Here is a 72089-nt window from a genome sequence, read left to right as displayed (position 1 = left end):
CTTACGTGAGCATGTTTGCTCTGGTTGAGGAAGACGGAGAGTTTGCACACAGCTTTTGTCTTTTTATTATGTTCATGAGTGCATGTCTGTCTGCACGTATGTCCATGTGTTTGTTCATCTGTGTCTGGGTGACGATAATAATAATCACATGACTCAAGGTAATGTTCCATGAAAATAGCTGAGAGCAGTTTAATTATAGACTACAGCAGGAACGCTGCTAGTAAACTTGATTTTTTTTTTTTTCATAAAAAAACCCAACATAATAAGCAATGTTTATTTTCATTTCAGAAATCAGATGGACTTTTTTTTTTTTTTTTTTTTACCTCAGACAAAGAAAATCCAATTTGGGCAGGGATGCTGAGTAGGAACAGGTACACCAGATTTCATGCTTCGTATCCAAATCCAACCAAGAAATATCCATGAACTTAAACACACAATTTCCTCTCCTAATTATGAGTATTTCCTCCATTCTGTTTTTTTGCTCCTTTTTTTTCTTCGATTGATATCTTTTGTTATTGGTGCTTTGGCAGGTACTATTTGTTAAAAAGTACAATAGCCTGCATGGTCAGAGCAGAAGTATATATTTTTTCTCTTTCTTTATTTTACAGGAGCACACATGGCTATAAGTCATTCCACAAAAAAAAGTGGCTTTATTTTTACGGTATTTTGAAGCTTCGTTTTTTTGCCCTCCTGTCCTGTTTAGTCATGGTGCTAGCCACTGACCCCTGCATGTCCTTCACACCAAAGTGAGGACCACCTTATAATTGCGGCGGGCGGCAGCTTAAAACCGCCAAATCATAAAAGCCGAGAGAGATCCAGTGAATTACGAGGAAATATGGCCTTCCTTTACAGCGAGGGCTGTGAATGAAGCCATAAAATTATGAGCAGTTTTTATGATGGCCCATTGAAAGGGGATGCTTGTATATTGATGGTTCACAGGCTGTATCCCTCTTCCCCTCGTGCTGGGGAAGAGCTGACGAGAGACCCCTGTGTAACTATTTTTCATGCATTTAATATATTAATTATCCGGTAAATGTTCCCCAGGCAGTGCTTGGGATGTTGGAGAGTGACAGCTTTTCGATGAAGCTCCCCCACCACCCCATCATGCTGCAGTGTATTACGTGGGAAAGGTCGGCCTGGGGTTAATGTAACTTTTTATTTGCTGATTTTTCATAGGCGGATGGAAGCAAGGAGCAAGGCTAGTTTGGACGAAAGAGCGAGTAAGAGGGAGAGAATGAGGAAGGTGGTGTACAGAGGCCGAGGCAGATAACAGCCAGGCTGGCTTTTTTTTTTTTTTTGTATGTGTGTACGTGTGTGTATTGTGTTTGGACTTTTCTGTGCCTTCGAGTCACTAAATGTCTTAGCCAGGCTCTATCTACCTCTATAGAACAGGTATTGTGAAAACTAAGTAAAGAACGAAAGCCTGGAGAAATAATTGCATGCACAAAGAGAGCACAAATCATACAAATAAAATGAATAATACTAAAAAACAATATATATTGCTTATTACAACAACATTTTTTAAGATTGATTATAATTGTGGAAAAACTGTCTTATATCACTGTTTTTTTTTTACATTGTGAAAATGGGCTAAAATGGTGCAGTGATGCAGCATGCAATGTAACCATTAGTGTAGACCTCTTCCATTTGCCCACAATTAGGTAGCTGCTCTTTTTGATGGGAGAAATGGCTTTTTAATCACCATATGTAGCTGTGCTAATTCACAGGCTCTGAAGTGCTGTCAAGAAACAATTGAGTGAAGAGGGTCTGAAGTGATCAATTGTCTGTGGTCTCCAGGTGAACTTCTAATTTTCTGCACATTCCAGCATCTGATTGACTTAATTAGACCGGCCCGCATTCTGCTGATTGGATGTAAACATTAATATGCCAGAAAATGACTTTCTCGACGTTTTCAACAATGTCCAGAGGCATGCTAAATTGATCAGCGATTGAGAATCAGACATTTTTGATTAGATTTGATTCAAGCTGGAGATAGCAGGCCTTTGCTTAAAAAAAAAGTCTCAGTTGTTCACACACCCTCACAGTAGGGTTTACTGATTTGATTTGCCATGGTGCTTAATTCAATTCTACAATTTAAACTCAAAGTTTGGCTGAAACTTTGAGAAATGTTTGGATGAATTTTTCCTCCGCTGTCCCTTGGTGAAATAGGAGCCCACCGCTCCAGTGCTTATAGAGTAGATCACCTATAAATCATAGTGTGATGGACTGCACAGGGTGGTTCGATATCTCATCACGGTGCTCTGAACTCTTGAGTGTTCGGTGCATTCAGACTACTCTGGACCTTCTGAAGACGACGTATGCAGCTGCATGTCTTTTGCAGTAGCACTTCAAATATGAGTGTCGTCTGCTTGCCGGTGTACAAATTATACGCTTATACGCTATTGCAACATTAAAAACCCTCAACAAAGAGGTGCTAAAATTGATAAGGGGATCTTAGCTGCATACTGGATGTCATCCTGCCGGAAGACCCCTAGCTCTTCTCTGGCACCCGTGCAAGCCCCATTACCCCTCGAATGCACCGGCGCTAGTGTAAACGACATCTCTGTGGCTGGAATGAGCTTTGCACAGTTTAATAGAGGTCCACAAGTTGACATTAATACAGCGGGGCTGGGCGAAACGGAGAGCCACTCCTTCTCAAAGATGGATGAACGCTCTAGCAAACAGCACTGACATGGAGACAGCACTGCTGCTCTCAGACATGCAAAAATTGCAGAAATGCAAAAAAACTATTATTTGCTTATTATAATGAGAGAGGGGGTTTGGGGGAAAATGTGTCACAGGTTTGAATTTTTCCCATACAACAAATTGTGGATGGAACATCAATGTAAGATATAAACACTTCAAACATATTTAAAAACATTGTGAAAAATGGTCAAATCAGATTTTAATAGATCTAGTTTATATATATATATATATATATATATATATATATATATATATATATATATATATATATATATATATATATATATATCATCACACCTGTTTATTTACTGTATGCAGCTACCCAATCAGCCAATTGTGTTGCATCAGGGAAATGCATACAATCCTGCGAGTGCAGGTCAAGAGCCACACGTAACATTCACATCAAACATCAGATGAAATGTGATCTGGTGCCACTCACTCAGGATTTCCACTGGTTTGAGTTGACAGGGAGGCTATAGAGGCTTAGAGGTCAAAACTACTCTTTACACTCATGGTGAACAGAAAGGCATGTCAGGATACATACGACGCTGGACCTTGAGGTGAGGTTGATGTGCTTCAACAGCTTTTAGCTTCTGCTCATGTCGACCAGAAACAGGCATTCTGAGGCTGTATTGAGTAGTGATATATTATTATAGTATTATTATACTATATCAAGTAGTGATTTGGGAATATAAAACATCAACAGGTTGTTTTCCAAATTTAGAAGTTGCAGATGGTTTTAGTTATTTTAAACTTTATTTGCAGAAAGAAGCCAACACAGCTGCCTATAGAATAAGACAATTTCTAAATGAATACATACAAGAAGGCCAAGAAATATGTTTAATACACTTACATGTTTTCCAAAATGATTTCCTAATTAAATGTGTTAGATTTAATATTTAAGATATTTTACAATTATTATTTATTTTGTTATTATTATTTTTAAATATAATCATTATTGTATTTTGCAGTGTTTGACTCCTTGACTTTAGAATTTAATTAGCCGCTTTTTAATGTTTTTTTGCAGTTTTGCAGAACAGTATAGTCACCATTGTGCCGTTCTTCAGTACAGTTTATTTTCTGCTTTCCTGTGTTTTTGTTTACTTTCCCCTTACATTACTTACTTATTCCTTATCATTGTCATGTGTCCTACCAGCTGTACATTATAGACCATGTCCACACTGTACCTCCCCTTCTGCTGAGCTTATCTTCTCCACAAACCAACCTTCCCCTCCTCTGCTCCCATACCTCCATCTCTCTCTCTCTCTCTCTCTCTTTCTCTCTCTCTCTTTCTGCACAGCCGTCACTCTGAATTATTTTCAATGAGCTCTTTTATAGCGTGCGCCAGATCTGAGCTCCAGCCCATCACTGAACGCCAGGCTCCAGACGCGCTCTGCATTTCTATCAGCCCTGAGCCCTCTGCCTGCTATTAACCTCTCTCTCTCTCTCTCTCTCTCTCTCTTTCTCTCTCTCTCTCCTTACTCTATCACTACTCTCTTTCTCTCACTCTCACATACTCTTCACCTCCACCTTTCTTCTCTCTACCTCTATTTCTGTTTCTTCATCTGACCCTCTTCCCTCTTCTCATCTCTCTCCATACTAGCATGGCATCCTTCTTGCTTTTTAAAAATCTTTTTCTGACCCTTCCTTCCCTCTTGTTCTTCTCCTAGCTCACTTGTTCTATTGCACCTGCTCACTCTGTCACAGTGGCCGACTCTTTCCATTCCTTGTCTTTTACAAAGCACAGAGTAATTGCAAATTATTTTTCCTTATTCCACCTTCCAATTGCAGACTGAATATTGTAACTGGCTCAAATGTCTACTATAATAAAAATATACCATACATTTCAGTGAATAAAAAAAATAAAATGAAACTGTAAAACATCACGCTCTTTCTTACATATGAAGAGCCGGCTACATTATGCTGCGATCCATGACTTTCAACTGTATAACCACCTATGGTAAGGTCATAACATACAGCCATAAGTACACAACATCAGATAAAATAATGCCATAATAAAACTGTTGTAATGTCGTGGTTTAACAACCATTGTTACCATTCCATAGTAAAACCATGGCAGAATAAATGCAAATATGTAATAAACAAGTTATCATAAAGCACAGTGGTAAAATCACAGTCACACTATGCTTTATCGCATAAGACTTTTGAATTTTTAATTCCAGTTGGTTAGAATATGTTGATTACATTCAATAAAAGCAGCTTTGACAAAAGTGCTTGCTGTAATTCAAATAACTGCTTTGTGTTAATATGTGAATTTATAAGCACATTATCATTATTACATTATTGTTTCTATCGAAAAGATAATCAAAGCCAAAAATGTGTATAATAAAGAGTTTTAAAACATTTTTTATTATAGAAAAATATATAATCATTAATAGAATTCAATGAGTTATAAAAACATCAAAATGTAATAATGTTGACTCAGTTATTTGTACTTTTGGAGTAACATTTCCAAGGATACAGGGTTAGTAGATTCTCTGTAAACTGCAGTTTTGAATTGGTAAGTGTTAATACTATATTTGCTATAGCATAAATGATATCAGGACCAAAAAATGTCTCCACAACAAAATGAAACTAGAAATAGATATATAGTAAATAAACAGTATGATCTAACATTCATTATATAACAGTTAGTTCCAACCGAGTAACATGATTGGACGAGAGGCATTACATAAGAAGTGATAATAGACCATAACAGAACTGGGATTTTTATTAACTACTGTATATGCATCACTCTGCATCCCTGGTGTTTTAACAATCAGTAATTATAGCCGCAGCATGGGTGAATGTAGGTCCGTACAGTCCGTAGTACTGAGGGGAGAGCAGCTGCTTGTCATAACCCACATTGAGAAGCAAACGACTGATAATGCTGTCATCTTAAACAACACTTTGTTTACTTGGTAATTGCGTCTAAGTCATTCTGAATTGCTCTGTGTTGTTTTATTTATACCAAAGGTGTGCTACAAAACTACAAATTCTAAATTCTTCCCTAACCCCTAATCAAGTGCACTACTTGGTGTGTTGGACAAGTCATTCCACACCCTACATTGTGGACTAGCTTTCAGTTTAATGCTATTTGGGATTTAACCCCAGAATCGAAAACCTGAAACAAGGAACTTACGAGACTAACAGGGCAGGACACCCATATGTTTTAATATCTTCACTGTTTGGCAACATAGTACTGAATTAGTAAGTAATTAATAGTAATAGTAAGTAAGTAATAGAAAATAGAAAGAATTTAAAACTTTCTGTAACTGTTAATTACACCAAATGTTAGTTGCTGGGCAGTGGTGGTTCAGTGTGTTAATGCTCGAGTTACTAATCGGAAGGTCAGCAGTTTAAGCCCCAGCTCCACTAGGTTGCCGCTGTTAGGCAAGGCTGCTCCAGGGGTGCTGTAAAAATGGCTGACCCTGCACTCCGACCCCTGCCTACTAACAAAGCTGGGATATGCAAAGAATAAAGAATTTCACTGTGTGAAACTGTCTGAACTGTTACCTGCTGGTCTTCTACTCTGGCAGTTGCTGTTAGGTTGTTCCGCTAAGTTGCAGACTTAAATAAAGAAAAGAAAATCACAATATGCTGTTTGTAAAACTGTAGTATAAAAGCATTATCAATCTTAAGGTCATGCTGTCGTGCTAAATATCAGCACAGATGTGATATCTTGGATATCTACACACTCTTGCCTATGGCTCTCTTTAGTCATTACAGAACATATGCTAACTTTAACTAGCAGACTATAAACATTGTAGTAATATTGTCAATATACTCCTTAGTCTGGGTCATAGTTTGTTGAAACTTTTGTTTGCTGCGCTGACTTAAACAGAATGATGTGATTGCCTAGACCGAAAAGAATAAAACCAAAGATACATTTAACTTTGACCAAACCAAAGGTACTGCATTTGGGTCATTTCTTATCTTACTGCGTATTCAATCTGCTAATTATCAAACATGCTAATTAAGTATGTTTGACTGCTTAAAAGATTACTGATGAAGTTATGCTAACTGCCTTATGATCACTGTACTCCTGGGCAGAATAACTGTAGGCGTCATGGGGTGAAGACTGATAACAAAGTAAATGTTCTTACTTTGTTGAATATCTTTAAAAAAAAGCCTGATGGGCTTCTTACCATACAGTATCAAAGCGTTTCTAAATGTACAGTGACAGAGTTGCACAACGCAATTAGTTACAATTACAGAAGGGTGTCATTCTTCTCTAGTTAAAGATTCTTAAGCCATGCTACAATATCTTATCAACTTAAACCTAATGTATGAAGAATAATCTGGGCTCAGACATGTTTTATTCTTTTCTAAATTAAAAAGGCACTTTTCAGGAACAAAATAACAAAACAATTGAAATCTAACTTGAATTAAAAGTTCTACGGCTGCATATTTTTGGAAGTAATAATATGATGTGATGTATTGTTTGAAAAAAAAATGCTACTGCTCTTGTACTCATCATTGAAAAATCTTCAGAAGACCTCTGACATGAATTCTGATTAATATAATCTAATACTCATGTTGAGCACACTCAAACCTGTTCATTCACACTCACATGGTGTCTGGTGTGTGAAGTGGGATTAAAAAAAATAGGAATCTGACCAGTGATTTACAACTCTGAACACTGGACTGGATTTGTGTAATTGTTGTATTTGTCATAACTTCACACCTCTTGTAAATGACCCCAAGTCAATGAGATGCTCCACTGAAGAGTTTTATGTATTAGCTAATCGCTTTGCACAGGTTTTTTTTTTTTTTTTTTGCTTTTGCTTGATAATGTAAATACAGAAGCCAATATTATACAGCTTATACTGGAGTGAATGTAGAAAACATGCTATTTAAAACTAAAACAGTTTTTTGGTTTAAGGCAACTACAGCACTTTAAAGCCCCGATCAGCAAACTGGTGACAGGATCATGTACTGTATACCCAAAAATCGCCCATGCTCACAGGGACTAAAGGTTAGCCCGCCTGGTCTGATCACACAGAAATTGGCCCACGGTGGCCCTACCCTACAACCCAAAGCACCCAAAGGATCCTCTTCCAATGTCCTGGTGCCAGATACTACAGTACACCACCAGAGGCTCTGTAAAGCCACTCCACAAGGGGACACAGTCAATCTGGTGGCACAAGGGAAACCTGAAACCTATGATGATTTTAACATTATTAGTTTTAATGGTATGGCTGATTGGCATATGCCTGAAAAAATGTCACAGATTCGGTAGATTTGGTCATGTGCGTGACTAATGCTACATAATTTAATAAAGTACTAATACTTATGTTGTAATATGTAAATTACTACATAATTTAATGAAGTTTTTAAGGTTAAGGGTTTTAATCTTACCTCTGATCTTGTGTTTGTTGCATGTTTTCCCCTGGTTTGGTGGGTTTCCTCCAGGTATTCTGGTTTCCTCCCACAGTCAAATGACATGTTGTCTAGGTTGATTGACATTTCCGAATTGCTCATAGTGTTTCATTAGGTGTGTGCTTGTGCTCTTCAGTGGTGTAGCACTCCATCCTTGTGTCCTCTGTTCCCTAGTTACCTAGGACTCACTTATTTGGAATGGCTTTTGATGTTTTATAATTTCATTTGTTTTTTGTTTTTGTTTAAAATTGTATGTGTCTTGTTTTGTTTGTATTTTTATTGCTATCTTCTTGTCATTTTATTGTAATTTTTTAATTCTGTGAAGCACTTTGGTTCAACTTAGGTTGTTTTAAGGTGCTATATAAATAAATCCTGATTGATTGATTTTGAGGCCTTCCAAGACCCTGCAGAATAATGGTAGTTAATGCCAGACTTGCTTTGATCGTAGTAGCTAACATATATTTAATAGGCATCAATTTAAATACTAATTAATTGAAGGTATTTTATTCATTCATTTATTCATTCATTCATCGCTTAACAAAGAATAAATAGTTGAATGTAGCTAGTTTATATTAGCATTAGCATTAGCAACCTCATCTCAACAAAGAACAGTAGATGGAGTTCATGCTTTCTAGAGAGGCAAAGGAGAAACCTCATTTCATAGGAGTCTTTGCTTACTTCAGCATATTGAAACATTTGACTGAGATAGGGCCTAAGGAAGGGTGATCATCCTGAAGATCAGCGCTGCATCTCCAAGGTCAAAGCTAATGATGAACTTACACGATTCTTGGTAGTTAATAAAGTAAATTGATGAACTTGATTCGATGTAAACAATTAAATGAATATCCACAGTAGCATACTGTCATGGGCCGGATAACCTAAAAAAAAAAACTTGTATTAGTACAAGTATGCAATATAAATGAATTAATTGCGTTCAATTAATGTGTAAGTACAGTTATGCAAACATTTTCCATCCAAACTACATGTGGCCTGATGGTATATCCTCTATTTAAAATGATAGAAGTAGCTTTTGAGTTTAAACACACATGTACAGTACACTGCACACAGAAAAATGAATAGATACATAAATTCTTGACCATTATGCCCCCTTGCCCTCCTTATTTTCTCTCAGTAGCCTGTGCTCAGCAGCATATATCAAAATCCATTTTGGAGATTGTCACATGGTCTGTTGTTTATGAGAAACCACGTGGGTATCAGTACAGCCCTCTAACTTCACTTGTCACCATCAAAGTCAGCAGCATGCATTTATCTATTTAAGCGTGCTACACTGCTGTACATTAGGCCAGTTTGGTGCACCGCACCTGTATTTATTTATTTATTTTTGTCATGTAAGGTGTAATTCAGCTACGGAAGCATGAGATCTTTTAAGAGCGCTTTCTTATGTCCAGAATTCACTCAGGTTTATACAGCATGTCAATCAATAACCTGTACGATAAAGTTGAGTGAAACTGAGGCGGGGGAAAAAAAAAAGTTAGGTTAACAAGTACACCTCCTCACTTCATATCTGTAAACAATCATAGAAAGAGAAATGCACAATCTATGCTTAAAAATGGGTCTGTGCAGTGCAGGAAATTGCAGAGTACACAAAAGCGAGAGAGACGAGAGTGAGGTCCCTGTCAATAAAGGGAGGGATGATTACAGCAGATAGTGGCAACTATTGCATATAACCCCCATTCAGAAGCACTCCCCCTACTGCCTCCCTACGCAAAGAGCTTCTTCCCCTGTAATAACAGTTTACAGAACAACATTGTACTGCCACATAATAGCCGTGTTATAATATGCTCTAACAACTCCAATTATCCCTCTTATTGATTCAGCCACACATTTAATAGGAACAGCCACACCTCTTGCATTATGAGTCATTAAAGGTGTTGAACAGTGAAAATTTTAAATTGTCTGCTTCTAGTCCAGGCTGGATGTGTCCCTGACAGCATAATTTGTTCCCTATTTGGTCACTGTAAACATCACACAACAATCATTCCTCCCTAATGTTTTCTGTCTCTCTTAACAAAAGTGAGACACGGTTTCGGGGGAAAGCGAAACAAGACAAAGGCAACAAAACTAGTTTTTGTTGACAGTATTTAAGTGGGTCAATTTTTTTCCCATCCTTTTCATGCCTTGTTTTCGCCTTTAAAAGGTCGGTTTGGTTATAATTGCATAGAGTGCAGTAGTTTTAGCCGCTCCAAATCTCCAAATTGTCCTTTCCAAAACCTGAATCTATTAAATATATTTGCAAGCCTTTTTGCTGCAGTTTGAGTCTGCTCTTATAGCTTTAGTCATCAACATGATTTTAAACACCTGTTGCAATCATTTATACGCCTTCTATAAAATATTGTTCCTTTTTTTTGGCACTGCTATCTATAAACCCTATAGATTTCTTATTTCTGACCCCATGCTGACTTATGACTCCATTTTAGTTATAGAGTTTTGTTTAGATGTTTAGGCTTCCCATAACACTCCTCCTCATCTTCCTGGTCAGTTCGAGGTTGGCTCTCGATCCACTGGCCCTTTAAGGAACTTATACCCTTCACATGTCCCACATGTACTCTTAGCCATATTTCTTTTTCAGTAGACCATTTGTAAATAAAAAAAAAAAAAGATAATATATGGGTCACCTTCACAGGACGTGCCATGATTATTGACCAATTTCTCATCAAACATTGCATTTTATTGTTCTTTGATCAATACTTTGCATCATGCGTCAAATGCACAGTGCTTCAATCATCACTGTGCAGCATTTTAAGACTCTTGTAATCATAAGAAATAGATTTCATCTGAAATATGTGGCCTGAACTGGGATGTGCGCTCACACCCTTTGGTCATTTTATTAGGTACATGACCTTGTTTGTGTACCTAGTCACAAATATTTGCTCGGAGGTGGTCCTCTGGTGTTATTCGTGTACTGATTGAGAAGGGGGGATGAAACCTGTGCCACAAGTGAGCAGTTATTTACGGATAAAGTAGCCTATGTGTATAGCCACAAGGTGTTCATAATAAAGTGGCCAAGTAGTGGCCAAGTCCTAGGACTGAATCATTTGTTTTTTAACTAACCTACTGTAAATATATGTAAGTACTGAAAAAAAATGTATTCCCAAGCCTCACTCTTGCTTCATCGAAAACTTTCTCTCGCATGCTATAGACTTTTAAGAACTTCTGCTGTAATCATAAACCTGTCCTGTGCTCATTATATTCACAATCTGTTTATACTCGGATCACAGTAGAGTTTGCCGTCTTGTACACATACACACCATTATCTGATTTTTATACAAAAAAAAGAAGAAGAGCTTCACTCTGGTTCCACTTAAAGTTTCTTCCTCATCTCAGGGTTTTTTGACTGCCACGATCACATCTGTTTTGCTGATTGGCAATCTACATCTACATCTGGATTTATTTTATTCTGCAATATAATTATATATTGTTTAAAACATAAAATTTTTATTGATCCACTTTATTGTAAAATAAAATCTTTGATGTTAAGAGGAGACGTTTAGATTAATTCTTGCTCTTACCCTTCACGTTACAATGCTTTTTGAAATCAGGTTTACATGTTCGCTTGTGTTAGCTCTATTTGAATAAGCAACTCAGTTACCTTCAAGGATAAGCATCTGAAAGTGCTTTTTGTGAACCTTCTCTCCAATGAACTGTATAGGACTGTAGTGTGAAGTGTGTCTGTCTAGGTGCTGTCAACCCCCTCAAAAAAAGTGTTTACACCTAACACGTTCTCACTATAGGCAAGCAAAGTGCAGGCCTGATGATGAGAGGTTGAGAAGACTTTCATGGGCAACATAGAAGTCCCCATCCTCTGCCTGATAGTGGCAGAATGCTTTTGAATCCTGGGCCACGGGGGCAGTCATGGGCCCCATAGGCAGGTGTGTAAATCCCTGAGAGCTGGCCAGTGTTTGGTCCAGCTGGTGGGGGCTGTGTTCAAGGCATGGCAATTTGGTGTGAGGAGCCTGTTCACAAACATGGGCCCACAGAATCACCACACTAAACCTCACACATAGGCAGGCCACAGGTGGGGAGGGAGGCTCTGTTTAATTTTCAGCCTAGCTGTGAGGCTGCCCGCCAGTGCCAGAGTAAATGACACAGAGGTATCACTGTAGAACTGTTTGGTATTGCTCTGTGGTACTGTGTTTGTGTATCACAAACAACACTCAGGGGCCAATAGGACCAAAGCCATGATGTCTCTAGATGTTAGAAGAGCAACAAGAATGTGAAGCAAGGAGTGAAAAGTGGTGTAAATAGCCAGCTCAAAGAGAACTAAAAGAAACACTTAGGGAATAGCATCAGTATGGCCCACTGAAAATATACTTTTGGAAACAGAGACATCCAAGCCCTTTAGAGTGGCCATTCCTCTGAGGAGCCACAGTATTGGCCCAACCCAAGGTCAGTAGGCCAGGCATTACAACAAGTGACCCAAGCTCAGCTATGGATAAAATATTCCCCAAGATCCTGCTCCAAACAACACTCCATCTTTAATCCCTGATGCTTGCAGTCAACTATATAAACTATTAACTGCACATCCAGTAAATCCCGCTGCAGAAAAGGCTGTAAAATTGCATCCCCCCAGCAAACAGCACAGTAAAGTGCCCTTGCTGTATGACATGATGGAGGCCAAAAATAGTCATTTCCCACTACAGCCTTTTCAAATTGAGTCTTATCCACTCTGGCAATGCACCCCCATACCTCCGCCCCAATTTCCCCACCTGTCCTTAAATTGTGCTTTCATCAGCAGTGGGTTATATTAGGTGGAAAGGGCTGACCCTTGAGATGGGATCTGTGCAGGTTTAACAGGTCCTGTCCTCAGGTGAGTCAGCACGGCCAGCCGACTTCATTAGTCCAGTGATGAGCTACCACTCTGCCGCCATGTTTAACCTTTCACATTCAACGCTACCTTGTCATGGAAAAGGGAATCACCTGCTCTTGTTTGGTCTCATTTTGCTAGTGCTCTTCGACCCCTAGTATTGGTTATTCTCTTCAGACTAATGTCAGGCACCATCAACTATCAGGGTGATCTACCTCGTTTAGACATACTGTAACAACTCCGTTGGTTGGCTGGTGTACTGCAAGATGCTTTCAGTTTGAAACACAGACTGTACACGGCTTTCTCTTTGTATTGAAGTCAAGTCTGTTTGTCAACCTAGTCCTGCATCAAAATGCATTATGGGCTTTTTCAGTGCTGTTCACTTCTTCTTATATTCTCAGCAACCTCCGATCCTCTTTGCAGATCTCTCACCCACTACATGTCCAGCCAGCAGGGGTGCTGAAATCACATTTTCTGCGCCTTCCATCAGTGACCTGAATACGTCTACACCCTCCACTAACAACTCTGAAGCAGTACACAGAGGGAGGGCAAAAACGATAGAAAAAAAAGTGTATGACATATGAGTTCCTGCCATTTAAGAAGTGGGCAGGAGGTGGCAGTGTATTTGTGGTTTGAAGTGGGACAGTATTACAGAGGGGCACAAGGGGAAGGCAGGGAACCTTGTTTGCCCGCTTCAGAGATACACAGACCCTATTTCTTTCACCCAGTCCTCCCACTGTGCCCCTAATGCTTCCAGTTTGGCTCTCTGCTGGGGAATGTCCAAACTCCTGTAACTGGCTAAATCAGTGCCCATATTCTTCATGCAGTCTTCCTTCATACCCACCACACATGATGTTCATGTATCTGTTGGCACTTTGTTGTTGTCATTCACAGCTAATGAATTGTTCTACTGTTTACTTTTAGGTACGTTTCACATAAGTATAAAGAACGAGAACATGATCCAAGTTAAATTCCTTCAGTGTAAGATATCTGCTATGAAAGCTTAAATAGTAACCCTTTTTTAAGGTAAAGGATAGTTTCACTACCCAGTTTGTCTGAACTTAAAAATTATTTGTCCTGATACCAAGTTGTTAACATTAAATGTTTTTTGTTTTTTCAGGCATACATACAAGATCATACTTCCCAATATACCTCCGTCCTGGCAGGATCAGTTTCCCAATCAGCCCTGCATGGATAATGTGTGCTGTGAAATGTGTAGACCCATAACACTAATGATGTACAGTAGGAATGATTGCTTGATTATGTACACTACTCGGTAGCATAGTTGACATTTTCCCTATTTAGACCCATAAGTTCAGGGGTAGAACTGCCTGGTTGACCACTTCTAATTTTCCTGACGGTTTGAACAAATAATTGAATTAAAATCATTAGGCATTTGTAAACCATAACAGTGTATGTACTGTAACATTTATGGTTATGATTAACATTAATGGCCAGTTAATGTATTCAATGACATTGAGCTATTATAGATAAAATATTTTAGAAAAGGGAAAAAAAGTGAGAAAACAGAAAAGTGAGAGGACACTTAAAACTGTTTGCCACAGAGAAGAATAATAATTTTATCGATAGATATAATTTGGTGCTGGTCACTTGGCAGTGGGACAAAATTGATCAATTTTGCGAAATTATGACAATTTTTAAGGTAAGTGATACAGTATATAGGATGCACATGCCTAACATGCTTACCCTAAATATTTAAAATATAACAATACTTAGAATATATATACTTATTTTCAACATCCATGGAAATGCAGTTAATAAAGAGGCTGTAAATGCATTACAATGCGACAGGTTCAGGTTAATAAATGTGGGGTTTGTTCTGTGTAGTTTGTCCCTTGTTTTCTCTAAAAAACAAACAAAAACAAACAAACAACAAGAAAAAACACTTCTGCACATCTGCCGTTTGCCCAAGACCTTGTGGACAAGACAAAAGCCTATTCCCTAAAAAAAAAAAAAATCCATCTCTGCATTCCAACATACAGTAAGAACCTCATTCCAATTGTAAAGGATAGTGAGTTGGAGAAAATCAATCTAACATTAAATATCATTGTCAGAAAACATTTGCTTTCAGGAACTGGTGTGACCCCACTGAAAAAGCAATATCTTTAACCAAGCAGTTCTGAAAACTGGTCACCACTCCTGCACAAAAGATTAATAACTTTTGCCCTATTTTCCTTTACAACACTGCTTCAGCTCAGAAACATTGGTGGATCTTCTTGCATAAACTGGTTCTTCTACAACATGTTGGGCTGGACATCGACTTTTGCATTTCATTTGTTTTAATAATTTCTTATTTATTTTTTTTAAAAGACATACTTGTGTGCTTAGAGTCATTTTCTTGCTGCATGAATGACTTACCATCGAACTGCAGTTCATGGACATATACACTATAGTTATCTCCAGAATTTGCTGGAACAATCCAGAATTGGTAGGCCCATCAATAATGGTAAAGGGCTCCGGGACCCAAGGTAGTAAAACACCCCAAACCATAATACTGCACCCAGCATGCTTCACGATTGGAATAAGGTTCTTAAGCAGTGATCAATTTTTCACTTTTCTTTTAAAGCAAAAAGTTCTATTTTTGAGAATTGAGACTTCAAATACTCCATAATATTAACCTATTAATATAACCCTTCACATTCTTTTGCCGAAAAAAGATTTTTAATGTTAGATGCTTTAGCTCAATAAATTAATGTTTAAACCATGATGCTTTGTGGTGTTGATTTCACTTCGGGGTTAAAGTTATGCAGAAATACATACTGTACAATTGCAAAGAATTCACAAACTTTAGCGATTCTGTGCATACATTTCTAAAGAGAAGGGATTCGTTTTTCAGATTGACAAATATGCAGCTGTGCATAACAATACTGTATACTACATAAACAAAGTACCAGCACAATTTTGACAGAAGGATAATAGATTAAAAAAAATCATAAAATCGTAAGTAACAGTGCCTTCCCCATCTTCACCATCTCATCCATATGTGCCTATTTCAAAACCATTGTCATTACCACTGGGTGGTTTTCCCTTTGCTGTTATAACGGCGTCCACTCTTCTGGGAATACTTTCTACTAGATTTTGGAATATGGAAGTGGGGATTTGTGCTCATTCAATCATAAGAGCATTAGTGAGGTGGGGCACTGATGTCAAGTGAGAAGGCCTGGTCCGCAGCTGGCATTCCACATCATCCCAGAGGTATTTACTGGGGTTGAGGTCAGGGCTTGAGCCACTTAAGTTGTTTAACATCAACCTTGAAAAACCATATCTTTATAAACATTACTTTGTAAAAAGGGCAATTATCTTTCTGGAACAGGTGTTGGTCTGTTAGTTTGATTGAAGGGGAATCTTAATGCTACAGCGTACAAAGACTTTTAGAAAATTGTGTGGTAAAGATTTTTGGTAAAAGTTTGGGGAAAGAACTACATACAGTAAGGATGTGCCTGTCCACATACTTTTGCCCATATTGTGTAGAGTATTGGTGAAAGACGTTGCTTCTTATAATAACGTTGACTTAATTAAATTTTAATAAATTTTTTGTATCAACACATTTGTTGATGCTGAAAACAGAGATTAGTCTATTTAGCCTGTGCTGGAACTCATGGTGTCATGTTTAATGGAACATGCAAAACAAAATGTAATCATACCGGTCTTTATCTTTATTGCCAATTTACCAATGACCATCTTTCCAGCTTATCTTTTAAGTTATATTATTCATAGTTAATATAGTGTTGTGTTCAAACCTTACATGGATGATCCGCAAATCTGAACAAGCAAGGACAATGGACAATGGACAAGGACAAACAACCCTTACCCTTTAACCTTTTGAAACTTCTAACACAACTTCAATATTTTGAATCACTCTAAATGTGATGGTGGAAGACCTGAAGAAAAGATTAATATGCTTTATATCTTAATATTTCCGTTGACTTCTAAGATGTTTAAAGTTTTATCTTCACTGTGTTGCTGTTGCTTTAAATGTTGTGAGCCACTATTTCATTGCTTACCTGAACTGAACCCACAACTGCCCGAAGCAGGTTACCTTTGGAGGATGTGTTGCTATAGCAATACAACTTGCTTGAAGGTCTGTCACCAGAGTGACATTGATAAGTCCCAAGGTTAGCTCTTAAAGAAATAAATCCCACATCATAGCATACCCTCAGGAGCTGTTCTAAGTTTACTAACAATGAGTCTGACAAACATCCATCTAGCCTCCAAAAGCTGCCCTGCTCCATTCAGTGCCTTCGAGATGCATAAGAACAAAAAGTGTCACTTTCTGTCATTGGGTTTATAAGTTTCGCAAGGTTTGCATGAGCCGCATGACATCGCGGTGAATGGACAGACCTAGCAATCATAGCAGAAATCAGAGGTATTTTGGAGATGGTTATTATGGGAAAAGATGTTGTATATGGGAGGCTGTGTTCTCATTGCATTGAGGCCAGCCCTGAGGGACCCACTGAACAGCTCGCCTATGTGCGACTCCTGGTATATGGCAGGCTATGAATTACATTACATCTTCAAAATAGGCCCCAGAGCTGAAGTAGCACTACATCTTCAATTTCAAGACACTGGGAGAAAAAGAGTGCAGTGAAAAAGCGAGGTAGAGAGAGAGTGTGAGCGAGAGAGAGAGAGAGAGAGAGAGAGAAGGCCGAGAGGAAAAAGAAAGCAGATTCAATCTTCAAGCACCTTACAAATGTTTGCGTCAGTTTTCTTGTTTAAAGGAGAAGCCACTGAGAGGAGACGGCAAGAGGAGAAGTAATGTCCACGTCTAGTTTCTCCCTTTCTCCCTTTTCTCCCCCCAAACTGTAGTGAAAAGATTAAATTGTTTACGAGCTCGGAGGCTGGCTGGCTAGAGAGGATGAGCCGAGAGCGACAGAGATAGACATTCTAATTCGTAGCTGTACTTAGCGCCCCGGTCCCTCTGTGCAACCACTAATTCTTTTATCTGGCTTCAACACTCCGGGCTGCAGCCACATTCAGAATAAGAAAAACTAAGTGAAAGAGGCAAAAATGACTGTTTTATACGCTATACAACTGATAAAAAAATCTCTACTTGAATACTTAATTCCTCCCCCACCTTCTTTTTTTTTCTTTTTCGCCTTGCCTTCTTTCTTTTTCCCCTTCCCTCATCTCACAAAGAGGACGAGTGACTGTAGTGTTTAACCCTTTATCTAGACTGAGCAGAAAGACATTTGCTGCATCTTTCCCCTCAGATTTCTCTCTTGGTGTGGTGTGTCTGTGCACATGCAGGCATGCATCTTGTGTGCGTCTAGGTGTGTATGTGCGTGTGATAGGAGTATAGACTTGGGGTTAGGAATAGTGATGGGGTTTGCTTGCTGGTTGTGGTTATGGTGTTGGTGACGGTGAAGGGATTGAGGAAGGCGGTTAGATGGTGGTGGGGAGGAGAGTCTGGGAAGGGGTTCGAAAATACAGCATGGAGAAGAATTACTGTTATCTACGAGGCAGAAGAGGAAGCGGCGAGATAAGAAACTGCAGCAGCTGGGACAGAATCAGGCGTGCAAGAAGTCATGTTTCGAGGGGGCCTCCGTTGTAAATTCACCTCGTATTCAGAGCGAACCGTCTTTGCTTGTCTGTCACTTGGGTGCTCAGGAGTTTTTTTTTTTTTTTCTTCTTCTTCTTCTTTTTTTTTTCTCACACCCCCTTTTGCTCTCCCCATCCCTTTTTTTCCTGAGGTCTGCTCCCCCGATAGAGGTATTGTGTGGACTCCACTGTATAGAAAGCTCATCAGCGCTGGTTGCCTTTTGGGTGTTATCGGCTGGTAAGGTAACTGCGCGCTTATAGACTGCACGCAGATAATAGTGGCAGAATAAAGAAGATAAAGGGGGAGCTCTTCTCATTAACGGCTATCTCAGCCACTGCAGACATTGCCAGTATTGAGTGCTTAGTATGCTGAGCATAAATTAAAAAACGGATGAGGAATAAAAAAGGGGAGGAGGACTGAAATGAGTGAAGGAAGGAGGGGAGGCCATCGTGGAAGGCGAGAGAGCGGGAGGGACCTCAGGCACGGACGCTTTGAGTGATTTATGCAAACCATAAAAAAAAAAAAAATACAAAATTCTTACCAGCTTACCTTCTAGGGACTTCAGAGCCTTTTCAGAAGATGTGACACAATGGCCATTTCCTGCACACAGCCTTCTTATGCTCCTCTCCAGGATAGACTCTGGTACGCAAAGAAAACCTTACAAGCCTTATTATGCATATTTCTGTTTGGTTGGGTGGTTGAGTAAGCTATGATGGTGTGCTCTTATCTGCATATCCCAGAGGAAGAATCGATGAGAATTATTACAGGCACAATACTGCCCCCACTGTCTGCATCACACAGGGCTTCAAGTCCATGGGAATAACACTTTCGCATTTAATATTATGATGATGTCTACTTTGACTGTAGTTTTGAAAAGCTAGAGAACTACATCTGTTTTCTCTGGGTTGTCACCAGTTAACTCATCCTACTGTCTTTGCATCAGTACGATGCACACACAAGTCACACACAATTTCCTGCTGGCAGCTTAGAGCCTTTTTCTGAAGTGTGTTCAGCTGATATACTTTATTTACACTCACACTTTGTGAAAAAAATGGAAAGCGCTAAAGAAAACAATGGATCATTTTCCAACTGACCTATGACAGTAGGAACGTCCTCCCTTGTGCAAGTGTGTTTTGTATGTGTGTGTTTTGTTCGGCTCTACAGATGACCATTAAGCTGTAAATAAAGCCCCCTCCTTTCTCTCTCTCTCTCTCTCTCTCTCTCTCTCTCTCTCTCCCAACCTGCCAGTGTGGAGACACAATCCCAGCCTGCTCAGGCAGACATGTTCCTGATAAACCGCTGCTCTCTTGCAAGCTTTACAATGGAGCCCGGATTCATTTGCATGACACAATTGGCTTGCCGTGCTGATGTGTTGCGGCTAGACAAGTGTAGCATTACAGGGAACAAGTTACCATGGGGAAGGTTAATATAGACAATAAGGGAAGCAGATAATGTGAATTGGGTCCCTGTTTTTCAAACCTCTTATCTGGGAGGCGAGAAAAATCGGCCTGCTTTGAATACGGGCAGCCATTTTAAAGGGCCAGGACAGACAGGGGTGCCAAGCTGTGACAAGCTTTTACTGTTATAATTCATTCACTCCAGTTTAGATATGCAGTGTTATCTCATGAAATAAGTATTTTCGCAATGTTCTCTACAAAACTGCACTGAACTTTTAAATGTAGATAAATCTCTTTATGTTTGTAGTCCTATATCTGTTTTACTGTATATTGCAAGATTTAAATAAAATATAATTAAGGTGTTTCGGTATAAAAGCTCAATAATGTTCATCAGATTAGTAGCGTAAAACATGACATTTTAGGGAGTATTATGGGATTATTATCTAGAAGTAAGAACAGTACTCACTCTGGTGTTTTTATAGTATTTTATTGCATTTAACTTAGAAAGTCCTTTTAACAATGTATACAGCTTTTTCACGATTTCAGCAAATGAGCACGCCACAGATTTGTTAGATTATTAACCATTACTTTTCCCCAATTAGAAACTATAAAGTCCAAAGGTACTGTACTGTACAGGGTTGTGGGAAGACCACAGCCTATCAACAGAAGACTTCTGTCATGAGACAGGATACACCTTAGCCAGGGTCCCAATCCAACGGCCAATTTACGACCAATTTGAGAACACCAATTAGCCTACTCTTCATGAGTTTGGACTGTAAAAGGAAGAAGTTTGTTTTTGTACAAAGTAAAACTATAATTACTGTACGTCACTTCCTCTTTTAAGCCCGAGTGCGTATGCGAGTCTCGCCTTCCATGCTCGGGAATGCATGAATCCTTCCCCAGTCCACCTCTGCAATCGGTCGAGGGATTGGTTTTCGAGCTCGGAAAGATTGCATGCTCACAGACAAAAATCAACTGGTCCTGGGGCCAAGTGTGCTCGGAAATGGTTCCCAGACCCCATTGAGAAAATGCCCTATAGTACCCCAAAGGAAACTCGCCAAGCCTGGGGAGAACATGTAAACTTCACAGACCTGATAATCAAACCTTCGACCCTGGAGCTGTGAGGCCACAGTGCTGGTTTTATCATATGGCTTATTATTTTTCATCAGCTCCTGGATGATGGTTTGTACTGCATGCTCTGGTTCTCATCAAGCACTTTTGTGGTGTTCAGACCACTGTGATATAAAATTAGTTTTTTGTGTGCTGTTTGTCAATGTAAAGAGAAAAAAGTTGGAAGCCTTTTGCTTTTAGCACATGCTCCCATCCACACAGCAGGTAAAGGCTCAATTACCATCCTTCAGCAGACCCCTAACAAGGCGACAAAAGGCCCTAATTTTTAATTGAATATTTAGGCTGCTGAGGAGCAGGGCAGAGGAGGGAGAGGCCGGCAGTCCGGGCCGAGCCTCCCACCGTGGCTTCCAGATGGGCTGGCCTGCCAAGGAGGTTGTTAAGAGCCAGGATTGAGTACCTTATGTGGTGAATTAAGTTTAAACCCTGGGGTGTCTGGGTTCTACAGAGAGAGAGAAACAGTGAGAGAGAGAAAGAGAGAGAGAGAGAAAGAGAGAGAGAGAGAGAGAGAGAGAGAGAGCTCTAAATCTAGGCAGATATGCTCCCTTGTCAGGAGCACCCCCCCGCCCCCCCCAATCTTCGTGACATTTAAGCCATTCATTAATTAGAGGGCTGTGTGATGAGTTTTCTCTGTTGCTCAAGAAAATAAATAAATAAATAAAAAATGGGACATCACCCCCCAATCTTGGCTCATTTGAGGAAGCAGTCATTAGATTTTTTTTTTAATGGCATATTACGGCACTGTGGCATTACATGGCATCAGGAGTTATCAAAAATGGAAATGTGCTTTGGGCGATTTTTCCATCTCTTTATTCCTTTCTGCCTTTTCATTTATATTTCCATCAGATTTCACATGTTAGCCTTTTAGAGCCAGTGAAATGATCAGGAATTTAAAAGTGGCCAGATCATGTGTTTTCAAAGAACATGTTGCATTTTTACATACTGTATGCATTGACACACATCAAGCTTGACTCTCACTGTTCACAATCAAATTTATTAGAACTGATATGAAAACTCCATGCACTCAGATTTTATGAACATTCCGACAATACTTCCTTGTGTATTTGTGTAAACACGTGTAGACTTTTTGCTCTAGTGTGTGGGTCAGCCCATTTTATTTGTGGGTGTGTGTTTGTGAAGGAATGGATGACCGAAAAAAGGGATACATTTCCTCTTGGGGATGACACCCCATTTGTTTTCATTTTGCAGATGGCCGTCTATGCCAGATTACATGGCTTGCCTCCCTACAGGCCCCACGCTCTCGCCCGTCTGCACTCCGCCTCTCTTAATGCACCTCCCATTATTCCCTAATGGATCAGGGACAAAAACAATGACCTACTAAAGACCAAACAGAGAATTCACCTGTGATTTATCTATTTACTATCCTGCTCCCTGCCATAGTCAGGGGCACATATCATCTGTTTTCTTCCCATCACCCCACTGTCTTTCTTGCACTAGAGAAACTGTTTGAGAAACATTTCACAGAACACAAACGGTTTCGGTAAAAAAATTCTGAATATTTTTAATGTCATACAAAAATTACAACATTGCAATTGTTTATATTTTTTCTATATATTATTATTATTATTATTATTATTATTATTATTATTAATGATAATAATAATACCAAATAATAATAATAATAATAATAATAATAATAATACAAAATAATAATAATAATAATAATAATAATAATAATAATAATACCAAATAATAATAATAATAATAATAATAATAATAATAATAATAAATATTATTACTTTAAAAATGTTCATTATAGTGTGTTCTCACTGCTGGAAATGATGAACAGCTGTCATTTCCTTGTAAAGCATGGCCACATGGCTTAAAAAAAGAAGAAAAGAAACAGGACTGAGGTTTAGTAAATGGCTGCTTATTCCTCAACTGGTTGGTATAAAATCAAGTCTGATAAATAGAGCTTTTACCATAATCCAAACACCAGTTTAGCAAGTTTTATAGGCTTGTTAAAGAAGCAAATTGATTGCAGGGTTTTGTGAGCTGCTCATAAAATCTAGATGAAAAACATTATCAAAATAACAAAAGATCAAAATGCAGAATTAAAAAGACACTTATTAGGTAATTGATGTATTTGTTGTGGTGGTGGAATTTCTATCTTTTCATGATAAATTCGATTACTTTTCTTTGAACTTTACATTTTATTTTTTTAATTCTATTTATAGGTGTCATTGTGGTCTCCTACGCAGCACACAGCAGATGTTACACAACAGAAGGGTCTTTAAATGTCTTTTGCATTTGTTACAGACAGTGATAAAAAAACAGAGTAAACCAACTTAATTAGAAGAAAAAAAACTACAGTAGAACTTACATAAAGGGAGTATACTGCATGGAGTGTTCCAACACTGCTAGTAAATAGATCCTTGAAACAAGCTTAAGGGAAGCCACCCACACTACTTGACCAACAAATAACTTAAACTCTATTCTTAATTTTACACAAAACCAAATGCATTATTTAGCCCACATTATTTGATGTTTTCTTTCCTGCTTCAGCCAATGTGGCACTGGCAGAGATTGCCTTGTTAAAGATTAATAAGACTGCCGTGTGATCATTTTAAGGTTAGGAGTGGTGAAGATTTGGTCTGGTAACATGCAGTGTGTGTGTGTGTGTGTGTGTGTGTGTGTGTGTGTGTGTGTAGTCTGACTTATGCCCCGGTATTGATCGCTCTGGCCATGCAGGTGTCTGCCCTGAATGCTGTTGTGCACTGAGGCGTACAGAGAGGGTGAAAGTGAGGGAAAGAGAGAAAGAGAGAGAGAGAGAGAGAGAGAGAGAGAGAGAGAAGGCCATGGCTGGTAAGACTGATGCTGACATCCTGCTGCAATCCGGTCCTGTCAGCAGAAACAAGTGGAAACGCAGAACCTCAGCATCCTCAGGTATGTGTGTGCATGCGTGTGTACGTGTGTGCGTGTGTGTATGTTTATATATGATGCTGCAACAAGAAATCAAAAAAACATTATACATAATTTTATTCTGTAAAACGTCAGTTATAACCTCGATAAACTATACTTGCATACACTCTTGCTGATTGATAATAAATAAAACATGATGGGGTATGAAAATAAATGGAAATAGGTATAGGTATAGGTATAGGAAAATAATCATTGCCATATGGATGTAATGTAGCCTGACATGTAGAGAAGTTACTCTTAAAACGCTGAGATTTTTCTGGATTATTATTACATTTTTTAATAAAACCATTTCCAAGTGTTTTATTTCCCTTATAACACAACCTTCTGCCAATGCTACCATTTTCACATTGAAGTTTTTACACATTTGTTGTTACTTTTAATATTGGAGAACATCCACTAAACAAATTACACACAATGTATATAAACATGTATACATGATCCCCAAACCGATACTAACGTTAATTATCAATTATATCTTGGTGACAGGATAATAGCTACCTATCATCTATGTCTGTGGAGGACTAAGACTAGTCCGTCTGGTCCGATACTACAGAAAGAGAATGTACCACAAAAAAGTTGAAAAAAAATCAGTGCTGGTCATTATATAAAGGTATCAGAACATTCAGTGCATCACAGCTTGCTGTTTATGACATGTAACAGGCAATAAGATTGTTTATTCACCCTCCAAATTCCCCAAATCTTGATTTGATTAAGCATCCGTGGAACACACCAGAAAAGCAACTTCCATCCACAGAGCCCACAATCAACAGCAACCAAAAGATCTGCTACTAACACCCAAGTGACAGACAACACAGCAAAATCTTAGAGGACCTCCTCCGCAGTACAAGGGAAACCCACACAATATGGGTCTTAATATTTTGGGTTTAATGTAATGGCTGATTGGGGTGTATGTTGGGCCGTTTTTTTTCCAGGTCCTGTTTTGTCGCTTTTTTGAAGGTCATACAAAATGTAATTTCTCATTATACTGGAAAGACAAACTTCTTTCTGTGTGAGTTTTGAGTGCAAATCACACACATATACACACACACTAATGGAACCACTGCCTTGTCAGAAAACTTCTTAAACAAGGAACCTCTCTAAAGACACTCACGCACACACACTAATGAAATCACCGGTCTAAAGTAAAAATAAAACAAATTAACCTGCACTTTATTTTTAAGCAGGATCCTGACAAAGCAGTGTTTCCGTTAGTGTGTGTATGTGTGTAGGTGTGTGTGTCTGTGTGAAGGTGAAAGGAGTGACACACACATACACACACCAAGAGGAACACTGCTTTGTCAGGAAACTTTTTTAACAAGGTACCTCTTTAATGACACTTGTGTGCGCGCACACACTAACGGAATCACTGCTTTCTGACAGAGAGAGACTTTACACTTCACGTGCACACATGTGGTCACAATGTAATAATAAACAGTACACACGTGCACGGTGTTGCAATGGGACTGAGCATGAGAGACGATTAACCATAATCCTGTAGCGTGAGAGAGAGAAGACCCATTGGCTCAATTGTGATCATGTGATGCTCGGCAGACAAAGCGCATGCATGCTACTCGTATATCAAGACCTTGCTCGTTTATTAAGTTAAAATTTATTTTAAAAATGTTCCTTGTCCTGCAAAACTCTCACATACCAAGTTACTCATAATCCATGGTTCCACTGTATTTACTGTAGGAATTTCCAGACAGTTCTAACAAAATAGAAATCTTTTTCTTGCGGGTACTGCCGTTACACTTGGAGATAATTTCAAATATGTGTGGTTACATCCCTCCATAAAACACTGTTAAAACTGTCAAGATTGGCTTATGTGGTTAAAATACACTAGATGTTCCTGCAACTTTGTTCACATGGAATTTAATTACACACTTATAAGCGCATTTTTAAAAAGTACAACGCCATCTAAAATCTTTACGTGTTACCATGAAGTGTGAGGAAAAAAGGTTTAAGACCGTGTTTATTAACTAGATTTCAATTGTACGCTTATAAGCATATTAATAAATGTTGAATTTTGAGATAGATTTTTTCAATATACAGTAAGAGTGTTTTCCATTTAACATTCAAAGTAGCATATCTCCTCTTTCCCAGATTGTGATGAAACAAAGCCTCTATGTTACCTCAAGCTTGACCAAATACAGCTGTGATTTTTTTTGTTGTTAAAAAGTTTAAAATTTTAAATGTTTAAAAAATTTGTTCAGTAGTTTTTATGTGATGCGTGCACAAACAAACAGACAGACAAAAAAAATCCAAAAACCATCTTGATGTTAATACCATTATTTTTCATCACAAATTGAAGCCTAAACGTGAACATTTTCCTCAATTCCTGTCCAGATTTCATCACTTCCTGCATGTCTTGTTATAGAGAGATAAGGTGATAAATATAAACATTAAATACTGCATATGGTGGTAAGTTTTCGAAGATGAGATGATGACAGAGAAATCAGTTTAGAATGTATTTTTCCAATGATTCTGCAAGCAACATATCACCGTACAAAGTAGATGGATCTGCTTCAAATGTTAAACATGTTGGTGGTTAAATGCAACATTTGGTTTTATTTATACATTATGAATAGTGTTAGTAATCATATGTGAATGATGTTATAAACCACTTTTTAAATTCCCAATTAAACACGGTGAGTGCATGCAGGAGCAGTGCAAAAATATGCTTTCTATTCAGAACAAATCAAAATAATACTTTTTAATCAACCATTCTTTAGACTAATCACCCCTTTTATTTCTCTGTGTAATATTAAGAAGTTCCCTATGAGATCTCCAGGTGATCTCTGCTGTTCTCAGATGTTGCTCATGTTCACTTTGACCCTTTCCCCATCTCGTCAGAGTGGAGTCAGGGCTCCACAACACAGTGCTTATATCTTACCTTGATCTCATAACGGCTCCCTGAGGAGGCATTGTGGTCCTGACTGGTATCGACACCCCACGACCATTGAGAAGTGTCCAGCTTTATGGAATATACATGATGACCTCATCTTGTCTAGCGCTAACCTGCTCTTCTTGCTTTATTGTTGTCAACAGTGATTTATTTAAAACCCCATTCCCAAATGTGCGATTAATACGATTACCGTACGATTCTTCTTTCGGGGGTTATACCCTCAACACCAGTTATTGACTGTTAAACTGTCAGTTAATACAATGCCTTGAGTCCCAAGGACAGGATCTTTCTCGGTTCTGAGTTGGTGATGCGCCTTAAGATTTATGCCATGTCCTCATTTTCTTGTGTTTTTATATGTATGTTGTAAATGTTTTACAGCCAAGGCCTTCCCAATATCACCGCAGGACATATTTGTGACAAAACTTAGTCGAATGCATTCTTTTCTTCTGAAAAGCAGTAAACTTTACATATGGTCTTATTACATCTAAGATACAATATATACAAAAGAAAGAAAAACTGTACATACATTGAGCACACAAACTCAACCTTGTCTCCGGCTCTCCTGTCATTGTAGTTAACCTTAGAGGGCTGGAGCCATTTTATCTCAAATTTATCAGAGTGGAATTGGTCCCAGGTCATTGTCAGGCAGCCATAACCCTTTTGTGCTGGCTCTATTGTGGCTGGAGATAAAGTGTTGAAAGGCAGACATAGCGTGGCTGGCAGCCGCCTCCCCTCTCCAGGCCATAATGTGCTCGAAGATGAGGTGGCCGTGCATTTCTCTCAAGTGTGCAATGCGGGAATGTCGTTTGAAAAACACTCAGTGAAGACTGGTTCCATCATTGCGCTCCGGGATAAAAGGCGTCATTTCAGAGGTTTTCATTGCCCATTTAACTATCCTTGTTCCTTCTTCCTAATATTGCCTGTAAATTACCATTTCAAATCGACGGCCGATTGCTGTGCAGGGCAGACTGTGCTGGAGGCAGACGCCCCTCAGGCTGCGTGCTGTTTAACACATCCCAGCCACGTTTCAAGCAAATTTCCCTGATTAGATTTGTAAATAATAATAATACAAAAAAAAAAAAAAAAACTATATATAACATGGAAAAATTAATCTGTTTTATATTTCTTGGTTACAGTTTTTTTCATGCCGCATATTTGAAAGATTTAGAATGTATTTGTGCCTGCTGCTTTCAACCATTATATGCTTCACTTCATACATCTTTTTGTGCTGCTATAAAACAGGCATTGACTGCCCGTGTAAATTGTGTTCCCCACAATAAATTATATGCATACTTGCAACACAAAAAAAGCATGACTGCTGTCTCCCCCCCCACCCCCCTCCCCTCCCAGGGTATTGGGATACTAATAACTGGACAAGACACACACGAGTGCTTCTTCTATGTTTTTCCATCTCAGCTCGATTTTTGGTGAAAGTGTGATTTTTTTTAAGTATTGCAGCCCAAACCAGCACAGCCTCTCTTCCTTTATCCCAAACTTCTATTTCTGTCATGTTCTTGCTGCAGTGAGCTTCTTGAAAATGCCAGTGACCTACACGTACCCATGGTTCAGTGGCTAATTTCTAGAGCAGTAGTTCTCTCTTTATGTGTTCAAGCCATCTTGCATCCACTGTGTGTGAGGACTAGTTGTGAAATCTAATGTACACTTTATAGACTTAGGGGCCATGTAAGAGTAAGTTGGTGCTTATACAGTAAATGCATTAATCATAGTTGCCAGAAGAGTTCATATAATTAGTGATGAGCCTGTATGTATTTACTGTTTCTGCCCATATCTAACTGTTACTTCGAGGAAATAAAAAGCCTGATTTATTTTTTGGGGTACCTAGACTGACCCTTCATAGGACATTCATAAGCACTGCATAAGTACAAGTACGTCTTATGTCAAAAGTTTAGAATTTGTATCTAGCATATTTTTTCTTGAGCCTCAACCATCATTCTGGGTAAATTTGTAAACCATTGGTATTTTATTATAATGGATGAATTATACAAACTTTGAGAAATCTTGTTAAGGAGCATTAACTAAATTTTCATGCAATTAATCTTACATGTGGACTCCTAAACTATTAAAACATTGAAAATAAATTACCACTTCAGTTAGAGAAAAGGTAGATCATTAATTCATCTCATACACAACATATCAAATTTTAAATAAAATAAAAATTGTTTTAGTTTATTTTATTCATTTAATTTACAAAATATATAAACACCCTGTTAGCTTAGTAGGATTGAAAAGATACAATGTCAAACATATACTTTTTTTCAAAGATCTCATTCAAAGATCAAAGAAAAAACAGCCTTCAACAGTCAACCTATGGTAATAATTAAAAGTGCATCTCATTTCCCTTAAAATACATGGACATCCACAAAGCAAATAAATAAATAAATAAATAAGTAAAGAAATAATTAATCTGCACTGTCATTTTGCAAATCTAATAATAAAAAACATCTATAGTGATATATAATATCTTTAAAAAATGCTTATGAATTTTAGTCTCGATGTTTAAGTGCTCTTTAACAACGTGTTAGAATTGTTTAAATGTAAAACAAAAAATTAAAAGATGTCTGCAATTTAGGTATTATACTACAGTCATTAGCTTTTTTATGACCTCTTTCATACATTGGGAATAATTAGCTCTGCGCACAATAAATACATTTGTGTTGGAAGCATGATAATAATAATCACTGAAGAATTCCAACATGTTTTCCATTTGATTTTTTTAATTCTCCACTTGTTTTTCAGAGAACTGACATTTTTTTTAATATACTTCCATTTTCTTAACCCCAATTACTTGAAAACATTGAGTAAGGAATAAAAAAAAAACAGTCTGTTTTTTTTATTCCTTTTCCAGTTATGATCAAATTTTACAAAAGCGAAGAGAAAATTGAATGTATTCCTGTCATGTCCAGCTATGTTGGCTTTACTAAAAATCAAATATTTATATCCTTTTTTACATTTCCTTACTTATGTACATTTATTCTGACGTATTTAAATATCATGTCATAATGAATTCTAAGTTATTTTAAATTAATGATCATTTTACTTATGTCTTCTTGGTACGCAGATGTTACAGCTGTGTTTGCAGTCGAAGTTTGATTTTGGCTGCACAGAGCCATGCACTGCTGAAGCTTTATATCTCCTAACCCACCAGGACCAGGACAGAGGTTAAAGTTCACCCACCTAGCCAAGCCAAGCCTAGCTCTGCTCTCTCACCCATGCCTCCTTACCAAAGCACCGGCTTGGAAAAGCCAATAAAATTGCAAATTTCTTCGTATTTTCACAATATCCTAAATAAACAGGAGCCAGGCACACATTCTCTCTCCCGGCATCAAATATTAATCTCGATGTAGCTGGAGGAACGTGCGGCAGCGCCAGCCGCTCCCTGGGTAAACAGTGGTGAGATTGCTATTCACCGACTCTCATCCGCCGTGCCGAAGAGCATGACAAATTCTCCTCCTAATTAAGAAGCTCTGTGTGCTCTCCAGCACTGGAAATCAAGCCCACATTCACTCTGCTCCAGTTTAGGATTAGACCCTCAGACTTGCCACATGATGAGCCCTAGCCAAGGTTGTGCATATGCAAAGTGTGTGTGTGTGTGTGTGTGTGTGTGTGTGTGTGACTGCGATTTTGATTTGATGATGTGTCATCTATTGCCACCATTTAGTAAGACAAGTATATTATATAAAATAATAATACAATGCATAAAGTGATGTAAATGATGTCCATGCTAACTTTTGCAATGGGAAATAAGGAGTAGAAAGGTGTTATCTTAAATGGATGGACTGGAACACCTGTCGTGTAGGGCATAAGATCAAGCCTTTAGAACAGAAGCTCAACTTACCCTAGTCCCCCCAACCCCCTCCCCAACCCCCTCTCCTCCCTCTCACTGTCACTCTGGGATAGCAAACTGCATTTTATAGATGTTTTTATAAACTGCATTTTATAGATGTTTGTTTTTCTGTATCAAAATGACAGGTTTACACTGTTCTAGTTGAAAAAAGGTGAAAAGATTTTCCCAGTTACTATAGTTTGAAAGAGAGAGAGAGAGAGAGAGAACAAACTAAGATGTGACTTCTTTAGCCACAAGGGGCAGCAGAGTACATGGCATGAAGAAGTTATCTGTCCAGTTACAGCAATCAAACAAACTAATGAACAAACAAAAAAACCTACCGACTAGTGGACATATTGTACATGTTTAAAAAAAGATTTGTTTGAGAAACTTTTAACACTCAAATAATTCAATCGACTGTAATCTGACAGATAACCCATCACGTATCATATCAACTACTTCTTAAAAAGGGCGGAACTTCATGCGTACCCAGAGCTTTGGCTTTATTTATTTATTTAGTTGTTTGTTTGTTTGTTTGTTTATTTATTTGTTTGTTTGTTGCCGGCACGGTGGCCTAGTGGTTAGTGGTGTGCTTGTTAGTAAACAGTGTTAGAAATCACTTAAATTCGTAGTCTTTAGAATTGAGTTCCTACAGTATAGTTACTAGCTGGCTGATCATTTACCTTGAGTTGAATTGGTTTAATCCAAACTTTAGTAGTAAAGTAAAAAACACACATACACACACACTACAAATAATGTCAGCTTTTCGCTTTAACTTTATTTAAATGGTGTAGATTATGTTTTTTTATGTCTAGTAGATCATCCCAATGCGGCATGGTGGCGTAGTGGTTAGCACTGTTTTCTTGCACCTCCAGGGTCGAGGGTTCAATTCCTCCCGCGGGGTCTGTGTGCATGGAGTTTCCATCTTCTGCCCGTGCTTGGTGGGTTTCGTCCAGGTACAGTACTCTAGTTCCCTCCCACAGTCCAAAGAAATGTGGAGTAGGTTAATTAGCATTCCCAAATTCCCCATAGTGTGTGTGTGTGTGTGCGTGTGCGTGTGCGTGTGTGTGTGTAATTGATTGCTGTCCAGGGTGTATCCTGCCTAATGCCTTGTGTCCCCTGGCCCCTATACAGGATAAGTGGTATAAGGATGAGTAGGTCATCTGTTGACTATAAAATTGTCTGTAGTGTTAGCAAAGTTTAAATACAGTTCGTATGGATTCCAATGATAATATGATACATTGTAAAAAAAAAAAAAACGAAACAAAAAAACATTATGTAATGTCTTGTTGCAAAGTATTACCAAAGTTACTATTTTTCATTACTGTGAAATGGTTTGATAATCTACTAGTGTAGATGTAAATTAAGTCATAATATAAAAAAATACAAATGCATTAAAAACCAAACTACACAGCTATTTCAGTCCTAATTGAAAGTCATCAATGTTTTATATTATATAATTGTCTCAACAGAAACTATTGGAAGGCTGCAAACAACTTTGCTTGAAATGCCACTCTGGACCACGTAGTGTCCCGTAGCTCAGGGGAAGTGTGGATGTGAGTTATACAGTATAAACTGGTCCACTTGTTCAATATCATTTTTAACACTGTGAATTAGCGATAAGGCTCCCAGTCATACACAGTTCAATCAAGTTCAACCAATGAGCCACCACTTTCTGGTGTACTGTCAAGCAGGTCAAATGTCCAGCATTGGTCCTTAAGGTTCAGTTACGTCCCTCGGTAGTTCTGCTTTATCCTTATGGTCCTCTAAGTACAAATACCAATCCTAGTGACAAGCATTTTAACCGTAATAACTCAGCACAATGCCTTTTTCTAATTGTATTTGCCCGTCTAAAATGATTTTCTCAAAATGCTCCGTGTTAAATAAACTCATCCAGTGGGCACATGCGTCCAGTTGGACATTGTAGGTGTTCATTCAGTGCTGGAGATTGTCCTGTGTACTGTTATCTACTGTGTGTAATCTGTCGCACTTCCCTAAACCTGCAGTGAACTGTTGAAAGTGCCAAGATTGTACTTGTGTATTTCTTCTGGACGAGCACATCCCATTCCCCTTTCCCTCTCACAGTGTTCTAGCTCCACACTCAGCCAGTGCCGTAGACTTCTCCTGCAGGTAATTGGGTTCCTTGTCACCCTGCGTATTGGGTGTTTATTGAATTAATTGAATCAGATATCGCTCGCTATCCTGTGCGCCTATTCTCCAGGTGTCTCATGGGTGGCGGGTGTGACATGCCCTTGTTCTTGGGACTCCATGTCATTTTCTAACCTTGTGTTAATGCAGCCATGCCCACGGAGTTACTGACTCGTTCCTCGTGACTTTTCTAATGTGGGTGCGCACACCAGGGTAATAGTCTCTAGTGCTGTCCTTCAGCTTCCCCTATCAGGAGGTGATGGCATGTAGATACGTGAGCTCCATCTATCAGTCATCAGAGATTTTCATTAAGGCTGGAATGAATGTGGAAGGTCGCTGGGCAAAGTGGGAATGAGAGACTTCCTCCGCAGACGTTTCAATTTAATCTTAACCGCACCTGAGTTGCAGAGCTTAATTGCTGTCTTTGTGTTCATGAAGGTTTCTTCATCACACCGTTGGAGATTAAACGAAGACAGTGTAGCACTGGAAACGTCTTTCTTAGTGAGTCATATAGTGTTGATGTTTTGCTTGCTTGTGCCAAATATAGAAGTTAAGTTGTTGCGAATGGCAAGGTTGGGTGATCATGAGTTCAACAACCAGCCTTTTATTTTGTTCCTGATGAGTCTTGTTGTGTTTCCACGACATTGCCCGAGAGCACCTCATTATCTCTTTGCATGCGTCGCTTGACGAGCGGATACACCGTTGCTTCCCTTCCTCCCCAGTTTCTCTTCCTAGTGATCAAAGGCCATCCCTGTGCTCCTCTCACGGTCTCTCGCAGGTACTTTCATGCCACCCCCTGGTCTACACGATTGTCTTACAGGCACATTGAGGACACCCTGCGGGGGCCCCCCCTCCTTCTGCTGATTTACTGGGATTGGCTGCTTCTGTCACAGTGTGTGATTGCGACCTCTGGGTGACCCACTCGGGATATATATCAGTCCAGGTTATCTACATAATGTACGGGAAGACGGTGAGAGAGACAGAGCGAACACTGACAGTCCTTTTCAATAGACAGTGCTCCCTGCTAAATGGCAAGGAAGGAATTTATTTTTTTGCTGATGATGGAAGGTGCTATGTTCTTTGTACAGCACAGGTAGCATAAAGTGGAGCTTTATATCTTCTTATTGTCATCCGTGTATGTGCGCTTGTGCGTGTGTGTGTGTCACAGATGTGCGAAAGCTAGCTCGATAGTGAAGCACCCCCTCAGCTCTGCCATGTGAGTATGCAGCATCTGTATAGCTGAGGTGAATGAAGCCTAAATGACAGATTAGAGTGGCCCATTGATCATCTCCCACCGCACGCGATGCTTAATTCCCCCCATAATGCTCCGTCCGTAATCATCACGACGAGTCTTCGGATTGCACACAAATAAAAAGGCAGCGTAAGAGTAAACAGATGAGCGAACATACCGTCTCGTTTTGTAGAAGTGGGCCATTGTGAGACAGTGCCCATTATTTTTATGATATCGAACGATTAATTATCCAGATGGCAGGAAAAGGAAGCATCAGTCTCAAATCTGCCGCTATGCTTTTATCAGTCTTTTGCCACCACAGTAATACACAGTTGCAGAAGGTAATAAACAGCTGTTGCCTTTTGTACTGGTTTCAGAGGCAGGTATTTTATATAGTTATATCCCTGACCCACTACTCTGCATCTGCTGTAGCAGGCATGAGAGACTGAACATGCTGTTTATAATAAAACACTCAAAATATGGCAAACTGTAACTCAAATCACGAAAGACGTTTAGCTTTCGATTTTAGAAATTGAAAAAAAAAAATTCTGGAGAATCAATAGTGTAACAGATTACATCATTAGCTGTCAAAAACAGTATGCTTTTAATTATTAAAATATTCATGTCGATATTAATAGCTTCTTATTCATGTAGGTAAAATGCATTACTAATTCATTATTATTATTATTATTATTATTATTATTATTATTATTATTTCATTCACACGCATTATTCTATTGCTGCTTGAAATTTTTGTAATAATACACTGGATTGATTTTGTCTTCCAATTATTGCGTGTTTAGTCCTTCCACATGAATATCAATTGAAGACCAGACAGCAGGTTGAAAGTTTCTCTGTCCTGAATGAACTGAAACAACAGTTCTCTTCAGTGTTGATGCTTTTTTTTTTAATGTGTTTTTATTTATTTATTTTTTTTCACTCTTTTTTCCCACTGGAGTGTCTAAGCTGTGTTTCAGATCAGCTCCTCCTTTAAAGCATAATGTGTGTGTCGTTTTGTGGGGGGGTGAGTAGAAATGGTGCATTTGGAGAAGCAGGTTGTGGAAATAGCACCTGATATGACCTCCATTTTAGAGAATGGTACAGAGATAATGGAAACTCCAGGAGGTAAAACAGTGCAGCCTGAACTCGTGCTCTGCGAGCAGACCCTAGGCCAGGCATTATAAGGGATGAATGACGACGGAGAGGATCTCAAATGCGTCTGCGGTTGAGAAATGGGACAGGACTGCTTGGTCGTATTTGAATTAATGCTGAATATTTGTCCTGTCATCTGCCGGTGTAACTTCTCTGCCCTTTAATGGCAATGTGTAATGATTACTAAACCTGAACTCTAGCCTGCTTAAACACAAGGAGAGGGTATATAATAATAATAACCGCTTGCGCTGGTTGCGGTTTAATCATATTTGTGTGCCTATGGCTCTTTTTGCAGTCTGTGCTGGTGTCTGGGAGTTCAGTACATGGATTCATTTCCAGCTCTGGCTCTTAAGTGTCATCACAGTGGACGCCCTGCTGCGGTAAGCCATTGGCTTTATTTGTTGATCTGTATGTCTCTCCCTCCCTCTTGGCTCATGGAGGGGAAGCGAGCCCACTCGTGGGTGACCATTAGAGGCAGATAATCTGCAGTGATTAGATAGGTTTTTAGTTTTGCAGTGCAGGCCCAAGCTCAGAGAGGCGAGAGGGAGCTTTTGAGAACAGAAGAATAGAGAGAGCCGCTCCAGCAGCCTCTCAACGCTGCTCCTGCCTTTAGAGCCCAGCGGCCAGGACAGCTGCCTATTCACACGGGTCTGCCAATTAAGCACATTCAGCAGGGTGCTGGAGAGACGCCCAGCCAGAGGTAGGCAGAGACCTGATCATCTCCTCTTCGCCTCTCATCTCATCTTCCCTTATAATCTGGCTTTCCTCTTTTCGACTCATCTCCTTCCAAAAAATAATATCACCGCTGCACCTCTCTTACCCTGATACGTTAGTTTAAATTATTTTATGAGCATTTTCCCATTTAGGTTTCATTTTTCATGGGAAAATGACCAGACAGTATTTCTTGTGTTTTCAATTGAAATACATATCACATCGTTAGTACTGCACTTGCCGCAGGTTAAGTGGATGAATATAACCTATTACCATCCTCTCATAAACAGGCCAAAGGTTTATATGTACATGACTTGTGCTAAATTTTATCCACAGTACCACTGACACACACACACACACACCCACACACACACACACACACAGGCTCATTCACACTCAGGGGGCTGTAATAGCAGCCAGTGGAACAGTCATTAATACTCTGAGAGGTATAACCACCGTGGGCTGGGAGGTTAGTAATAGATGCTGTGACCAGTAATTAGGCTGCAGACTTGTGTTAAAGTGTCGAGACTTTGGGAAACCGATTTATGGAATAATTAGTCTCCAGCAGTTTATTGATGGCACTTTCATACTTTTCCATGTGTTCCTTTTGGCCCCTCGGCCCACATTAGCGACCCTCTGGGTCTCCCCAAACAGTCATCCCATCTAATTAATTGAAATTAGGTCAGATCAAATGCATTTCAAGTTTCTCATATTGAAATTACCTGGGGGAATGAATTTCCAATTTAGAACTTGGGATTTCTGTCTTGCTAAATGGCACTAAACGACATTCTTAATATGCACGTAGCAGCAATGCAATAGAGTAATAGCTGCTAATCTCAGGCCATTGTTCTTGTTGCCCTGTTTATGCCTCATCATTCAGAGGACTTCGGTGCCCAGGACTGCACGATATTAAGGATAAAAAAAAAAAACGGAATAAGTCAGTGAATACTTTTTTTTTTTTCAAAGAGATGAGTTTATCAACACAAATAGTTGATGTACTAAAATCCAATAACAGTTACATAGTGAGGATTTCAGTACCCATAAATTGAAGTAATAGAGTATGTAGGTAAATATTCAAGCAAATTCATTTTTTGTTTAATTATTTAAATGTTTTATTTTATTATTTTATTTTTATCCTGATAGATCTCCTGGTGTAGCAAAATTTTACAAAGAGGAAGGTAACTTCACTCCACAATTGATTTTACAAACATTTGACAAAAAAAACCCCAAACAAATAAAAATAAAAAAAACCTGAATTGTGAATTGAATTCAGACATAATCTTCTGAAATTATTTTCAGAAAATACCTGTGATCACACTGTAAACTACTTTAAATCACTCAGACTTTTAAAGTTGTTGAAAATGTATTAAATCTGAAAATGTGTTAAAAATTGTTTAATTATGGAACACAATTGTTTGAATAAATGACTAATGCAAATTATATATTATTTTAATATTTTACCTTTAAATCTAATTCTGAAGATAGGATTGCAAATGTGTGCTAATGATTTTGAATATCCAAATATATTTAAAATAATAATAATAATAATAATAATAATTAGTTTTTTATTACTATAGTGCCTTACACGTACAGTACAATACAAGACAGTACCACACCTCATCAGTACTGTCTTTTGCCTTTGCTTTGTTTGTTATTAATATAATACTGTTGAAATGTTCTGTGTGACCTATAAATACAACTTGTGTTTATTTGTCCCCATGACCTTTCTAACCGATTGTCAGTCTGACCTATATGCCCTCGAGCCGATCTGTATGCTAGACTAGGTCAGCTGATGTCTATTCTCTGATATGGACTTCATCTGGTGTTTTAAATGTTTTCTGGAGGTGTATCTGGGAATGACGCTAGTGTTTGTGTTTGATTTTGGCTTTTGGGACAATGCCCTGGTCCGAAGGGGGCAAGCTCTTCAGGGAGAGCCATTTGCTTTATACCTTGTAAAAAGTCAATTTTTTCCTCTTGTGTCTTGATTACGAGGCCTTATTGGCATTTACATCTGTATTACTGTGGCTGTGTATGACCCTGCGTGTGTCCGGCTGGAGCAGGCCTGGCAGATTGATTAACAAAGGCTGCTGCTTCACGCTTGTCACCAACCGCCTGGCTGGGGGACCCAGGGGCCCCAGTCTGCCAGGGCCCTGAGGGAGTGCTGGACCCCAGTGTGTCTTCTTGCACAGAACAGCCCCCCTGCTACAGGCATAGGATTAACCCTGCAGAATCACAATAGACGCACATGTCCCCTCGGTCAGGGCCGCCCCATTCAGACCTGCCATCCTTACACCCGAATAAGGATTAAGCTTAATGAACTGGAAGGAGTTAACAATAAATGAAGAAGTCTTTTAAGCAGCCTCTAATTCCATTTTGTGTTGTGTCGCCTTTTATTTCGCCATTCTGTCCTGCTTCTATTTGAACACAAGGTGTAATCCTCTTGAATATCAAAGGTGGGAAGGGAGTATGAATTTAGACTTCACTCTCTCCTACTCCTGGACACAAGTCAGCTGCCATCTGTCACTGTGACCCACTGCTTTCTATCACCGCCTCATTTAAGATGCTCAAATTCTATCTTTATATACAAGACTTTCTTCAAAACATATTGAATCATTAATAGAATGTTATTGTTGTTGCATATAAATTTTTTTAAATGTTGACGTAAAAAGTATTTTAAAAATCTAAAATGCATAAATTAAATTTTACCAAACTATTTTAAACACTGTATGTGCATAACTGGAATTTTGCTACAAAGTGCATGGGTAAAAATGTAATATCATTGATTGTGAAAGAAACATTTCTATAAAAACAATATTAGTATTGTTTTGAAACCTGCAGTATAGTTTGCTTTTGAATTATATTAACTTTTGCCTTTAACAAGGGTTATATGTACTTGATCACGATTATTAAAAAACTGTAAACAGTGAGAACAACTGTGGTTGTTGCAGAGTCAAACCTGAGATTGTAATACGTCGTAAGAATAAATCTGGTGACAAAAGCCTAGTGACACCACTAGGTGTGCGGAAGTGTGTGAGAGAGAAAGAATGGGGAATGATGTGTGTGTGTGTGTGTGTGTGTGTGTGTGTGTGTGTGTGTGTGTGTGTGTGTGTGTGTGCGTATGTGTGTGTGTGTGTGTGTGTGTGTGTGTGTGTGTGTGTGTGTGAAGGACTGTTAGCTTACCTCCTCCCCCTTCCCAAAGGACTTAATGATACAGACATCTGCCTGCAAACTCTCTTCAAAGCTCATCCCAGCCAGGGGTCAGCCGTGGGCGATTTGCGACATGTCAGAAGTCATCATCGTAGCTGATGTTGGGCCGGCCCTTGGCTGCCTTGCTCTTAGAAATGAAGCAGGTCAGGGTCCAGTGAGCCACAAACTGCACCCTTATCCACTCGGAACAGAGGAGCGCTTTTTATGGCTGTTGTGGTGTCACTTCATAAGTGGCTGCAATTCCAAAGCAATTACGTATAAACTAACATGGGGGTCTCAACTGGTGGCAGATAAGGCCAGACTAGGTTCACCTCCTGTCTTGCTCCCTCTCTGGCACACACAGTGACCCTCACTTCTTGAGGTCAGGATAATCACTCTCTGCACATCCCAGCAGTAACTCTGATGGCTCTGTCTGAGGCTGATTGGATTGTGGGAAATGGTCAGATACTTGTGTTCTTCTTCTGAGGGTGAGGCTCTGACAGTGAACCTAATGGTGGAGAACATCAGTCACTGAACCTCTTGGGTACTATCTGCTCACACTAAAAGCATTTCCCACTGTGCATTCAAAAATGGTCAGTGTGGGATGGTCACACTGGTTGGCAGTAGAAGCACCTTTGTTATTGTTAAAGCCTTTATGAATTCATTGTTATATTTAGTGTAGGAAACCTTTGGATTAATACTGTTTCTTCGTTTGGTAAATCAGGTTGTTGTCAATAAGGGCTTTTTGGGTAATCAGGTTACATTTGAGGTCTAGTCTGGTCATTTGGGGTAGGGTGTTATCCATCCCTCTTTCTTGTTACGTTGCTTACAATTTTACGAAGAGCCTGGTTAATCAGTTATAGTACTGAGCTAGGCAGCAGACTAAAAAGCTAAACCCACTGTCCTCCAGCTGCATTGGGGTATGACTAGAGTTCCCAGGTAAACTTTGTTTGGTTCCCAAGATAACTGCTAGCAACTTTCACCTAAAGCTAGGACTTAAAGAATTAATTGTGTGTGAAACTACTTTATATCTAAAGTACCAAACAGCACTTACCATATTCATTTACAGGAAGTTGCAGTCTTCTACTTAAAGCTAGTAGCTTCAGTGCAACTAGCAGGAGGTTTCAGAGACTTGGACCCCCAGAAAAAAACAGGACCCACCAGAAAACAACATTTACATCTATATTAGACTCAGTAAGCAACAATCAGAATTGAACAGGATCTGTTCATTATGGTGGACACACCCTTAACTGGCATTTATTATTGATATGGGGAGGTATCAAAAAGTTTCAATTTTTATTTTTAATTTATTTGTAATTTTGTAACACAACAACAAATGGCAGCACAAGCCAGGCTTCATAAGTCAGTGTGCCAAAAGACACATATCATCCTGTGTACATTGGGAGCTGTGCAACTGGTGCTATTCTGACCATGTGTATTACCATGTCTGCGATTTCATCATGGACAGCAAGTTAGAAGAAAGAGCGAACATGAAATTTTGTGTGAAACTGGGCAAATCTGCCACGGAGAGGTTTGACATGATTCTGCATGTTAATGGCAATGCTGCAAGCAGTTATTTAAGGTGTTTTAAGTGGCATGTTTGCTTGAAGAGCAGAAGAAGTTCAGTGGAAGACAACCAGAGATCAGGAAGACCTTCAACAATTCAATTCAATTCAATTCAATTTTATTTATATAGCGCTTTTAACAATGGTCATTGTCCCAAAGCAGCTTCACAAAAAAAAAAAATTTTAAGATTTTTTTTTTTTTTTTAGAAAAGAAAAGAAAATATTTGGAAGTGTGTATGTGTGAGAAAAATGTGTCTAGATAATAATGAAATGAATGAATGATGAATGAAATGTCTCTGATGAGCAAGCCAAGGGTGACGGCGACAGTGGCAAGGAAAAACTCCCCGAGATGGCAATAGGAAGAAACCTTGAGAGGAACCAGACTCAACAGGGAACCCATCCTCATCTGGGTGATAACAAATAGAAATAACATCATGTGTTTTGTGCAGGTGAAAGTTCAATATAACAGAAGTTATTTAAATTAACATGAAGTCCAGTTCAGCACAGGGAGTCAGTAGGTGCAGAGGGCAGATGGGGTTAGCATCACTGGAAGCACAGGAGCAGGATGTGTAGCTCCAGCCATCATAAAGCAGAATCTAGCTGGAGCTGGTCCTTCTCAAGATGCCTTAGAAACCTCGCAGGGTTGGCCTTTGTCTACTGAAGCTGGCACAATCTCCAGATGTCTCAGGATGGGTAGAAAAATACAGAAAAGATGGAGAGAATTAGCGTAGTTGCCATTCAGGATAGGTGTACTGGAGTATGAGGTTATGGGATGAGTTACGCGTATGCCAGATTAAAGAGATGCGTCTTGAGCCTACTTTTGAATTGGGAAACCGTGTCTGCTCCCCGAACAGTGTCTGGAAGGCTATTCCAAAGCTTTGGAGCCAAATATGAAAATGCCCTGCCCCCTTTTGTAGATTTTAAAATTCTGGGAATTACCAGAAGTCCAGAATTTTGTGATCTTAAGGGACGTGGTGGATTATAGCGTATCAAAAGACTCTACTTCTGAAAATGTTGAAACTATTTGGCGACTTGTGCATAATGAACAATCCACAACATTGCTGCCATTTTCTGTGTCATATGGAACAGTCTAGACAGTCCTCACATGTGATTTGAACATGCGTAGTGTTGCCTTCCAGTTCGTCCCCAAGCTGCTGACCCAGGAGCAGGACGAACATTGTGTCAAAGTCTGCCGAGATCTTCGTCAGCGTGCCATGGATGATCCGCCCTTCATGTTGAGTGATGAAACCTGAACGTGACGAAGCAACAGTCTTTACAGTGCAAGAGCCCATTATCTCCATGATCAAAAAAGCCACTTTGGGTTGCCTTCGGATACTGCACAACTCAAGCGATTGATTAATTGCTTAGATTGATTGCTTCATGTTCTCTTAAATATTTTCTAATTTAAAGTACACTGTCTGTGTAAATTTGTAATCCAGAACAAAAATGACATCATAGATAAAATAAATTGATAATTTACCAAATTGCATGGAGAGAATGCCATATCTCTATAAAGATTCATACAATCATTAAATGCCGTTTGATACCTATTGTACTTTGTAATGATATCTTCTGCTGCGCCCGGTGACGGTTGTGGCTAAGACGGTTAGCACAGACCTCTGCGACAGATAGGTGATCTATGATCTCTGCAAGGGGTCATGGGTTTGCATGGGGTCCTTGTCGGAGACAGCTCTAAAGGGAGCCAACCAGGCAACGTGGTTGTAAGTTTCCCAAACCATCCCATCTAATTTCTCTCGATTAGGAAGATGACTTTCCTGGATTTCCAAGCTCCTCACTGTATCATGAAGCAAGAGTCTAAGCCCTGCTCAGGAAACTCAAAGATCTGCACAGTTGAATGTTTTATGTTTATGGAGCACCATTCGGCTTCAGCGAATAATCTCACCTGACTATTGTAGAATGGTACCTTCTAGAACCAAGTTTTGGGATTATACAGACTTTTCCCAATCTCACACAGAATTCACATTAACAATATGATCATAAGATACAGAACATATATCACCAAATCAAGTTGGGGCTGTTAAAACGGAACTGGTGTTTGTGCCATTTGGTTTTATGTCATCCAGCCCTCCAGGGCCATGGAGCTGAGAGGTGAGTGTGGTTTGGTGGGTGTGGGTGTCAGAGGCCTAACAGAACAAGCTGCTGGAGCTCACACTGCGGGTGTTGCTGAACGAGCGTCATCATCCAGCATCACCTTATCAGACACCAGCGTCACCTCATCACCTACCCCAGGACCAGTCACAGCATGAAGGGTGTGATGCATGCTCACCCAGCTCAGTGAGCAAAACCAAAAATATGCACACTGGTCCTTGGAACAATCGTACAAACAGGCTGGAAGTTGGACTGGTTTTCTAAAAGGAATACGAGGACATCAGTTCTCTCTTCACCAGTGCCTTACAGAACAAGGCCTCATCTGGTGTTTAGTTCAGGCCAATCATCCATTACTGATGTGTCAATGCTGAGCATGCTCGGTGAATGCTTGTCTCTTTGCTTCCAAATCAATCATTTGTATGTATTGACTAAAAAGGATTATTTTTTTTTTAGTTCCTAAATTTATATTATAAAGAACTGAATAAAGCATTCCAGTTATTGCTTGTCAAGAAAGGGACAGAACTTGACAAAAACAGGACTTGACAAAAGCAAAAGGAAAGACACATGGAAGTTTACTTTCTGTACATTTACTCCCTTGGCCACATCCGGAGATCAGCTTGGATGTCAAGAGGAGCCGGAGTACTAATTTCTCGGACGTCTCAGAGGGGAAGGCTCTGAATCAATCCCAGCTGTCAGTGCTGTCGACGCAGGTGCACGGACGATGTGGGGGAACAAATTTACATTTATATGTATATGTAGATGTGTATGCCACGTTCTGGGGCGACATGTAAAGACGTTGACACAGTAATCACAGGGCTTGGGGATGCCTTCTGTCCAGCAGCGTGAAGAGCAGAGGCAGGCCGGACGGGCGGGAAACAAGCATCCCTCAGATAACTACCTGCGCAAGCCATCACTTTTCTGACAACACACAATATTATGCAAATGGACGTCTGGATGATGGAGGCCTGGACGTCCAGCATCAACCACAGCAGCTAAACATTGCAGATCAACCTAGTGTCTGTCTTCTGTCTGTCTGTGTCAAGATTCTTTCCTTCTGTTGTGTTTCTTTCTTTCTTTCTTTCTTTCTTTCCTTCTTTCTTCCTTCCATGTTGATTTGTGCACGTAGCCCATTATAGCTTCTTTTTCTTTATTTTTTTGTTGTTTTTAACTCTGCTTCTTGCTGTTCATTCGACCACCTCTTTTTCCTTTCTCGGTTTAGTGATCTATTCTTTCTTTCTTTCTTTCTTTCTTTCTTTCTTTCTTTCTTTCTTTCTTTCTTCCTTTCTTTTGGTGTCTCTACGCCTGTTCCCCTTTTCTTTTCCCTTTATTCTTGCTATTAATCTGTCTGTGTAGATCTTTCTTTCTTTCTTTCTTTCTTTCTTTCTTTCTTTCTTTCTTTCTTTTCCTTCCTTCCTCCTTCCTTCCATGTTGATTTGTGCATGGAGCCCACTATTGCTTCTTTTTTTTTATTCTTTTGTTGTTTTTAACTTTCCTTCTTACTTTTTATTTGACCACCTCTCCTTCCTTCCTGTGTCTAGCGATCTATTCTTTCTTTCTCTCTCTCTCTCTTTCTTTGTTTTGTTTTTGTGTCTGTCCCCCGTTCCCCTGTTCTACTCCTCTGTTTCTTCCTTCCTTTCTTTTTCCCTTTATTCTTTCTTTCTTCCTTCCTTCCTTCCTTCCTTTCTTCCTTCCTTTCTTTTGGTGTCTCTACTCCTGTTCCCCTTTTCTTTTCCCTTTTTTTCTTGCTAACAATCTGTTTGTGTAGCTTTCTTTCTTTCTTTCTTTCTTTCTTTCTTTCTTTCTTTCTTTCGTTTGTTTTTTTTCCTACCCCTCAATTTTGACTTTCTTTCTTTTTCCTTAATATTGATACTGTCTGATTAGCTCTCCATTCTCTTTCATTCTTACTTTCTTTCTTGCGTTCTGTATTTATATAATCTGTATTCATTTTGCCCTTTTGATTTCTACCTGCTTGCCTCATTACTTTCTTGCTCTCTTCATTTTCAAGTTCTTTGCCAATGATTCCTGAAGCCTTTAAGTTAACTCGCCGTTGCATTTTGACCAGACGCTGACACTTCACCTCGTATTTGTTTTCAAAGGGCTGTGTTTCGCCCTCAGCACCTCAGAATGTTTTTCTTCACCTCAGAGTGGCTAAGCTGGGGCAGATGGGTGATTATGACACCTGGCCACTGTGGACCCTTTTCAACAGTGTCAATGGGCAAAAAACACCCTAGATCTCACCTCTGACTCTGTGAAGACAGTCGCCTTAAAAACAGGTAAAGAACACACCAAAGCTTAAATAAAACACTGAGTCTTTCCTTGTTTTTTTTTTTTTATTTTTTTTAAGAAACGTCAGCACATATCAGATAACAGGAAAACATACATAAATCCTCAGTTGGTTGGTTGACTGTGTGTTGCTGTCTGTCATTGTCACTGCTTAAAATGAGTTGCAGTGCCAGTTTGCTCAGTGTCCCGGAGATGAACTGTACGCCAAGACAGTCAGACGAGTCACGATTGCATTTGTCCCACATTGCAGGCAGAAATGTCCTTTTTTTTTCATTTGTATTTGCACATTTGCCTTTCCTCATCCTCCCTGGCCAGACTAAAGACCATTTAAGACACACTTATTAAACATCATCTAGCAAAGTTATTAAAACAAGCCAGCTTACAGAGATCCCTACCACAATTCAATTACCTGTGTTGCTTGAGGGAGTGCTGGGGAGAGAAAATGACAAGTCTACCGCTTTTATAGAGCCAGTGAGGAACATCGTTACTGTGGCTTCAATTAACACAATGGGGACAAGGCGGTAATGAGCTCAGGGAGGATTTGACAAAGTAAAGTTGAGGTTCATAGCTGTTTGCCTGCAAGCGCTGAGGCCACTTTTAGGGCCAAGCTGATCTCTCGTTTCCATTTTGCCTTTGTACATTCTGATTTTTCTGATTTTGGTTCTGAACATTCTGATACTGATTCTGATTTTTCAGTGATCTGTACTGTATTTAAAGACAGTTTTTCCCCCCACAGTTTGCCAAATTTAAAGATAGCGCTCCTGTCTTTAAATTTCCTGATCAGCAGGTTTGATATAAATACATTTAAACTGAGTTTTCTAAGGCATTTCTGCCTTGGGTTTGTAAGCGTGAAGTTTGCATGCTCTTCCCGTGCTTGGTGGGTACTCTGGGACTCCGGGTACTCTGGTTTCCTCCCACAGTCTAAAGACATCCAGTTAGGTTCATTTGTGTTCTCAAATTACCCGTAGGCCAGGGGTAGCTCAGTAGTTAAGGCATTGGACTATGGTTCGGAAGGTCCCAGGTTCAAACCCCACAACCACCAAGTTGCCACTGTTGGGCCCTTGAGCAAGGCCCTTAACCCTCAACTGCTCGGATGTGTAATGGGATAAAAATGTAAGTCACTCTGGATAAGAGCGTCTGCAAAATGCCTAAATGTAGTTGTATTTTTAAATCATGACATATTTATTTTTTTCCTCAACATGTTGATCTATTTTTATTGCCTAATAGTTTCCTACATTGCTCAGAATATGTTTTACTAACCAACAAAAGTATAGAGGTATATATCTCTACATTCTGCTTAATCAGATCAGGTTTGGAAGCTTCATGCTAATATTGTTGTGTTGGCGCTAACGAGACGAGCCAGATTTTTGCTGGAGCTCAAAACAACTAACCACATCGTATTGCTTTGTGGAAATTAGAATTTCTATTTCTTCCACCCCAGATTTCTCATTTATAAGATGTGGAACATCATTAGACAACGGTGAGTGAGCTCTGGTTTTTTTTTTGTGTTTAAGAACTAGTAGTGAAATCTGACTGTTATCCCTTGTATTTAGGATTCTTGATTTTTCTCCCAGTAACTTCTCATAGGAAAAATTTGGTTGCTTTCACCCTAGCGAGTCGAGCACAGATTTGAAAACACCTGACCCCAAAGTCCAGTAAGTTTAAGTGCTATAAACATGCTGAACTGTGTCCAGGCATTGATTAATGTACTTATTAATGACCATTAAGTTAAAAGGACGTCTCAAGCACAATACAGTATACTCAGGCAAGGGCTGAAAATAAATGTGAAAGGACCCTGGTTGCTTTGTTATATTACTCTCTCAGTTCTGATATTTTACATGCCCTGACCTCGGACTGCTCGGATATGTTTGCTTAAATGACCCATGCTTTGTCTCATGGTGGTGCTTTACATTACTTTTTATTAGCTTTTTATTAGCGCCATGGTTTCGGAATATATGGGATATACTGTTTTTAAACTTCCAGCCAGGAGAAAAAAACATTTATTGATCTGTTCATTTATCTTTGAAGGTTCAGTTTTCATAGTCTATTTTCTTACCTTGGAGTAAGCCGCGCTCTGTCGCGCTTTCATTTCTGTTTCGTCCACTGTCTATACATGGGAAACTATGCCGTTGACTGGCTGTGTTGACTGATGCATATAGCCACGCCCACCTTGATAAAAAAAAACCACTAGATTACTGGTATATTAATTACACACATATTTATCAGAAAAGCATCATGGTCCGGATAGGACTGTCACTCAATCCTGATCCAGCCTGCGGAGCCATGATCTCACTGCCTGCTCCACGTCTAAGACTTTCCCGGAATTCCTTTAAGGGCCCAAACAGGTGGAAATCTCTTGGAGCGATGTCAGAACTGTACTGGATGTGGGATTAACTCCCAGCCAAGTTCCTCCAATGTGCAAGGACTGCATTGGGTGGCACTGTCCTGCAAAAACAGAAAGCCTTTGGTAATCAACACATGCTGTTTTCTTCAGAGAAACTGCTAAATGTTCATGGAAATAAATGCAGTGGGCTCAGAGCCATCTAGACCCGGATCATCATTCACAGAGCAAAGTTGCTCATTACTGTACTGAGCTTGAAGTCTTCTGTAAATATCAGTCAGCGTTACGTCTTTATTCACAAGAAATATCATCACAAGTCCTGGTTTGACTTGAAGGCCCCTCGTATTTCAATATAAACATCTTTTCAAGGGTTTCTGATTTGTACTTTGGAAATATGCAAAATAATTAATGTTGAATGCTAAAAATAAGAGTTCCCTTTCAGAAAAGGAAGCAAGATCAGAACCATTATCAGGACGGTTAAAATTAAAACACCAAAACAACCCTTGAGGAGCTCTTTTTCTAAGAATGTGTATTTGCTTAATCTCTTTTTATTCAGTGTGTCATGACCTGCACTCAGTTTATCAATTGATCTGCATCCTTGTCTCAGATTCACAACTTCGTGATCAAGACACAGATCCACGGTGAAAAGATCTTGAGCAGCACATCAGTGCCTGCATGCAGATGAGCCAACCTTGTTCGCAGCCAAGCCTGTGCTCTTGCTCTCTTTGTCTTATCCGCTCCAGTTGTCCTTTTCCTTCCCATGTTTCCACAGCAGTGGGTCACTGGGTTATCGCTGAAATTAGATCACTTCCCTGTCAATGTTGTCTCTTCGTTTGTTGATAGACCCTCCTTTTTTAATTTCTCATTTGTTTTTAATCCATCGTAGCCAGACCAGGTGCAGTAATTCCTCAGATAATTGGCAGACAGATTGTGTTTCCAAAGAAACAACAGAAACTGCTGGACCCTGTTTAGTATCCTGAACAATTACATAACAGAAGAAGCAGACGGCTGGCGATGGCTTTAAAGGTTTAGGCTTTGCCTCCAGCACTGGGGCTTTTGCTGTAACAAAAATAAGTTTATGTAACTCTGGGATGGGTTTAAGAACAGGGTTGAGAAAATGCTGCAGTTCTCACCTCTAGACCGATGCTTAGCTGAACTGCATTGTGGGTCTGATGCAATAAATGTCCTGTGACATGCAGCACCAGAGCTGCTACAGACAATGCCAACTATAGACTGCAGAACATTGGGAATGTTATCATTTGGATAAAAAGCTGTACAAACATGTTTATTAATTTAATACTCAGGACAAAAAAAAAAAAAGAGGAAATTTTGGGGAACAAGTAAGTTAGTCATACAATACAATATATTCAGTTATAGTATTCACTGCTAAAATGATCATTTAATTTGCCCTTGGTTTTGTTGTAGCAGAGGTTTCTTTTGCTGCTTTTCCTTTAATAACCTCCCCAATTCAATAATATTTACTTTCATACCAAGGTTGCTATTTTTGTGTAATTTGATCAATGCCGCACGTAACTGAGATGAAATTGACATGATAATGTGCCGGTAATTGTAGCTGCAGGAGAAATGTTCTTTTGCATTTGCAAAATTGGAATTCCGGATATCATTACTGTACTACTTGGTCACATTAGTCTAGCAAGCCAGTGACATGACATCATGAACATGATGGAACAGCCCCCTTTCAACTAGCCCAGTCTGGCTAAGATTGGCTCTATTATTTCACAGGTGATGTCATGGGAACCTGGCTGACCTTGTCCCATCGGATGTTGGCTTTATGCTGGAGGGTTTATCTCCAACACCTCGGGCACATATCTGTTCCACTCTTATAGGGCAAAAAAGCACTCATCCATCCCAGCGGTCTGTGCTGGGAAAGCTTCTAATTCAATTAAGGGAAAATGAGACCATCGAGAGTGATTTCATATGCTCCACAAATGCCGTGAGATCTAATACTTAATCTTGGCCAATCATCTGCTGTTTTAAGCCAAGGCATTAAGTTTGCGCTACATCCAGACTAATGACCAGCTTCAGCCATGTTGCCTCCCCCCTGCTATCACCCCTCCATCCACCCTGCTCATTTCATTTCAGTCCTGGGATTTGCCTGTTTTTGAACTTTGAAGAATGTTTTTATTAATGCGAAGTTGGTGCAACAACAGTCCAGAGTTTAAATTTCTGTAATTCCAGCTACAGTTTGTAGTATAATACTTTAGCATTCAGAATTTGCCAAAAAAAAAAAGGGAAGCGCTCATTCTTCAAGTACTCTTAGCACAGATTCAGGGATACCATGGAATTTTCCTGATTTCAAACAAAATTGTTCCATTTCATATTGTTGTTTTGTCCATAAAAACTCGGTTGCTGCTTATAAAGCCCAGTTTATACTAAAAGCATTTATGAAGTATCTTTTAAGTGATCACAATTATATAATAATAATAATAATAATAATAACTGATTTTATATGTAAATAAAATCAGAGTGCTCCTGGATCACTGCATCTGCATATAACTTATATATGAACTCATTACAAGAAAACATGTTTAAAGGTTTAAAAATAAACTCACTATTTTTTTTATTTACTGTAAATACTGAGCTTGTTTTTAAATCTTTAAACATGTTTATATCAGTTATTATTATTATTATTAATTATGTCTGAAATTATTATTATTATTATTATTTTTTTTTTTTTTTACCTTTTTAATATTTCAATTTGAATTATTACACTAGGTATGTTACTATGTGTTATTCTCCATCTAAGTTTTGTAAATACATTTTGTAAATTTTTATTTTTTTGCAAATAACCAGTTGGATAATTTACAGTGATATTTTAGACTCTTGGCATTCTATATATAAGTTCTGTTAATCAATTTTGCTATGAAAATCTACAGTTTGTGTAGGTTGTGTGTCATTGTGAGAAATTCATTCTACTCAATCGGTTCTTAAAGAGAAAGACAGAAGCTGATTTGACCGGATATTGCAGCAGCGTACCTAACCACACCTATTCACATGTATTATTTCAAGCTTAAATCTTTTTATATTTGTGCAGTTGTGTGTAATGTAAACACTTGCACAGCTAATTATAAAGATTCTTGCACGGCTAGTTATGTTCTTATATAACATGATGGTTTTGTGGTTTGCTTCCAAGATCTTGCACTGATGCAAATTTATTTAAATAATATTGTAATCAATAACTTTATTGTAAAATTAGACCTTAAAAGCACTAATGCAAATATTAATTTAATGAAAATATTATATTCAATATTTATGTTAGAATATTGAACTGTATTTTTTGATTGCGCATTTGACAATAAAATACATATAACAGTATAAGTACAAAAGGTTAGTTTTGGTTTTATATAATGTTGATATACTGTTTCCAATATTTAGCATTGTAAAAATACAGTTTTGCTATACTATATGCTATAAGTAAATATTGCAGTACGAGTTCTGTGTAGACTGTATTTCAATCATTTTTTATTTAAGTCCAGTTTAAGCTTTAGCAATAAGGAAAATCAACCCAATTCCAATTTGTGTCATTCATTTAATGTTTTTATTTGATGCACTCTTAGAAATGTTCAGGATCTTTTTTTAAACATTCCATTCCTGTTTGCATTGTATGTATAATCTGTTGATTCCTAGAGGATCTTTTAGCTTCCGAATACGACTATTTTACCTCATTCAGAGCTAGCATGGGATTTTATGACACAAAGGTAAACAAACCAGTCTGGGCCTTTAAATCTGGTTCTTTATGCCACTGACTGTTGACTCTTGCACTTGCATTCAGAGAGAAACACACCCCCAACCAATTCCTTTAGTAGACAGAAAAGCCTCAGTACTGGAGTACTGCCACTCTGTCAGTCTAAAATCCCTGACTGTGGCTTTAAAGAATCACTCAGCAGGACGTGATAACATTAACTTCCTTGGGGGAAAAAATATCAGAATAAACCTTATATGAATGCCTTAGATATGTGAAATAAATCCCTCACAAAGCCATCAGACTTCTCTCAATGTTAAAAAAAAAATGAAGACAGCTGCTTGATCTGAGATCCTAGGACATTTGAGTCATGTTTCTCAATCTAGCAAAGAAGCTCCCAGAGGGGGAAATGTGTTAGATATGGATTAATCTTCTGTGTCTTTAAGGCCAAAGGGGAGAATCAGTGCTAGAGTCCTCCGCAGCATGGACTCAGATATACTTCCATTTATTATACACTCACAAATACCTTCTTGTGCTGTGATGGTTCTTAACAAATAGGGGAGGACACTATAACATTTGATATTCTACTGTAATGTGCTGATTTTGAGGCAATTATTAGCGGTAAAGTAGATATACGGTACACATGTCTGCTGGGTTTGTGGTGCACAGATGCAATATAATTATTATTAGGACATTAGACGCCTTATTTGCTTGATTCTTACAGTCCAACATGGGTTACAGTCACTTTTACTTACTCAAGGTTTCAACATGAGAAGTTAAGAAAATATCATTGCTTTTTTTTTTTTTTCTGTAATTTGAGATTAGAGGCAGGAAGTATATCATAATCAATATCAGGGAAATATTAAAAAGCAGGAAGAAAACAAGAACAGAAAACATGGTTCAGTAATGCAAAAATTTTTTTAAAAAAAATCAAGAAGGCTTAAGGAAAAGAGCCAAAACGGTATAAAGAAATATTCAAATAATGCAGGAATGCAGTTGATGCTACATGACTGAATGGATAGATGGATGGAATGATGGATGGTAACAATATATAGATACGACCGCTGATCCCAGGGATAAATTTATAGCAAAACAACATGTACATATAAGCTTTGCGCAAAGGTAAATTCAATACTAGCGACATATTAACAATATGAAAAGATGCTCGAGGATGTTAAACTAGCAAAATATGTATGGATAAGAATTGAAGAACTGAGTTCAAAAACTTTTGTTTTTAGATTTAAAAATGAACAGTCACTTAACATCTTATTAAAGATTGATGTGAATTTTCTATGGGGAAAAAAAAGTCACGCATGAATTCTCTTTTAACTTTGTTATAAGAAAACATAACAAAATATATAACATTTTGATATACATTTATTACATTGGGGACAAGCACATCCACTTTAACACTGTATGTGCCAAATTGTATTTCCTTTTCTTTTTTCTTTTTTTTGTAAGACCCATTTTGGGCAGAGCATGACAGTTAAGAGTATATCTCTGTACATAAAGCTTCCAGTTACTTGTTTTTACATCAAAATGAATTATTTGTGGCTCACAAGCAGTTTGTCTTGCCTGTGTAAAGTTTTGGGTGTAAAGGCAGAGCTGTTAGATATAGAGGCTGGTTGTGTTTTAGCTCTGACTCAGCAGCAGTTGCTGTGTGTGTGTGTGTGTGTGTGTGTGTGTGTGTGTGTGTGTGTGTCAGAGCACGCCGTGAAGGGCTGCCAGCGGACAGCTTCCTGTGGGGACGGCCTGTTTGCCCTGTCCGTCTCTGCCTCCGGCAACACTCCTCTGTTTGTTTTAATCACCACACTATTTGCCAAAGGTTTTTTTTTTTCCCCTCAAAGAGCTGTAAGTGTTTTCCTCTGTGCCACAGTCAGGACACAACATGGACAGACACTGTGACTTGTGCATATTAGCTAATATTTTTATTTAAATATACATATGTTTTTTTTCCCACCATTTTTGTCTGCATTTGGGGATCCAGAGGTTTTTTTTTTAATATTAAAATTATTGTTTTTATTTATTTGGTTATATATGAAAGGCTTTATGTGGCATGCTTCAGTCCAGTTTGTGTGTGTGTGTGTGTGTGTGTGTGTGTGCCCTCGGCAGTTGTCTTCCACCCTCTCCCCCTCTCTATTTGTTCTCCATTTTGTGATGTCTGGTGCAAGGATTATTGGCTGCGGTGCCATCCTGCCTGGCCTTGTCTCCTGGCTGAGAGACAGCCTTCACATGGCATTGGACCAGACGTCAGGGTGCTTCTCAATGGAAAGCCCTGCTCTTATTCTGCACTGCTTTTGTTCAGGCCTCAAAGTTTATTTATCTATCAGCTGTTTTCCTGATTTTTTTCACAAACAACTAAGGCCAAAACACAACTGATCCAGCCTAGCATCTTCCACACTGAGCTTTTCCCATCTGTTGGCACTCCTGTTAGCTGATATATATAATTCCAACCCTATCTTCTTTTATTACTATTTTTTAGATACATTTTAGCACACAAAAGCTGTTTTCCCAGCCTTTGTAGTCTGAGCTTCTATCTATGAAGGTAAGGGAGGAAAAAATCAATAATGTATTTGGACTCTCAATCTTCCTGGCCTAGGTAGAAGGTGCTTTTTGGCGGATGTTTTTGTCATTCATAAGCTTTGCTGACAAATCCCTGACATCATTTGTGGGTCGTATCGATAACTTCTACTTCAGCTGTGGAGGACAAATAGAAAGCATTTGTCTGTCTGTGTGAGAGGTGAGACCCGGCGAGACAAAGGCCTTGCTGCCAACCGGCCATGGCATTGGCAGTTGAGGGTATTAGCACAGCGCCCAAGGTCAAAGGTTACTAAAGGGCATGCAAGCCGTGCTAGGTTTATCCTTTTCCACTGGAGGGAAGTCGATGCCCTCAAATAAAAGTTGGTGCCTTTATAATCAGTGTCTCAGATGTCTAAGATCTTTTTTTAATGTGCAAACCTTATACATATATTTAGAATGATTTTTATAAATACATATAAAACATTGAAAATCTTGTCATCAATTCAGAAATGATTGTAATCCTTTAGGAGAATAAAAAACCTAAATAGATCATACAGACTTAATATCAAAATGATATTTTAAACCCTTTGTTCTTTTTAAATTAATGGCATTGTGCAGTTTATATTTGGTGGGAATATTTTCCATGTCCTGTGAATATCTAATACTGATATTAGAAATATCAGAAATATTTTCAGAGGGAGACTGGTATATTTTTTCTTGCATGATCTTTAATGTGTCTTCAGGTTTGTAAAATGTATTTTATATGAGGGTGTCAGAAGCTGTATTTTCAATACAGACCACAAATAATAATAAGACAGCCTTTATAAAACATTGATTTAGTGTCTATTTCTGGGCTGGGTTGGGTTGAGTGATGCTCTTGTTGAAAGATGCATGTCTTAACCTCTTGAAAGAAGCGGTCAGGCTTTGTATAAATATTTTGCTGTTTAAAAGCGCCAAACCATTATGACATCACCACTGTATTTCATTTGTTTTTTTGTTCCCTTTTCCAACAAAACATAAGTAAAGTAATAAGGGTGGGAGCAAGTTTTAATAATATGACTTTATAGTGCTAATATACAGAACCAGCCAAACGTTTGAACACAAGTTCATTTATTTTCTACATTCTAAAACAATACTGGATTATTATTATTATTATTTTTTTTTTTTACAAACTGTTGCATAAAGCTCAGATGTTCCGGAATAGTTCTTGCAAAAACAGTATTATCAAGTGTATTTGCAAAATCTTTTAAGCAGCATGATGAAACTGGCTCTCATGAAGACCATCTCAGGAAAGCAAGAACAAAACTTACCTCAGCTGTGGAGGAGATGTTCATTTAAAATGATCAGCCTTAAGAAATAACCAATTAATAGCACCTCAAATTAGAGGCATTATAAAGGTTTTACAGAGCATCTCAACATCAAGTGTTTAAAGGAGATTATTGCATTTTAGAAAGTTTGTAAAAGTCTGTAGAAAGAAAGAAAATTCAGGAAAGATGATGTAATTAGAAAATGTGTCCAAACTTTTGACCTTTGACTGGATCATGAGCAACCAAGGCTCACCCATACGCATAGAGGTCTGATTCCACAGAAAATCCAATGTAACATAAATCGCCGAAAAAGTCAATGCTAGAAAGGCATGAAAACGCCCCGTGCACCACAGTCCCCAGCACTCAGAGCCCAAAGGCACCAACCCAGCCTGCAGATCTCACAATCTCCACTTTAATTCATCTCAAAGGTGTTCTGTCAGGTTGAAGTCAGGTCACTGTGCAGGCCAGTCTAATTTTTCCACACCAGTCTTGCTCATCCATCTCTTATTTATGGACCTTGATTTGTGCACTGATGCACAGTCATCTTAGAACTGGTGTATTGTTTGTTTTGGGCTCGGCCATTTCCTTAATGGAACTTTGAATGCTTCGGTATACCAAGACATTTTGGACAATTTCATGCTCCCAACTCTGTGGGAACTTTATATATTATTTTAGAGAGATATTTAAAATCCTAAAACTTGAAAGATAATATACAGATCTGAAAAAAAAAACAATAAGCGATAATAATAATAATAATAATATTTAATAATAAGTTTCTTATGTTTTCTTCTTACAAGTGCATGTGTTGGTGAGATAAACAGTTTTGTTTCATATTTTGTGAACTGCTGACTATGTTTCTCCTAAATTTAAAAGATAAGTATTTTTATTAGAGCGTATATTTAAAGGAAGTGATATCACAGCACATCAAAATAAGCCAAGATCATGCATTATTAGTAAAGCTTTAATAACTTAAATAACAAAAGTTGCAAATAAATTGTAAACAAATTGTGATAATGCTTTGGCTAAATAAAATTCATTGGCTAAATATATATAGAATATTCTCTGAAATATTATTCAATAAGTTGAATATTATTTAATAAGTGCCAATTTATAGTATTAACATTTTCATTCTTATTTTACCAAAAGAAAAAAACTTTCATGAGCAGTTTCACTGATTTTTTTTAACAGATTAAAATTTTATTTACAAAATAGCTAAAATATCAAACCAACCAAAGTAATGTTGGATTACACAACACAACATTATGTATAAACTTTCATAACCCAGACAGACAGATGCTAATTACATTAGTATTAATGTCCGCCAGACAGCACCATTGGAGCAATTCTTGAGCTGAGCTTGTTGCTGTTTTTAGATTCAAAACTAGACAGTGTTAATCATGATCAATGTCTGGGGCAAAGGTTTATTTAAAAAAAGAAAAAACTATTTGGCTTGGGTTTGGATTGAATTAATCTGCTTTATCTGTAGTGGACTGTAAGGAAAGGTCATAGCTGCCGAGGATAACTGAACCGTCCTTGATTATTTGTTCACCCTTACTTCTCCATCATCCTTCCCTACCTACCCAGTTCTATCGCATTCCGGAGGCTTGATTTGAATGTAGTGCATATTGAGAGGCAGCATCTCAACAGCCATGATTTTTCCCTACAGAAAGCTATTGAAAAAGCTGGCAGCTTTCTAAAAAGGCCCCTGGAAACATGTTAAATACCCCTTTGCTTCGCATCCTTTTTGTGATGGATTCTAAGTGCTTAGGGTTTAGCTATTGTTTCTCATTTTAGTTGTAGCTTCTCTCCTTAATGCTACAGAGGGTTGTAAGTGGGATATTAAACTTCGTGTGAGCAGGCACCACCTGCCAGTCTCATGTAAAGCCCAAAAACATACCTGTCAGCAGCTGCTGGCTCCTGCATGATAACACATAAGCTAGCATCTCATTAATTCTGAGCATATGCATGAGGGAGACAAGGGTGGAGCTCAGGAAATGTTTTCCCTTTTCCTTCACTTCATGAAAAATACCGTGAAAGCGGGAGTGGGCTTAAGACGGCGAAGATCCATCAACAAATTCCTGAAAATGACAACAAATCTGCCCCTTAATTGATGTCATTAAATGAGGCAGGTTTAATTCCACCTGTTTTGGATTTGCTACTTATTCATAATTTGCCTCTCGGTTACACATACAGCCAACACTGACGGGCATGCAGTTTCTTTTCATCTAGCTATTACATTCTGAAAATTAAAATAATATATAATATGAAAAAAATATTGCATTTTGTGCAGGAATTTAAAAATAATTTTACATATACTGAAGGACACAAAATGCTGTATTTTTTCATAATTTAAAACTATTGGAACAACTACTTAACATTCTACTAAATAAAGATATTTTGTATTATATGTGGTTATTTATTATAACTTAAATGTAATATCATGTAATAACATATAATACTTGTGATAATTTTGCATTTATCAGGGATGTTTTTAGGTTTGTTCATACAAATGACTCAGACTAATAATTATTATTAATTATGATATTTTAATGTTAATAATGACACCAAAATTGTATTATAAAAGTTTTTGTGAAATGAAAACATTACTTAAGTGGTATGTATACATGTCGGCTTCTCTAGGCTCATTAATATGTATTGAATTATTAAATGCTTGACTGAAATTCATATATATATATTTTTCATTAATTGGCATGTTCAATAGAGATAGATCAATATAATGGTATAAGGAATGGGTTTTTGTTCAAATCCTTAAACACAAACATACTGTGGCGTGGGCGGGGCGGCGGCTGACGACCAGCATGCCTTGCGGGGATGTCGGTGTGTTCACCATGATGGGGAAAGGTGTTTGGGTTAGTGACTTCGGCCCTGTTGTGTGTGTGTTGAGGTGTGTGACGTGTGAAATGTGCTCTAGATCAGGCTGACGCTGAATTAGAGGTAGGCTCCTGAGTGAAGGTGCTGCTCATGCCATTACCGGCTGTGTGCTAAATAAAGTACTCCCAGCCATTGCATTGGGTAGCAAATAAGCTCACTCGTCTCTCCAGCATTCTTCCCGGCGTAAAAACGCTACAATACTAAGTCAAATACGTTCAAGTCAAACGTAGATCTGTGATGAAATATTTTTCTGAATAAAAAACATAAAACCAGTTGACATTTCCAAAAGACTTCAAGCACAGTATGGTGATGTTAACGTCTGTGTAAATTGTACACATGATCATTCAATTCACAAACTCCACTCGAACATTAAAAGGACCTCTGCTGAGAGTTATGAAGGCCTTGGGAGGTCATCGTTTTAGATGTGAATCAGCTAATCTGATCATGGCTCCAATGTCCTAAAAAACTGTTCATGGTGTCCAAGCACTAGTGAAATGATGGGATAGCATCAGCGTAGCAGGGGAAAATATAGAGAAATAAAGGTAATCCAAGTCCTGGTACAAATCAAAAGTAAGTTAGTTAGACTGGCAGAATTTCCACCATGCCACCTCAGCTTCTGCCAGCTGGATCATCAAAAGGAAAGTAAGGTGGTTAAAGTTGCTGAACATTCTGAAAAGGTGGGGAAAAAAGCAGCAGACAATCAAAAGACTAAATAGACAGAGTGCAACAGCCTGACCAACAGAGGAAAGTTCTGAGTGGCAAGGACAGATGCAAGGTCAGGGATCTCCACTTGAAGAAAAAAGAAAGTGCATCAAGGATACAAGCCTATTTCTCTACACCATTGTTGTGCCTAGTCTCCTGTGCATCCAGCTTCATTTCCACTTCAATTTTTATCAACCTTCTGCTCGCCTCTGAAGGAGATAGGATACAAGCTCTGACACGAATTAGCCCTCAGATTGACTGATACTGCAGTGCCCAAGGGACACTGGGTAAAAAAGCTCTTGCTCCCCCCCCCCCCTTTATTCCTGCTTTCCTTCCTTACCCTTCTTCTTTTCCTATGCCTCCAACTTCGTTCTGTTTCCCCTGTGGCTCCTTGTCAGTCACCTGTCTGTGCTATGTCACCTTCTCCTTCAGAGCTGACAGGCAGCCGCCGCTGGGTTCTGACGGAGTAATTTGCTCCGAATTTACAAAACGTTCAGCATCAAAGATGGCAGTCGGCTTGTGTGGAAATGATTGCATTAAGAGTGGCGTTGAGAGGTCTATTTCCACTCATCAGCAAAGTTGACAGACCTTCTATAAGTATTTTCCCAACAGTTTTTAAAACTCTTCTTTATTGGATGTACTGTATAGAGACACCCATTCCTGACCTCGGCCCTCCAACATATTTAGGACAGAGATGATGCTCAGCGGGTGCATAAACAATATGACATTCTTGTAAAGAAAATGGACACTATGTAGAGGCTTTACCTTCTTTGTCATGGCCAAATCTGTAGACAAACATGCTGTGCAACCAACTTCTGATCGGTCTTCTGATTGCGTTTGCCTATTTTGTATGATTTGATTATGTCCTTCCAATAACTGCTATATAGCCATAATGTACAGTATGTTGTCCACACTTAAATTTAAATAATTGCAGTTACGGTACTGGTGCACTTGTATGGAACAGCCCATACTGAACCTCAGATGTTATGTGAACATGTACTATACATTCACAATGTCGATTTGATCTTTACACAACTGTCAACAATATTGTCCCAGCATTAACTGTTCTAAGAACTTTTGCCTTTAAGCCGAGGAGTTACCACACCTCTCTAGCTGCAGTATAGTAAATACAGTTATGTTCAAAAGTTCATTCCCCATCTTTTAATAAAAATTTTATACAACAATAATAATATAACAGAAATCATCTGGTCATGTGGGTCTCAGTATTCAGCAAATATAACCTCAGATGAATAACATATACATTTATTACCGTACCATTATTTATTTAACAAAAATAAAGCCAAAAAAAAACAACAACATGCGAGCAATAATAAGCACCCCTTACTGCTTTATGTTTATGTTAACACAATTCAAGGTGGCAAAAACATAAGCAATTGTTTTAAAGAAGCAGTAGTTGCTGCACGTCAATCTGGAAAGGATTATAAAACTATATAAAAGCATGTAAAAACATTAAAAGCATTTAAGATAGGTGCTAATCTTTCCAGGAGTGGATGTCCCAGCACATTCACCCTAAGATGAGATTGCGCAATGTTCCACAGAAATACCTCACACCCTCTCTCAAGCTTGGTGGTGGAGGGGTGATGTTTTGGGATTGTTTTTGAAGCCACACATGAGTCGACCATGAACTTCTCTGTATACCAGAGTACAAAGTATTCTAGAAGCAAATGTGAGACCATCTAGCATCAAGGTTTTGGAATGGTCTAGTCAAAGTCCAGACTTCGACCCAATTGAAATGTTGTGGCAGGACCTAATGAGAGCTGCGCATAATCAAATGCCTAAAAAAACCCTCAATGAACCAAAGCAATGTTGTAAAGAAGAATGGGCCAAAATATCTTCACAATGATGTGTGAGACTGATAAATTCATACAGGAAAAGATTACTTTAAGTTATTGCTGTGAAAGGTGGATCTACAAGCTATTGAATAATGGGGTACTCAGTATTGCCCACATGTTTTTTTTTTCCTTTTGGCTCCATTTTTATTAAATAATTAATGTGCACTGTGAAAAGAGGGGCACTAACTTTTGAATGTGACTGTAGCACTGCAGGTTGCTACTCTTCATTTCATCATCAACCCAAACTTGAGACTCTATGGAGTCTATTGACACCTGGACACAGATTTGTCTGCTCCATCTAAGAGTCCCTTGTACTACACTTTTAAAAAGAAACTTGTCTCATGTCTGCTCTCTTGAAGATACGGAATCATGTCATGATCTATATCATACATTTTAAAATGCTTGTCTGAGATCAGAGGCTTCTCCCATGCTAGTTTGTGCAGAATGTCATGGTTACTCTGGCTTTGAGACATGTGCAGCCTGTGTAGGAGCAGTGGGCCGGTTTAGTCTGGGCTGGCTGGAGCTGTGTAAAAGCCCTTTGGGCTCCGAGTGAGAAGAGTGCTGATCAAGCCTGGGAGCTAGAGGGGAGTCTGCAATCGGGTATTGATGGAAGCGTGGGGGCTCATCTTTCGCTGTCCTGCGTCGGGGCGATTCCTCACCGATATTATTGATTCCCAGCAGAGACCTCATCTATTACAGAGCGTCTATGGCCAGATGAACCGGGCTCTATTGCTGAGCAGAGGCATTCCTCTCTCGTAATGCTATACCACCAGGTCAATTTTAGGACCTCTGCATATTTAAAATGTGTTCTGTTTTTCAATCTAATACACATTCCTCTTGTTGCTTTAAATGAGCATTTTCCAAATCTCTTGAGTGCCCTGATTTGTTTATATTGATCACTGTGAAGCTGTTTCCTTGCCTCTCCATACCAGAAAAGTATTAAAGGACAGGCATGCCTTTAAAACTACATATATTATAACTAAGTATAGCTATGCAAACGTACTTATACTTTAAATCATATGGTGAAGGGACATATTGAGAAAATATTCTTTCGAACATTTAACATAAAAGGAGATATATTTATGAGATGTGTGTTTACATAAACATTGGTTGCAGACACCTGAATACTGGTGTGATCTCTGCTTTTTGCTTCTTGGTTCCCGACTCATGTTTGTTAGTTCCTGTTGAAGGCTGGCCAATCGAATGATAAAGCTCTACGTTTGTGTTATTGTGTATCTGACTCTTGTCTTTGGATTACTCCTTGGATGTCCCATTGGCTGTGTTTATTATCATTGATTGTGTTTGACCACGGCCTGGATGATTCTGGATCTGATTCCTATTTGTCTGCCAAGATCCGTAGGAAACCTTTTGCATATGGATCCTCACTTTGCCTTTAGGTCCAATAGACAGGAAGTAGAAAAAATGCAAAGCACCTTATATCTGATAATATAATTATGAAAATGTTACTGTTAGTTAGCATTTTTGTCATTTTTATTAATAGCTTTATTGTTATTAGATAAATACAGTATTATAAATAATTAAATATTACTAATCATTGGCAACCTAATTAAATATATATAATAATATTGTTATAAGAATATTATTATAAAAAATATACATCCAGCTATTTTATATATATATATATATGTTTAGGTTGATGAGTAATGGAAAACTACCTAAATATGTCAAATATCAATAGGTACAAAATATCAATTAACTACATTTCCAACTACTAAACCTTAAAGCTAATGTCAGTTTACATTCTCTTTCAAACCTTGTCATTGTAAGTAAAGGTGATAATAATGCTGATAATGCAGCTGTAAGGCTATGTGGAAATCATTTTAGCCTCTACCTCTGTGCTGGTTTTCTTTGTGAAAGCAATCCAGTTGTCAGGTTCTTTTATAGACCCAGATTTTGTTACCCAAAATGCAATGTAATGTAAGTAGATACATTGGCCAGATTTGGCTCAGGCCTGTCAGCAATTGCTGCAGGAGAATAGCTAAAGTGAGTGCTGTCTTTGACCTGTATTTGCAATGGTGCAGCCATGGCTAAATGTTCTCCTTGACTCCAGACCCTGGTTCTCCCTGACCCCCTTCTTAAGGGTCTGCCCAGCCACTGCACACACTCAGGTGTATTTCCCCAGGGACGCTGTCAGAATCCATCCTGCACATGCAGCCATTTTCCACTTCACATCCCAAGAGTCAACCCCCAACATACACACACACACACACACTTGTGCATGCACACACACTTTCCCTTGGCTTCTCTTGCTTGCATTTTTGAATGACTGAAATGCTAGCATAACACATCGAGCCAAACTGGATCATGGGACGACGGTGGATTTAGCCTTCACAGGGTTAATTTTCTCTCTTTTCCCTTCTGCTTATGCTGGGTAGGGGGAAAGAATGAATCCAGCTTAACGATAAAATAATGGATGTCATTTTTGAGGCAGAAATGGAGACGGGGGGTGCGAGTGCATTACTGTGCAGCTGAATGTGCCCTGTGCCAAGGAGTAAATTTGAGTGAAGCCGTACGATGTGACATCATTTACTCAGAAATCCCTAATTTGTCAGCATTAATATTTCAGCCGCAGCATTGCCTGTCACTGAGTGCCAGAGATGACTGATCAATCTATAAAACGGCCGAGGCTAATTTATTGAATATTTATGTGCAATGTCATGTGCGGGGCGCGAGCGGAATTTATTTCACTCACTTCTCTCTCTGGTTGAGAACTTTTCTAACTAACAGACTTTTTTTTTTTCCACTAAGGGAAGAGATGCATAACGATAATGGGGCACGCGCCAGCCGCCAGCGAACGCGTTTCGCAGCCTGAGCGGGGTGTTTAGCACACTGCTCACCGATGTAGTCACACGTCCATTGCAGTGTCACCATTCTACTCAATGAATTACGGCGATATGCCAGTGTGTGATTGGGTTGCGATGATTCACAGTCTTGTATGGGGTGATCCAACCAGGCGCAGTCCATTATTGCTCTCGACTTCTCTATAATTCCAATTTTATTGTCTTTGCTGTGCAGTGTTCCCGAGCCACGTCCTCTTAGAGGATAATGCACCTGTGTTGCTACGTTGCGATTTGGTATTTACTGCCCTGTCTTGAGAAATGTGTTTGTTTGCAGGTTTATCACGCGGTGGTCTGAACTACAGAGTGACAATTTCGGCTCAGACAGCATCATTTCTGATGGCGTGTCAGAGTAAACTGCTGGGATAGCACACAGCAGAGCAGAGCTTGGAGCTTGGAAAGGAACCATTTGTCCTTCAAACACTCCCATGAAGATCATTACGCGACTAAATTAACGATGGCGGGGTACGACCGTGGCGTTCTGTGGCCTGTGTAGAAGTGTGACTAGGGCTATTATATTTGGATGGCTTGAGACATGTGAGCAGTGGTTTTTCAGCTATGTCTGTTCTGCATGGTAATCGGTGACACTTTCCAGTGGCCAAGCGTACGCCGCTTCGTCTTAAAGCTTTACAGTACACTGAACAAGTCTATTCCTACTCCACACCTCGTATTAGCCCCTCCAATACCCTCATTATCCCGTCACTAATTACAAATTCTCAAGTCAGTGCCAAGCATTAAAATAAGACAGTGCAGCGAGCATATGGCATAATATCCTATTAATGAACACTCTAAATTCAAACTCAGGTCAGCTGCTCGTTTCGTGTATGTGTCACCGATCCAAAGGGAGAGGAAAAAAAAGTGACCTTCTTTTAAAATGCACAGACTGATTTGAAGAGATGGGAGCCTCAGGCAAACTCATTGTTTTACTTGTTTAATTTTTTTCCAGCAATTATTGATATAATATTGTGAGGGGTGAGCGAAGTATGTTTTTTTTCTTACTTTCTTTTTCTTTCTTAAAAAAAAAAAAAAAAAAAAAAACAGAGATGGAGATCACTTTCCTATTTGCATGTTGACTGGTTCAATCTTTTCACTATTTCTATTTGTGCGCTTTTCTCTTTCTTACTCTTTCTAGCTCTCTAGGGGAAAGCCAAGCTATTTGCATTCCCTGTCACAACGGTGTGAAAAACAAGTTTCGTTTCATTCTGCTGGTCTCCTCGTGCACAGCGTTTTAATGTGGACTGCCAAACACCAGCGAGATGGATTTCTGTTTGCAAAAAAAAAAAAAAAAAGGCTGCAAATAGACACATTTAGTTAGCTTGTGTCTTCGAGTGATAGATGTGGCTACGGATCAAGTTTTTTTTTTTTCCTTTTCTGAGCTAATCTACAGACATGACCCGGTCTCATGTGATAGACATTAAAAATCCCTGATACAGCTCTGCTAACATCAGGTCTGGTGTAGAATCAGCCTAGTTAGACAATGCAGCTCCCTCACTGTCATTAACCCATACACGAAATAGGACATGGCACTATAACCCAGGTTCACACACACCCACACTCTCACACACGCAGCATATCAGCAAGGCTCAGCCATGAGGAAGGTGATTTATATTGACAGGGATCCATTTCAGCTGGGCTCTGGCTTGGTCTCGAGGGGGGCGCTCCCAGGGTGAGTGATCATGCCGACTCCAGGCTAAAGCTCAGTCTCGAGCCTGCTGGAGCAGTATGGGGAATAGTTTGTTTTCAAAAGCTTAATCCTGTAGAACAGCTGTCTGTGATCTGGACTTGGATCAGTGAGGCGGCCGGCCAGAGACGACTGCAGGTGCAGAGACTTCCCCAAGTTTGGGCCTCTGCAAAGGAGCTCTATGCGTGTGGCTTTCCAAATGCATGTGTCAAGATAGGACACAAACTGGGTAACTGGCAAGACTGGGACAAGCTGTTAGTGAGCGTGTCCATACTGTATATATTGTGACTAGATCATCATCTGCACATTAGACGCAAACATGAGCACATGAGCACATTTTGCACAATATAAGGCATGGATTAGTAATTCCAGTCCTGGAGGACAACATTCAAGCATTGTTCTGAGATTTCCTTGCTATACCATCTTTCTCTGGGTTGCAGTTTAAAAAAAAAGAGAGGACAAGAAATAAGCATGGTGTCAAAGATCACAGATTTACAGTGCCTTCAACAATTATTGGCACCCCATGTAAATATTAATAAATAGGGTTATTTTAAAAAATCCACCATTTTGTTGATTATAATTACTGGGGGAATCACAAGTTTTTGCTGAAAATATTCTTTATTTGAATAATATTTTTTATTTTTAGTTAAAAAAAATTTTTTAGTTTCAAACAAAGACTGGAGATTCTCATTTTTTTTCAGCGCGAGATCAAACTACAGTACTTTACCAAATAGGTGGAACTTTTTTTAATTTTTTTTATTTACTTTTTTTACCAACCAGAGTGAAAGGTGCTGTTTTTACTGACGATATCAAATGAAAGAAAATGTTTGTTTTAAAATAGAGAGAGAGAACTTAAAAACTTTAACTAAACCAGTCAAGCATAAATCCCACACTAATCAGTCAGAAATTAATCACATAGTGTACAAAGCAAACCTCAAATGCAAGCAAGACATTTAATATTTAAAGAAAAAAGAACATTTTTACTAACATGGTTTTAGCAAGCATTATATAAAATTAAACACCCAGCTAGTTAATAGACAGACAGACAGACAGACAGACAGATAGATAGATAGATAGATAGATAGATAGATAGATAGATAGATAGACAGACAGATAGATAGATAGATAGATAGATAGGTTAAATCCCATCTCTGTGTGCATGGAGTTTGCATGTTCTCCCTGTGCTTGGTTGGTTTCCTCCATGTACTCCAGTTTCCTCCCACAGTCCAAAGATATGCAGGTTAGGCTAATTGACGTTTCTAAATTGCCTGTAGTGTGTGAATGGGTGTGTGAGTGCGTGTATGTGTGTTTGCCCTGTGATGGATTGGCACCCTGTCCAGTGCCCTAAGCCTCCAGGGATAGGTTCCAGGTCCCTGCGACGCTGAATACAGGATAAAGCGGTATAGAAGATGAGTGAGAGTAAGTGAGTCAATCCTAAAATAAATAATTGGCTTCACATCACACTATTATGCTTTCATGAAAAGAAGAAAAGTAAAGGCACACAAGTGGGCAGTTGGAGGATGGGCACGGAGAGTAAAAGAAATTTGCCTGATAGTGTCTAACTTTGCCTGAGACCTCAGAGCATATGACTGCGCGTCTGGTGCAGGTCATTGCGTTATTGTTAAGTGTGTGTCACCACAGTAGGGGGGGGCAGTGTGGAGCAGTGCTAGCCCTAACCTTCAGCAGAGGTGACCCTCCACAGGTGCCCTCTCCTGGCTCTTATCAGTAAAGCACAAGCATAAAGGCCCTGGCATGAAGAGTGATGGGCCAGGCCGACACACACCATGTGGCCTCCTCTCACTTTGGCCCCCATCCTTTACGAAATCATTTGCATACTGCATAGGCAATGCTGTTTTTATTGAGGTCGTTTTTTTTTTTATTAGTCCTTCATTGGCTCCAGCTCAACAATAAAATCAGCTTACATCAAGACACAGATGACCTTTTTCTTCAAGCTGTTCTTAGATGAAGCCACTTCGCATATATGTTTCTTGACTTATGTGCACGCTCTAGCCACTTCTTCTTTAAATGCTAAATGAAAAATGATGTTGTAATTTATTTGAACTACTTTATTTTTCTTTCAAACGATATAGATGTGTACTCAACAAAATACCCTCTGGAAAGCCATTATTATTTTTTATACTCTATATAACCGCTTGAACATGAACACAATACATTTGATTCAACAGCTTTGGCAATTAGTAATACTATAAAAACTGTAAACAGGCTGAAATTAAAATTCCCCAAAACTATGCTATATGCTTACACTATGGCTAACTGGTCATGTACGTGAGTTGGCAACATAGCAGTCAGTGCTAACTGCCCCAGAGAAGATATTGACACTTATTTGTATTTTCAGCTTAGGTTTGATTTGTGATTGACTGATCAACTGTCAATTCATTACACATTTTATTTACCTTTAAAATGTTTTATTAGCCCTATAGGATTTCATTTAGTGGCCAACCTGAAGAAAAATAATTTACCATCCTTGGCAATGTGTTTACTATTGTCGGTATGACTTATTTTTCACACAGTGTATCAGGGTTCAACGATTGCCATGCTGGAGAGCCAAAGTCCAGCACCGTTTGGTCAAAGACATCTAGATCCAAATTAGATGTTAAAAACAGGTGTAATTGGGGTGTTAAAGCAACACTGTCACAAAACTGTGGTGAACCGCAGCCCTGTGGGACTATAATTGGGGAACCAATTATTTATGTAGGGAGGAATGGTGGCGTAGCAGATAGTGTTTGCTGCCTCACAGCTCCAGAGTCCCCATTTACTGTAGATCCTGAGCTAGGGTTAGTGTATGTGTGGTTTCTGTACAGGTTTTCCCCATGGATTTCCTAAATGGTTCATTCCAAAAACATAGTGGTGGCTGGATTGACGATTATCTATCCATCCATCCATCCATCCAACCAACCAACCAACCAACCAACCAACCAACCAACCAACCAACCAACCCCATTCCCCATTAAACTATATACCTATCACTTGTTTGATCATCTATCAAACCAATATCAGAGCAAAGTTTGTCTTTTTTTCTTTGTTTCTTCTGTTTAAAAATCCCGAGAAACACACAGATAAATATATAATAAACCAATTTTTTTATTCTCTTTTTTACCTTCACGCAAATAGGCAGAACACATCACATTTTACAATTAGCAACGTGTGTTTCAGTTTAACAACTGCTCTGATGCTGTCTATATATCTATATTTTAAGTGCTGCTGTATTTTGCTTCACTTGTGTCATATGCTGCATCATACGTACCTTCGTCCTGTACATGACACGTACAGTAGATTTTTGAAGAATAATGACCCACAGGGTTGGTCTGATCATGAATAGTCATGATTAGGGGTGAAATCTTCAGTGATTTGAATAGACTGTATGATATCTGTGTGTTTACAATACCAAAAACATAGACAGTAAAGCCTAGCTGTAATACTTTAATCAAAGATGATAGAGCATTTTTTTTTTAAACAAATTTTCAGGCCAAAACCAGTAGAAATTTGGATAAGCAGGAAGGATTAATAGTTTCCCAAGCCAACTAGCAGCAAAAACAATTGTCATAAAGAAGAGTAAGTAGAGTATAGAGTGATAGAAGCACAAATTCAGGAATGTACTGTATTACTAGGAAAGCCCTGGCATGCTCACTTGGCACATGATGTTGCCAAGTTGTAGGATTTACCTCGAAGCCTGAGGGTTTCGACATGAAAAGACTTTATCGGCTCGAGGACCCTGTGGAAACCTTGGGGAGGCTTACCCTGTTGTAGTGATGGAGAGGAGAAAATGCAGGATGAATGGCAGAAAATGAGAGAGCAAGACAGAGAGAAGGAAATGCACAAAACAGTCCAGAAACCACAGCCAAGTTGCCAAAAGAGAGAAAGGAGAAAATGGGTGGCATGAGAACAATGATGTAAAACCATAGAGTGGAACAACTGCCTCTGGCAATATCATCAGCCCCGTTATACTCACACACTCACATGACACCACACACACTCTCTCATAGGAAGCAATAATTAAGGAACTAAAATAGGTCTTTTATCTGTAGTACATCATGTATGCAGGTTTTTTTGATCCATGTAGATTAATGTCTTAATTCTGCACATGAAATACTTGTGTGTGTGTGTGTGTGTGTGTGTGTGTGTGTGTGTGTGTGTGTGTGTGTGTGTGTGTGTGTACTACACAACAGTATGTGCCGATGAATAGACTCCCTCCATCAGTACAAGGCTGGAGGTGTATGTGCTTAGGAGAGTAGAGCTCATCTGTCGGACTGAGAGCACATGGTCAAGTAGTCAACAAAATACAAATGGAAAATTGGTGCTGCTTGTTCTTGCCATTGAAGTGTGTGTGTGTATGAAAGAGAGAGAGAGAGAGAGAGACACAGATGGAGGTAGGCAATGCTGAAGGAAAAGTGCCCCCCACAACCACAAGCAAACAAACATATAAACAGAGCAATTAATCAGTTAATGTACTGTAGCCTGTTTATATGTTTACATGCTTTATAAAATTTATGCATAAACCAAGTAACTTAAGAAAGATATACTAATTGGCCCCCCAAAAGTTGCACACTCTAAAATGTGGTGGCCAGTTCATGTGTGAAAATGATTCCTCCTGATCCCGAAGCAAATAAAGAGATGTAAGAACCTGGTCATTCAGTACATTCAGGTCATCAGCTGACTTAATTTTATTGCCACATAATGTTGCTGAGTCTAGACCTGACTAATCAACCTAAAGCAACCTCAGACCATAACACTGCCTCCAGTGGCTTGGACAGTGGGCACTATGGCTGCATCACTTCATTCACTTCCCTTCTCATCCCGACACACCCATCACTCTGGAATAGGGTGAATATTGACTCATCAGACCACATGACCTTTTTCCAATCGTAAAGTTCAATCTTTAAAATAAGATAAGATAAGATACACCTTTATTCGTCCCTCAGCGAGGAAATTTCTTAGAACAGCAGTAAAGAAAAAAAGAAAAGGCCCAGTTTAGTCCCAATCCTGTGAGTTCTCATTACATTATGTGTGTAGAAATGCTCTTACTTTCATTATTAAACATAGCTGTGATTTCTGCTGGCGATTTTATTACACCAAGCATTTAAATGATCATTCATTATATTTTTCTGGCCACATTTCTTCCACAAAGTTGAATATAATATACACCACTATATTTCCAGTTTTTAAATAGTTTTCAAACCAATTTCTCTAGTTGCTTTCTTTGCTTAATAAAGGTCAATATTTTTACCCTTTTCAAATGTTAAACTTTTTTCCTTTCTTTTTTTTCACATTTAAATAAGGTTTTGGGAAAAAACGAATGATGTAAGCGATTTTCTGTTTGAACATAGTCAGTACTCAGCACTGAGAAATAAGATATGTATGATGTTGATCTCAGAAAACCTGCATACTTTTCAAGCTGTCATGGTACAAGTGGGTCGGTAAATTCTATTTCTTTCACATCACATTGAACATGATGTGTCATTTGAATTAACGTAATACTTAAATTCTTGTTGTGTCCTTATCTTGGAGATTAAAATCCTAGACCTAGAAATATGGCAACATTTAAAACTTATCAGCTTGATGTGTATTCAAGCAAAATTGGGCTAAACTTTTTGAACAAGCAAAACTTACAATTTGTAAGTTTATAACCAGTGAATTGGAAATTGGGAAAATTTGTGTTCCAAATATGATGTAATTTTTTTATTTTATCTGTTTTTCTTTTTTTTATTAAATTTTCTCTGTTTATATTTACTGTACCATTACTTAGGTTTAGCTTTCCTGCAGTTGACAAATGTGAGTTACTCGCTCAAAACTACCATCAACTAGCTGGTTTATGATTTATATTATCAGATAAAATGTGTAAGATCTAAAAGCGCTGTTTTGTACCAAAACTAAATCAAACCATATTTGCAACTTTACCCTGAAATAAATAAATATGTAGAGCTTTTTATGTCTAAAATGTTTTTAGGGAATAAATTTACATCACATTATTGTTATTAAACTTACAAAGAAAGTTGTTCAGACATACTAAATCCTAAAACAGTTTTCTACCACATTTTTCAGCAGAATTATTTAATAATCATAAATTAAGCAGGACCAACAGCAAAAAAAAAAAAAAAGCAATCCTTTTAACATATGGTTTATTTGGGTGAAAGTGTGTAAACAAGCGGAGTGATTTTTAGGTTTATGTATGCACAATCAGACATGTCTTAGAATGTGTTTAATAAAATGCAGCTCCAGTGTAGCAATGTAGAGGTAATAGTGTGTGCAGCACATAGCGTGCCCATTTAACCCCCATACGTTTAATCACCGCCATTTTCCACTTCATTTCCATATGCCCTGAGCCACAGCCGCTCAGACGGCCCGCTATGATAAACACACTGCACATTTCCTAAGAGATGAGCTGAAATTAGAATATTCATAAATTTGCTAGATTTCATGTGCAATATTGCAGATCAAGTCAGTGGAATTTGTGGTTGTGCATGAACTTAGCCCTGGTTCAAGCATGTTCAAGTAGGTGTTTAAATGTAGGTGTCATTTCTGGGTAATTATTTAGTGGTTTTCCACAAATTGCTTCCTTTTCATGCACTATCTACAACTACACTTATGTCATCTTGGTATGATGATGGAGGAAACCGGCCTTATCAAAATGATAACGTCTATAAAAAATGTTGACCAGATTCTAATGGCAGTTTGCATAGAAATATGTCAGAAATTGTACCAGTACATTAAGTTTATTGATCAAGTGGTATAGTACACGTTAAGTACCCATGTACTTTAGTAGTTTGTTTGTAAACTAAACCTGTATTGAGTGTGTTCATGCTTTTGTACAGTTAAACAGGTGCATTGTGGGCTCATGTCCCTATAGAATATGATGTCAGTAATAAACTTGCGTGTGTTGATGTCAGAAGTGAAGAGCAGTGGATACGCTGGTGGGAAGATGGACGTGACTTTAAGGCCAGGATCATACAGAGTTCTGTCTCTTTGCTCAGCATTTTCCTACAGAAGCGGAAGGTGCCTCTCTACATGGGGCACAGATACATGGAGCACTTTCTGTTCTCCATGCTGGGAAACATGGACCTTTTGCTCTTTCCTGACCACACGAGAGCCTCACTCTGGATGAAATACACACTGCATCATCATATTTCAGGGTTCTCAAA

The sequence above is a fragment of the Clarias gariepinus genome, chromosome 11 (genome assembly GCF_024256425.1).
Source record: "Clarias gariepinus isolate MV-2021 ecotype Netherlands chromosome 11, CGAR_prim_01v2, whole genome shotgun sequence".
Taxonomy (NCBI): Eukaryota; Metazoa; Chordata; class Actinopteri; order Siluriformes; family Clariidae; genus Clarias; species Clarias gariepinus.
This window is presented reverse-complemented; position numbering follows the sequence as displayed.